Source organism: Lentinula edodes (assembly GCF_021015755.1).
Source record: "Lentinula edodes strain Le(Bin) 0899 ss11 chromosome Unknown C8R40scaffold_82, whole genome shotgun sequence".
Classification (NCBI taxonomy): Eukaryota; Fungi; Basidiomycota; class Agaricomycetes; order Agaricales; family Omphalotaceae; genus Lentinula; species Lentinula edodes.
Window position 1 is genome coordinate 43,180 of NW_025764388.1, and position 69,976 is coordinate 113,155.

The 69,976-nt window shown below is 47.2% G+C and overlaps 10 protein-coding genes and 1 non-coding gene across 11 annotated transcripts; 6 read left to right on the forward strand and 5 right to left on the reverse strand.

Annotated features, from left to right (window-relative positions):
- Positions 1–16,784: 16,784 nt before the first annotated feature.
- Positions 16,785–17,385, forward strand: C8R40DRAFT_1178425 (uncharacterized protein; the record flags this gene model as incomplete). The annotated part of the gene is made up of 2 exons (XM_046232867.1): positions 16,785–16,892; positions 16,966–17,385. The coding sequence occupies 2 exons, from the start codon at positions 16,785–16,787 to the stop codon at positions 17,383–17,385; spliced, it is 528 nt and encodes a 175-aa protein (XP_046079034.1).
- A 472-nt stretch (positions 17,386–17,857) lies between these two features.
- Positions 17,858–18,707, reverse strand: C8R40DRAFT_888586 (uncharacterized protein). The gene is made up of 2 exons (XM_046236584.1): positions 18,436–18,707; positions 17,858–18,374 (listed from the first exon to the last, which is right to left on the reverse strand). The coding sequence occupies exons 1-2, from the start codon at positions 18,610–18,612 to the stop codon at positions 17,931–17,933; spliced, it is 621 nt and encodes a 206-aa protein (XP_046079035.1). The 5' UTR covers positions 18,613–18,707; the 3' UTR covers positions 17,858–17,930.
- Positions 18,708–20,351: 1,644 nt separating this feature from the next.
- Positions 20,352–21,688, reverse strand: C8R40DRAFT_888528 (uncharacterized protein). The gene is made up of 7 exons (XM_046236583.1): positions 21,682–21,688; positions 21,422–21,618; positions 21,299–21,368; positions 20,818–21,226; positions 20,618–20,762; positions 20,461–20,550; positions 20,352–20,401 (listed from the first exon to the last, which is right to left on the reverse strand). Exons 2-7 carry the CDS (start codon positions 21,542–21,544, stop codon positions 20,396–20,398), a joined length of 843 nt encoding a protein of 280 aa, XP_046079036.1. The 5' UTR covers positions 21,545–21,618; positions 21,682–21,688; the 3' UTR covers positions 20,352–20,395.
- A 1,402-nt stretch (positions 21,689–23,090) lies between these two features.
- On the forward strand, positions 23,091–25,885 carry C8R40DRAFT_1063231 (pyruvate decarboxylase; the record flags this gene model as incomplete). Its single annotated transcript, XM_046225515.1, has 12 exons — positions 23,091–23,141; positions 23,286–23,327; positions 23,419–23,462; positions 23,533–23,610; positions 23,733–23,776; positions 23,865–23,964; positions 24,038–24,152; positions 24,296–24,604; positions 24,695–24,838; positions 24,940–25,382; positions 25,446–25,559; positions 25,645–25,885. 12 exons carry the CDS (start codon positions 23,091–23,093, stop codon positions 25,883–25,885), a joined length of 1,725 nt encoding a protein of 574 aa, XP_046079037.1.
- A 453-nt stretch (positions 25,886–26,338) lies between these two features.
- Positions 26,339–27,589, forward strand: C8R40DRAFT_1136925 (uncharacterized protein). Its single transcript, XM_046229400.1, has one exon. It carries the CDS (start codon positions 26,480–26,482, stop codon positions 27,101–27,103), a length of 624 nt encoding a protein of 207 aa, XP_046079038.1. The 5' UTR covers positions 26,339–26,479; the 3' UTR covers positions 27,104–27,589.
- Positions 27,590–28,000: 411 nt separating this feature from the next.
- C8R40DRAFT_1030619 (uncharacterized protein) lies at positions 28,001–28,201 on the forward strand (the record flags this gene model as incomplete). Its single annotated transcript, XM_046223142.1, has 1 exon — positions 28,001–28,201. A coding segment is annotated over one exon (201 nt), but the record flags the coding sequence as incomplete, so codon positions are not given.
- A 1,111-nt stretch (positions 28,202–29,312) lies between these two features.
- Positions 29,313–29,430, forward strand: C8R40DRAFT_t309. Its single transcript has one exon. It is a non-coding gene; the product is annotated as a tRNA-Ile (tRNA).
- A 10,237-nt stretch (positions 29,431–39,667) lies between these two features.
- C8R40DRAFT_1178431 (uncharacterized protein) lies at positions 39,668–39,900 on the forward strand (the record flags this gene model as incomplete). The annotated part of the gene is made up of 2 exons (XM_046232868.1): positions 39,668–39,682; positions 39,733–39,900. 2 exons carry the CDS (start codon positions 39,668–39,670, stop codon positions 39,898–39,900), a joined length of 183 nt encoding a protein of 60 aa, XP_046079040.1.
- A 588-nt stretch (positions 39,901–40,488) lies between these two features.
- On the reverse strand, positions 40,489–41,391 carry C8R40DRAFT_1164163 (uncharacterized protein; the record flags this gene model as incomplete). Its single annotated transcript, XM_046230453.1, has 4 exons — positions 40,489–40,692; positions 40,714–40,886; positions 40,914–40,998; positions 41,068–41,391. The coding sequence occupies 4 exons, from the start codon at positions 41,389–41,391 to the stop codon at positions 40,489–40,491; spliced, it is 786 nt and encodes a 261-aa protein (XP_046079041.1).
- On the reverse strand, positions 41,351–42,391 carry C8R40DRAFT_1164164 (uncharacterized protein; the record flags this gene model as incomplete). The annotated part of the gene is made up of 3 exons (XM_046230454.1): positions 41,351–41,928; positions 41,959–42,078; positions 42,166–42,391. The coding sequence occupies 3 exons, from the start codon at positions 42,389–42,391 to the stop codon at positions 41,351–41,353; spliced, it is 924 nt and encodes a 307-aa protein (XP_046079042.1).
- A 17,368-nt stretch (positions 42,392–59,759) lies between these two features.
- On the reverse strand, positions 59,760–59,978 carry C8R40DRAFT_1026706 (uncharacterized protein; the record flags this gene model as incomplete). Its single annotated transcript, XM_046223088.1, has 1 exon — positions 59,760–59,978. A coding segment is annotated over one exon (219 nt), but the record flags the coding sequence as incomplete, so codon positions are not given.
- Positions 59,979–69,976: the final 9,998 nt, after the last annotated feature.

The following is a 69,976-nucleotide window of genomic DNA, read 5'->3' on the forward strand; positions in this document are numbered from 1 at the left end:
GCTTGTGCACGTACAGCTCCATCCAGCTTCGTGAACACTCGAGTCCACTCGTCGTAGGATCGAGGTTCCTCCCTTCCGGTAACCACCTGTAGAGGCAACCAGGGAGCTACCCCTTTCTTGAGGTATGTTATCAGGGCCTCATTGTTAAACCCAGTCAGAGGAGCGTATTCGTTGAAGTGAATGAAGAAGTTGGCGAAGCTTTCCTCCGGCATTTGCTTCATCCAGGCCAATCTCCACCTTGCCTCGTCTGCTTTGTCAATGAGTCTAAATTTGGAACTGAACTCTCGTTTAAACTCTGTCCAGTCCTCCAGACAGGTATGCTCCCCTCTCAGTCTTTGCTGATTCAACATATCAAAGTGGGATAGCACAGCGCCAGTGAGGTGACTGGCTGCTGAAGCGCATTTGTCCTTTTCTCGAGCGTAGATAGTAGGACGTACCCCAAACATCCTTTCCAAACTGAGGACCCAAGTCTTCCATGCGGAACGGTCATCACCTGCGAAACTTTCAATCTTACCAACGTTGAGCTTTGACTCAATGGTGATTCGATTTTTCTCTTCGTTGCTCTCCCACGTATTCCGTCCTTCGTTGGGGTTCCTGGGAGCTGTTTTACGGTGCCAACCTTGTTGTGGATCATAGTACCAGGGTTGGTCAGGGTCATAACGTGTTGGAGGGGCCTCAGGAGCTCCAGTGGGGAGCTCCCCTCTGTCCTCCTCTCTCCTTCCACCGTTCCTACTCGATTGGTTGTGTTCCCCCTTGTTGGAACCTTCAGAATTACTATCACCCAGTCCTCCAGAGGGTGGTGGTGGAGGAGGAGGCAGAGGTGGTGCCCCTCCCCCGCTCCTTCCTCCCTGTTCTCTTTGACCCCGTCCCCCTTGACTCAGAGGTTGTTCTCGATCTCTTGATTGACTAGAGAAATGTGGGGGAGGTACTCTCGGAGGGAGGTTAAATCCGCCTTTGCCTCCTCCACTGTCCTCCAACGCGTACACCCCGCCCTCTGGTCTCACGTACTCCCCTAGTTCAGCTCTTTGCACTCGGGCTCCCCACTCATGAATACGTCGTCTGTCTACACTCGGGGTAGCCGGTAATTGGCCTGTTTGTTCTCCCTGGGGGTTCCCTTCTTTAGCTCCCATAGGAGTGTTTTGGTTAAAGGATATTGGCTCCGTAGCTTGCCAGCTTCTTGGCTGGGGAACTACAGGAGAAGGACCCCCCCTCGTGTGTTCTCTTGTTACCCTAGGCGCTCGCCCAAATAATCCCACCGTGTTTCCTGTTTTGGAAAGGGGTCCACCAGTCGGTATTTCCCCTGCTGCGGATCCTTTCTTTACCTCGCGGAGTTGTTCCTGGAGCGTCTCAATGACCCGAGCCTGTTGTTGGATCATTGCTACCGACTCTTGAGAGCGTGCCGAGTCAACAACCATGCCAGGTCGGTTCGTCTGAGCTCCAGTTACAAAGGGAGTTCCAAAAGGAGCTCCCTGCGGGGGTACCGCCTCTTCGTGAATTACCAACGTTCTTTGTTGGTTCGGATCCCTTTAACTCTCTGCTCCCACCACCTGAGACTGCATTGATACCAACCCTTGATAAGGTATGACTGATGGATTGCTCAGTCTTGGAGGAACGTGTACAGTGTTGGGAACCAGCCGAGCTGTCTGATCTTGTTCGTAGATCCGGGATGAATGTTGTGCACCATCCATCCTTACCTCCCCAAACTGGTACCGCTGCGTCGAGACTGGCATTACCGGTTTTGTTTGCAGGTTAACTCTGGGGTGAGGAGTCGAATTTTGACCCAGGGCATGTACAGTGGGGGAGGTTCCTGAGCACAACTGGGGACTACCCGTGGCCGTATTGCCAGGGTTAAGAGATTCAGGAACCTCGTTGTTTCTGGGCGATGAATGTTTCCATGCCAGGAAACAATTATCAGAACCATGGAGCTGCCCTTTTTGGTCAAATTGCTCCAGGGGGAACTCCTCTGCACTCTCTGGTTTGCATTGAACCATATACAAGGTTCCCCGATTATCCGCAACCAATCTACGATGGAATTCCAAGGCCCTTTCTAGATTTGATCCCGAAAGTTCCTCAGACAGCATCAGAGTGTCTGATTCCGCTAGTAAGGCCCGGTGTCGGGTCTCCTGGGAGCATAACATTGCTTCCGACTCCTCGCTCCTCACGAGGAGTTGGTGCATATGCCTCATGGGCGTGTACGTGTACACCATCTGTCTGCTACAGACCTGGACAGGGCTATCCTGATCAGGCATTGATTCCACGGGGGCAAGGAGGTGAGCCGTCGTGTATCTCCTGCGTCTACGATTTTTTGCAGCAATGGCGTTGACATCCTTGTTGCTTTCTTCATCAATTTTAGCTGCCACCGCCACTAGATCCGCATTTCGAAGTATTTGGATAGTCTGGTAGTTCGGGATATTAACCCTCGAAGGGGGAGGTTCAAACCGTATGGCTCCGGATCTGTAGTTAGATGCTCGGTACAATATACGTAGCCCCGCTTTGCCACAGAATTCCAATTCCCTTCCATGGGTATGAGGGAGGAGGGGAAGTATTCCCCTCGAGTTTCGGAACGATTGCCCATAACGTGCCTCTGCCTCCAACAATTCCAACATCCTTTCTGGGTCCAACAGGACGTTGTACAACCAGAGAAAGTCTGATCGGTTCGCTGGGGTCATCAGCCACTGCTGGGCCTTCTCTGGGAGGTCTATCTCCAGTTGAGTTCCCACTGTTAGGAACTGTACTCGTAAGTCTGAGAATTCGAGACCGTTTCCCAATATTTTGATCCCCATCGACTCCAATACCTCCTTTAAGACCATAGCTACGTCCTCCAGGATACACTCCTGAATTCAAATGACGTCTTCCAGACGCAATGTCATTTCAAACAATGGTTGCACTGGGAAGTTGGTCCTGCTATGATGTATTGCATGTGTACGCTCCCAGTTGGGCGTATTCATAGCTGGACTCTTCAGGAGACTGGAGAGCGAACTTCCTCGTCTCGGGGGAGGAAGGTTCAGGGACTGTACTGGAGGGGTTGGTAACCTCCGGGATGACATCCGAGACTGTTCAGATACGGCAGGTGATACCCTCCTCTCTAGAAGTTTCTCCTATTGTCGTACTGTAAGAGGATCCATACTCTCCCCTTGTATTCTTTCGATAGCGGCTACTTGGCTGTTGACTCTTCCACCCACGTTCGAAGCTGACTCCATGTCTAGCTGCGGTACCAGTCCAGAGGGAGGTCCTCTCATTCCCCAGGTAGGGGAGTAGGTGAAACCTCCCATGGGACTACTGGCAGGTTGGGCATAATCCATGGAGGTATACCTCCATTGTGGTGGTCCCATCCCAGGTTCCACTGGAGGGGGCTCCTGAACCGCAGGTTGACGTCCCTTGGGGGTCCTTACGTTGCTAGCAGTTTCATCCCCGAATGGCTGTTCTGGGATGGACATCAGGCGTTGACCAGCTGCCACCATGATGACAGTGGAGCTAGCACCCTGGTTGGACTTTTGAGCTTGTGTCATGTTTCCACGAGATAAGGCACTCTTTTGTTTCTTTGATTCAATTTTGGAACTAGTAGGTCATTCCATTGACGTCGCAGACATTTCGTCGCGACGAGTCCGTTCGGTGACGGAAGAGCTTGGTATAATGTAAGACCTGGGTCAGAATAGGTCTTTGGGTAGGTTTTGGTATGAGAAGTTTATGTTGTAGCATGCTAGGAGCAGGCTGGAGCTTGAAGGGAGCTACGGAAACCGCGACCGAGGACGGGAATGACCTAGAAGTGGCTGTTGAAGGGGTTCCTGTAAGGTCCAGGGAGGTTCCTAAGGTGTAGGTAGAGGAAGAAGAGGTATGGAATCTAGTAGTGTTGCGTAGGAGGAGTTGTACTCGCTAGAATGTCAATGTAAGATCAAATAGGTCGTAGAGAGAATAGGTCTTGAGTGTGTAAGCTCCTGAGAAGGTACATGCCCGGGAGGGGAGGTCCCGGGAACTGGGGGTTGGAAGTAGACGTCCTTGAGTGTTGGAGGTGGTAACGAAGAAGCGGCACGTAGTTCGACGTATGGGGTAGCTTCAACGTTACCTAGATCGAGGTCCCAGAGCTTGTGGAGCAATTGGGGAGCTCAAGGAGGTTTTGGGGAGGTTAGCTCACCAAGGCGTTAGGCGTTGGGGAGCTTTAGTATTGTTCAAGGGAGCTCAGAGACTCACTCGGATTGCTTAGACGTGAAGTAAAAGTGTGTATTGGATCATATGGACGATCGTAGAGACAATAAACAAGAATTGAGAGGAACAGAGATAAAGAAACAGAGAGTAAAGAGAAATCCATATGGTTAGCAGGTACAAAGGGACAGGGACTGGACCTATGCAAAAGGGTGTGTGTTCAAAATATACCAAGCTGGGGCTTGGGGACATGTCAGAGCTACTTAAATAGGTACAGGAAGTGAACAAGGGGACATCAGGGGCCATGAGGCATGTAATCGAGATTAGTACCTTAATGGGGTAGGTGTAGGAGGGCTTCTTATGCGTGTCGGGGGAGGTTTTAGGAGTTACTCGTGTCGAAAGGAAGATGGTACTGAAGATGGTAAATGGTACTGTCTTGGGGAGGTACGGAGGTGGATCGGTGCGGAGTGTGAGAGTGTATGGCTGATACTGGGGCTGTCTTGGTAGTCACCAGGGCATGAAGACATAGGAGGGAGCTATGGCTAACGGTCGAGGCATGACATAGACCTAATAGAAGGTCCTGGAGGTGTAGAACGTAACATGTAACCACTACCTTGATGTGGAGGGGAGGTGTAGCCAATATGAGTGGGGAGCTTAGTGTTAAGATCATGTACACCGTGTAACCGTGCCAAGGCCACAGGGTGTCTAAGTGCGGAAGACGAGTGGGACAGTAGTGAAGCTATTAACAACACCGCCGTTACGCCGTTAGTCCCCGGAGAGCGAGAGTAGAGAGAGAGGAGCTAAGTAGCAGCCAGGTCGGAGCGGCGGTATCGCCGATGACGAGGAGCGGACCAGAGGACGTTAAAGTCCTAAGGTCAAGGAGGACGTACTTCAAGGCGTTGAGCCAGAAGACTTAGAGAAGAGCTCAGTTGAGAAGGGAGATCTAAGTTGATCTAAGTTGATAATTAAACCGAGGAACTACAGTAGCGTACAGGCAGTATTTATATCTACGGATCGGCGCAGCGGTGCGGAGCGCCAGACTAACTACTAGGAGCTATACGAGTAGTACCTGCAGGGTAAAGTAAAAGACAATAAGGAGAGACTAGAACGAAAGGGTAAAAGACAATAGTGAGAGACTAGAATGAAAGGGTATGTGTAGCGAGAAAGAACAATAAGAGTGAGATAACAATAAGAGCAGATCTTCGGAGTACCGAGCGGCGGAATGGAGGCCCGCGGCATGGACTTGACACTTAGGAAGCAATGACACGGAATTGGGAACCTAATGGGAGGTTCCAAAGGATGAAGAATGAATTGTAGAGCCTTGACGTAGATGGTGAGTTGAAGGAGAGGCATAGACAATACAAGGATTGACAGAAAAAGGCCAGAGATGGGAAACAGAGAGGAGAAATAGAGTTGAGGTGAAACAGAGATAAAGGAAATAGATAATGAGGAAATATATGACAGTTGAGACATATCAGGCCCTGTTAGCAAGTACTAGTAGACTATACTAAAGGAACCAAGCCAGGTAGGAAGAGTTTCTAGGTAAGATTTGACAATAACATGCTGGGGAGCTCCAAGGGGAGTCCCCAGCCTATATACTGTACATGAGGCTGTCAGATACATATGTCATGTGGCGACTGGAGTGACAGGTAATATGTATAGTGAATAAGGATGGTGCATAGAATATCGGAAACATGTATAAGTGATGAACTGGAGCTCTGAAAAGGAAAGGGAAAGGTCCAGAAAAGCAAGGCATGACACAAGGGTTGACAGGGAGATCAGGTTGTGGCCAAATTTGGGTGTATGCTTCACATTTGTAAGTTGAATGTGTCACATTGCTTCACCAGCTCTGGTTATGAGCTCAACAGTGCCTATTCTATGCATTTTGAACTTTCCTGCATTGCCTGCTAGTGTGTTAGCTCTGCTCTGCCCCTGCACCTGGTGGTATTCCACAAAGTTTGATCTGTTCACCCAGCAGTATTCAGTTGCTCCAGAATTGAGAAATGTTCAGACATGTATATTCATGGATGCACAGAGGAGTGGATTGCTTTGGCATGCTGTACATGCCTGTGAGCTTAGTACTACATAATGTTTATGTAGATCCTCCCTCCCGTTCACCTCCTTTGACCCCTAATGCTCCCACCCTCTCAGAAGGGTTCTGTCAGTTGGGGGTGCACTTTGGCAGGAAGTACTGGAGGGTAACGTACTTGCACTGTTGCTGGCAGTGTTGGCCAATAGAACATATGTCTCCAGGGGTGTTGCAGTCATAGTTGAGTTAGCTGTGGCTGCTACTGCATTTCTAGGATTCAGGTTCCTGTTTGGCTTGTTGTTCTTGTTGAACTGCCATCTGTTAGGCCCCTTGCCTTCTGCACCCCCTCCCTTTGCCCAGCATTTCTGAATAGTGTGGCCAATCTTCCTGCAGTTGGGGTTTGTGCACATTGGTCTGTTTTTGTCTGGTGCCTGTACACTTGCAATGTGCATTGCAAGTAGTGCCTTAACTTTCCTCTCCTTTTGCTCTTCCTCTGTTCATCTCTTTTCCCTCTGTAGCCAGATGCCTTGGAGGTAGATAAAGGCTTCGCTACTTGTCTTTCCAGGAAGATGCCTGATGTCGGCATCCCAGTCCTTGGGAAATGAGCCAAGGACAATTATGCAGAACTGCCTGTCGGTTATTACTGTGCCAGCATTTGTGGCCCTCCTGAGTAGGTTTCGCATGGTCCTGTGTTCCTCCATTGTCTCTTCAGGGTACATGTAGTGGTGGGCCCGGAGGTTACTATTGTGGAATAGGAGGAGCTCTTCTGACTTTTGTTCAAATTGTTTCACCAGTTCCTGCCAGATTTCTGATGCGGTTTCAGTGTAGTCTACCACCAGCCCTGTGGGGTCGATGATGTTTGAGACTATGGTGCTCACTACATATCTATCGCGGGCATACCATTCCTCAGGTGACAGTGTTTGGCTGTACAGCGGTGTGGTAGTTGTTCCTTCTGGGGGTGTGTCAGTTACTGCAGGCTTAGTGTTAGTAGGTTTAGCTATAGTTCCATGTAGGTACCCTTGCAACCCTTTTGATTCTATGGCAAGACTGACTTCCCGCTTGTAGGGCCACCAGTTATCCTCCCCTTCAAGGGCTATGCATGTGGGGAATCATTGGACATTCGGCATATTCGATGACAATGACATCGTGGAACTAGGTGACTCGGAAGCTCTGTGTGGGTGTGTAGTTGTGTCTTTTTGGTTACTCTTCTGGAGCTCCAGTCTCATAATCTGTCAGATGATAAGTACTACATATGCCATGAGTATACTATGTGTAGGTAGATAATATGGGGCTCACCTCAGTTGGATGTAAATCAACTGAGGGAGCCCTTGTCTGCCATCCACAGGTGGCTGATAAACTGTATAGTTTGTATGTAATCAGATGGAGGCAAAATACCTAGTTAAGGCTGTGGACTGTACATACGCTGGGGAGAGATAGAGTCTAACACCCTGAAAGGTGAAGGTGTATCAAGGATGGAGGTATGAGGAGGTAGTGTAAAGATTCAGAAAGGAGAATAGAGATTCAGGGAGGTTACTGAGGAGCTTGGGGGTAGTGGGAAGTGGGTCAGGGCATGACAGGTACAAGAAGAACACAAGTAGCAGCCAATCTAGTAACAGTGGTAACACTGATGAGGAGAAGCAAACCAAAAGAACTTATAAGTCCTAAAGTCAGAGTGGAGAGTACTCAAGGTAATAAGCCTTAAGATTTCAGAGGACAGGGAGAGACAAATAAGGGTGATCTAAGTTGATCTAAGATAATAATTAAACTAAGGAACTAAAGTACAATACAGGAGTATTTATACCAGCTAATTGGTGTATTGGGGCAAAGCACTAGACTAGCTACTAGGAGCTGTACATTTAGTGCCTTCAGGGTAGAAAATAAGACAATAAAAGTAAACTAGAGAGAAATGCTCTGCCTCATTGTCCTGCTTAGTCACTCTGCTCTCTTGCTCTGCTGAGTCACTCCGCTGACACGCCTAAATTTTGGCTAGACGTCTATGCTGTGAATTGTGACATTTTCACATATAGATTTGTATCGAAAGGACTGTAATTGAGACCCAGATTGACAGTCAAAGTTAATACTGAATCAGTCTAATAAGTTGAAGGGACCATATACCCATACTACCACAAGTTAGTTAGTTTACCCATCCCCAATACGACCTCCAGATAGCAGTCTACCTGTTTGTCAAGCAGGATTATACCAGACTTGGACTACATCCGAAGGATGACCATTCACGTATGACATACCAAGGGTATTCTTTTTGGACCTTACACTGGCAGGAGTTTGGAAGAACTTACTCAAGTGACCATGAGCCGAGGATTGACTCGAAATGACTTTCTAGAACTCAGGAATTATCAAATACTCCTTTTAGAATGAGATCATGCATTGATCTAAAAGACTGCAATTTAGTCTAATAGACCAATCAGGTTGCATAGTAGAGGAAAATGACTAGAAGAACGATCAAAGTACTGCGAGGCTCTGAAGACATATCAAATGAATGTCAAAGAGTTCTGACGTAGAAAATATTGAAGAATGCAATTAAATGAATACTATGCGTAACTCCCTTGATAGAGTATAGGCACAATGGGTGTCTATTGAAAGAGAGAAGCAATTAGTTTAATCCAGATGAATCAGATTGATAGGATTAGAATTGAGGAGAGCTGATTTGCCTCCGGACGAGGTGACAAATGATCGAAGTAAGTGTTGAACAGCAATGACAGCTGAACACAATTCAAGTCATTCTCCAAAACAATTAAATTAAATGAACATCGAAGTACCTACCTATGTTTGGTGGTATACTAGAATCTTGGAACCATTGTGGACCAAATAAGGACATGAACATTTAAATTAAATGGAATCTGACCAATTGTAGAAGTTTCCTTGTGGTTCCAAACATTTATTGTATTAAATTAATTGTACTGTGCAACTCTATATTCTGTATGTATAAATAGCAATCCAATGTATCTGGAATACAAGTGATTTTGGGATGACGTTGCAGTGCTAATCTGTAAAAAGGAAAGACACACTCCTGCCAGACTGAAACCTCTTTGCTAGCAGCCACTCGGGCCTGGCACTTGTGAGTATAGGAACGTTGTGTTCTGCTCCTTGTGACTGCGAGAAGTATATCCAGTTGTTGGGTATTCTTCGAACTTAGGATCAGTTGTTGGTCTTAAGGGCAAATCACGCTGTGTGGTTGTGCCAGCACATAGTTCTAGCCCTTTGTGGGGGTCTGTGTGTTTTGGTTTTTAATTTACTTTGATCCAAACCCCCAATTCTTGATATACCCATATCAATACAATCAAAGCACAAATTGTGCTGAATCTACCTTAATCAAAGGAATATATCGAATCCTTAGAACGATTCAAATTGATTGATCAAATTGATTGATCAAAGCTTCTTACTTAGCTCTCAAAGCTTTGCGGAACCTTTGCCAACGCTACCCCTTGCTATTAAATAAATTTGATAGCAGTGAACTCGCATATTGTGTATTAGATTGGTTGGTTGGAGTGCCCATTAGATTCCTTCCTTTCTCTTTCACACAAAAACGAGGCAAGCTCGTTACCGCCTCTGCCACTTTGTGACATTAGGTCAAGATTCATTACTGCACTGACAGCACCAATAAGGTTGTCCTTGCAGGATCCATAGACATCACATCTTCTATAGTCCTGTCTGATTCTGAACCCCCTGCTGCCAGAGTAAACTGCTCCACACTCCAGCATGCACTTGACCCCAGAGACCAAAACCACATCCACAACATCAACAATAGCTGATATGACTGCGATTCTCAGCCCTGCCCCCACGCTCTCTCCAACTCAGTTCAAGAGCCATTCACTCGAGACAATACAACCTTCCTGCCAATTCCCCCCCTTGATCACCTACTCCAATCATGTCCAATCCTGCTCTGCTGCTCAGACTACCCCTGCACCTCCTCCACCTACTACAAATGAGCTCATGTCAATGCTCATTAAACAAGTAACTAATCTAGCTACAGCCATGGAGGAATGTTCCTCCTCCAAGTCAAGCATGAACAAACCTGAGGTTTTCAAAGGAAAAGACAGTGCCAAAGCCCACCATTTCATGGCTCAGTTCCAAAATTGGGTGTTGGAACTACCTGATCTCACCAAAAGTCAGGCAAAGCTTGTCAAGGTGGCCTTGGGTTTCTTTACTGAAAGTGCTGGAGACTGGGAAACCCCTCATTTGTTACATTTCAGTGCAGGAAGCCCCCCCTTTGGAGGAAGCTGGGAGGAGTTTCTCAAGGAATTTGGCCAAGGTTTTGAATTGGTGGACCTGGGTATGGAAGCTCGCAGCGAGATCAAAAATCTCAAGCAAAGTAAAGGGCAGACAGCCACAGAAATTGCTCAGAAGTTCAAGGATATCAGAGATCAGACTGAAATGTCTGACATTGATTTACAGGAATGCTTCTTCACCACCCTACTTCCAGAGATCTGACAAAATCTCATCATTGTAAACATTGCCCAAGGAATTGCTCAGATTCTGAAGGAGGCAATCAAATGAGGCATATCAGTGGATGTCTTTATGCATGGCCCCACCATGACTGGCCAAAACTCCGGACATGCCCCTATACACCCTGCTCACATCACCTCTGCTGACCCCCATGCCATGGACATTGATGCTACCCACACCAGCACTGTAAACAGCAGGGAGGCATTCCTTGCTCGTATGCGTGGACAATGCTTCGGCTGTGGTACTCAAGGTCATGTTAAGCAGAATTGTGGTCTCCCGATTATCCGCGACCAGTCTATGATGAAATTCCAAGGCTCTTTCTAGATTTGATCCAGAAAGTTCCTCTGACAGTATCAGAGTATCTGATTCCACTAGTAAGGTCCGGGGTCAAGTCTTTTGAGAACACAGTATTGCTTTGGATTCCTCACTCCTCACTAGAAGTTGGTGCATATGCCTCATGGGTGTGTATATGTACACTGTTCATCTGCTTGTCACAAAGCAGCAGAGGCGGAGTGACTAAATGGAACAGCGGGGCAGAGCAACTGAGCAGAACAACGAAGCGGAGCAACTAAGTGGGGCATAGGCAAACTGGTCCCAAGATAATAACAGAGAGGTCAAGATAAGGGACCAGGCTGTGAGGGGTTGGCTTTATATACATAATCCGATCTGCAAGAAATGACGATGTAATACTATACAGTTTAGGAACAAGGAAGGTGGTGGAAGCCAGTAGAAGAAGAAGGGTAATAGGTGGATTGGTAATCAATAATGGGGGTCAGGTGGATCAGTAATCAATGGCATTTGATAGTGATGTAATCATACAAGTAAGGGCATCGAGATGGTGAGAACAGGAAAATGATAGAGGCTACATATGTCATATGCATGCAATTCACCCATACGCTTCCCGGACTTCGGATTAATAACCTTGTGACCATCATTGTATTTATTTATTGTTCCGAGCTTTCATCGAGGTCTTCTGACTGTATTTGGGATGTATATAAGCTAGAATACTTTGTACGTTGTGGTCAAGCTTGAAATCAAGTGTACCATCCTATCCCAGTCTTTAATATCTTCTTTACCCTTTGCTTCCGGACTCCCGGATCATCAGGAACCCCATTTAGGCTGCTCATCCCAATCTTGCACTCTTGCCATTATATTCCCGGGGACACCAACAGTGTGTGAAGGGTGTTGCTAATAGCTTCACCGACGTCCCACTCCCAGTGTGTACTACAGGCCAATACTCAGTTCCGGACCTCGGAATTATCCCGGGCCATTCCCGGGCCAGATCCGGCCTCAGAACCGCTATAGTTATTGACCTGTAGGCACGGTCCTGTCAACGTACTTCATGACACTGCTGTGGATTTGGACCAGACTATCCTAATCTGGCATTGATTCCACTGGGGCAAGAAGGTGCACAGTGGTGTATCTCCTGCATTTGCAGTTTTTTGCATCAATTACATTTGCATCCCTGTTACCTTCTCTATCAATTTTAGCTGCTGCCAGTGAGAATGAGGTGAGGGGATTGTAGGGGAGATATGAGGGAAGTCCCGCAATGAAGAATCAGATAATGTAGAAGTGAGGGAGGTTCTCCAAGGTTAGGGACAATAGAGGAAATGGGTCAGGGCATGACAAGTACAGTATGGGAGTATTTATACTAACTAATCAGCATATTGGAGCAGAGCACTAGGCTAGTTACTAGAGGCTGTACGTTTGGTGCCTTTGTCATCAAGTCTCATGATGCACCCTTTGATGTGCCATCAGCGGTGTGTTCCCATCAATCTCTTTTCACATGTTCATTGTACTTTATTGCACAATTATCCCACTAGTTCCATTTGTTTCTATACACTTCTATACAACTCATTCTTATTCATCAATTAGTTCATTATGATTCATTATTGACTCACTATTACTTGTATATATTGATTCCTCACTCTTGTCCTATTTCACATCATTATTGACAATCACTTACTCATTATACAAGAGTAGTATATAAAGAACAGTAGATAGATCCTAGTTTCCCATCTCAACCTCTTGGTCATTGGGCAACTAGATTCCCTTTTGATTACTGGTGTGATTGGCCTCTGATGCTATCCCACTGTTGTTTGAGATCACTATTTCTTTCATCTGTGCTTTGTGCTTATTTCTGTGCCTCTTTGCTATGCTACTATTGCTCCTCAACATACCCGGACTCCCCACCTCCCACTTCCTGCCTCATCATGACAGCCTTCAGGGTAGAGAATAAAACAATAAAGGTAGACTAGAGAGAAAGGAAATGTGTAGTGAGAAAGAATAAGAAGAAGATTACAATAAACAGTAGATTTCAGAAGACCAAGCACTGAGGCATAGTCTTGACAGGCACTAAATGTACAGCCTCTAGTAACTAGTCTAGTGCTTTGCTCTGATATGCTGATTGGTTAATATAAATACTCCTATATTATACTCTAGTTCCTCAATTTAATTATCAACTTAGACCAACTTAGAACACCTCTCCTCTGTCTTCTAAGGCTTATCACCTTAAGACCTTCTCTGTCTCAACTTTAGGACTTATAGTCCTTTTCTGTTGTCAGTGTTATTGCCGCTACCAGCTTGGCTGCTACTTGTGTCTCTCTCATCTCTCTTTTTTGTTCTCTTACTCCAGGGACAAATAGCATAACAGCAGTGTTGTTAATAACTTCACCACTGTCCCATTCAATTCCTTGCACTTAGATACTGATTGGCCCTTTATCTCCAAAGGCACAGCTTGTCAGTATACATGATCTCAACAGGAGCCTTGTGTCAAGTCCATGCCTTGGTACCCTGCTCCACCGCTCAGTACTCCGAGATCTACCATTTATTGTAATCTCTTCCTTATTGTTCTTTCTCACTACAGATTCCCTTTCAACCTAGTCTCTACTTATTGTCTTATTCTTGACCCTGAAGGCACTATATGTATAGCTCCTAGTAGTTAGCCTAGCACTCCGCTCTGATGCGCCTGTTAAGATCATGTACACCGTTAACAAGCTTGCCTCGTTTTTGTGTGAAAGAGAAAGGAAGGAATCTAATGGGCACTCCAATTAACCAATCTAATACACAATATGCGAGTTCACTGCTATCAAATTTATTTAATAACAAGGGGTAGCGTTGGCAAAGGTTCCGCAAAGCTTTGAGAGCTAAGTAAGAAGCTTTAATCAATTAATTTGAACCGTTCTAAGGATTTGATATTCCTTTGATCAAGGTAGATTCACCACGATTTGTGCTTTAGTTTGTATTGATATGGGTATATCAAGAATTGGGGTTTTTGAATCAAAGTAAATTAAAAGCGAAACACATAGACCCCTACAGAGGGCTAGAACTATGTGCTGGCACAACCACACAACGTGATTTGCCCTTAAGACCAACAACTGATCCTAAGTTCGAAGAATACCCAACAACTGGATATACTTCTCGCAGTCACAAGGAGCAGAACACAATGTTCCTATACTCACAAGTGCCAGGCCCGAATGGCTGCTAGCGAAGAGGTTTCAGTCTGGCGGGAGTGTGTCTTTCCTTTTTACGGATTAGCACTGCAACGTCGTCCCAAAATCACTTGTATTCCAGATACATTGGATTGCTATTTATACATACAGAATATAGAGTTGCACAGTACAATTAATTTAATACAATAAATGTTTGGAACCGCCAAGAAACTTCTACACTCGGTCAGATACCATTTAATTTGAATCTACATGTCCTTATTTGGCCCATATTGGTTCCAAGATTCTAGTATACCACCAAACATAGGTAGGTACTTCGATGTTCATTTAATTTAATTGTTTTGGAGAATGACTTGAATTGTGTTCAGCTGTCATTGCTGTTCAACACTTACTTCGATCATTTGTCACCTCGTCCGGAGGCAAATCAGCTCTCCTCAATTCTAATCCTATCAATCTGATTCATCTGGATTAAACTAATTGCTTCTCTCTTTCAATAGACACCCATTGTGCCTATACTCTATCAAGGGAGTTACACATAGTATTCATTTAATTGCATTCTTCAATATTTTCTACATCAGGACTCTTTGACATTCATTTGATATGTCTTCGGAGCCTCGCAGTACTTCGATCGTTCTTCTAGTCATTTTCCTCAAACATGCAACTTGATTGGTCTATTAGACTAAATCGCAGTCTTTTAGATTAATGCATGATCTTGTTCTAGAAGGAGTATTTGATAATTCCTGAGTTCTAGAAAGTCATTTCGAGTCAATCCTCGGCTCATGGTCACTTGAGTAAGTTCTTCCAAACTCCTGCCAGTGTAAGGTCCAAAAAGAATACCCTTGGTATGTCATACGTGAATGGTCATCCTTCGGATGTAGTCCGAGTCTGGTATAATCCTGCTTGACAAACAGGTAGACTGCTATCCAAAGGTAGTATTGGGGATGGGTAAACTAACCAACTTGTGGTAGTATGGGTATATGGTCCCTTCAACTTATTAGACTGATTCAGTATTGACTTTGACTGTCAATCTGGGTCTTAATTACAGTCCTCTCAATACAAATCTATACGTGAAAATGTCACAATTCACAGCATAGACGTCTAGCCAAAATTTAGGCGTGTCAGCGGTGGAAGGGTCTATGGAATGATGTATCATGGGAATCCGGGGTGTATTGTCGAGGCTGGGTTGAGGCGGGGAAGCTTATGGAGGACCTGGGGCGAATGAAGCAGTCCCGTGGGAAGCTAGAACAATGGAGGGGAGGTTCTTCGGGGCCGGTTAGGGGTATGGTAGGTTGGTCAGGGCATGACATTTTGACTGCAGAAGAAGAGTATGGAGTGTAAGGTCCATATTTGGATGAAGTATCATTGCATGTCAAATTAACATCATTATGTTCACAAAATCCAGTCTAGGGATGGGTCAGGATCCCTGATTATATGCTGGAGGAAAATTTGGGCCAAAATCCCTCAGGATCAGGCAAATTTTTCATATGGGATCATAGGGTATAATCACGGGTCCTGATAGGTCCCAACCCATCCTTAGAACAAATGTTCAGAACCAGCCTTGGATTTGCAATACTCAAATTTTTGGGAACCAAATGCCTCTGTTTCACTCGGCTAAGTGCCATCAGATGATTATTGGATAGAAATTTGGTAAATAAAGCTTATAGGAAGTCATCATCCGATCTGGTGGTTGTCGGGGGAGAAAATACCTCATCAAAGATGCTCACATCGCCGGGTTTAGTGTTGCCGGAATATAAGATGTCTTGCAAGATGAGATATCTTAAGATCTGGATTTGGAAAATCAATGATCTTAAGATGGCTTAAGATGGCTTATCTTAAGAAACGTCTCAAGGTGAACATGTTTGTTTAGTAATTTCTACCAATCGCTCGTTGCTGCCACAGTCTACTACTTCCAACGCTGCGTTACTGATCAATGTGAAAAATCTCTTGTTATTCTACCGGATTGTCAACCTTGACATTACATTAGCCTGTTGGTGTGTTGGCGCGTCACTTAGAGAACACTTGGAGCAATTGACTTTACTTCACTTATTCTTGAGTTGCAAGAGTGGATGAATCACGGGGCACCACTGGCATGACTGATATCGATGCTTCTATACTACATGATCTTCTTACAAGTGGTGAAATTGACAGACTTGTAGACCTCATTGGGTCTTCATGCAAATGAACAAACCTCTACAATGTACTTTTTTTTGAGGATCAAGTCTGGGTGGAGTTGTGTATTGTATCAAGCGGCCATGTGTATTTTCACTGATAAGGAAAAATGATCTTAATACGTCTTGTGAAAAAAGTGTCTTAAGATGTCTTAAGGTGGAAAATTCGTGATCTTAAGACTGTCTTCGTCTTGTATTCCGGTAACACTAGCCGGGTTCAGAGTTTCCCCTGCAGTGAAATGCAATATATAAGGCTAATCTCCCTATCAGATTAGCCGTATAAGGTTTATCTTTTCTTTTCCTCTGGCATTTCACCTTAGGGTCGGAAAATTCGAACCTGGCGATGTGGAGCGATGTGGCTGCTGTGTCGCATGTGGATGTTGGGGGCTGTGAGGCGTTATTTTCGGTCTTAAATCACGCTCGCACCCTTCGTGACCGCTATCCATCTCCTTTCTTTGCTGGTCAAAGAATATTTTTTGCTCGAGATATCCCGTTCCTCAATTTCCACCCAAAAGAATCGCGCGTTCGATTGCTATGCATTTCCATCCCTGCGACGTTGATCTGAAGCTCCATCTCTTTTTCATTCTTGGTCTCATATGCTTCGTGAGCAACAGCGCTTATGCTGTACCAGTCCCTGGCGAGGTGAGTACCAGCTTTCAGATAAAATTGCATTATAAACACTGACTTTGTCTATGATCTTTGTTGACCCTTTTAGAATGGATCAATCGTCCCCGTTTCCAACCCAGCGCATCTTTTCGCTCCCGTCCAAGTCGACTTCACGAGGGACAGTGAGATTTCTAACCCCCCACCAGAATTAGCCTCGGCATTCAACATTTTCCCTGATGGCGCCGAGAAACACATGGACGCTCACATCGTTCCAAACTTTGACATGGTTGCACAAGCCTCTGCACGCAGACTGTTGAATATTGCCGCAGAGCATTTCCGTTTACCGGGAATGTATGTTACCAAGTTTAGAGGCTTCGCCGATTGGAAGGACAAAAAGATTCCTTTCAAAGTCACGTTTCCCAAAGGAAGTCTACAAGTGGAAATGTCCCTCATGGGGCGTGACGGGACGCTGACTGGGAGTGGTATCAGCTTGAAGATAGAACGTGGCCGACTGATTCCTGCTGAATAGGTAAGCTGTTTTATTGTCAGGTTCTCGTTCGATGCTCATCAGCGATATAAAGGATAAGATAGACCAGGGAATGGTTTCGAAAGTAAGTTGCTCTATACGTATGATCATCCGATCTTCTCGAAATTCATACCTTATGTTAGCTATGCAAGCTCTTAGGCAGCTCTGCATGTAATGTTCAGTAAACACGACGCGCGCCTTTTAACGCAGGACCTTCAATCATCCAGAGGGGTTGGATGATGTTGGCGATAAAGCTCGGCTTTGTCGCAGACAACATCCTCACGTCTATCTTCTTCATGTCATGGATATTTCCACATAATGAAATTACCGTTGAATCCCTCGGTGTTGTTCGAGAGCAGCAGGAAGCTCGTTAATATTTCCAATTCTTTTGAATCATCGTGAACTCAAAACTCATGCTGCTGGGAAGGTGTCCAGACTATCTTGAGATCTGAAAGGTCGATCGTAAAGTATATATGATTGACCCAAAAGGAATTCCGTATTACTATATAATAATTTTGACAGAAACGCTATCCCTCGAATAACAAAGTTCACTCTTCATCCGATGTGTCTCCCACCGAATCTGTTGTGTCTGAACAGATTGCTTTTCGGTCCTGTTGTGGAGATGAAGCTACGAGTACCGTCCTCTCCGTAGAGCCTGAGTTGGTGGTTATCTTCCTTCGTTTAGAGTTTGAAGGTTGATCAGAGTGAAAATATCCAACATCCTTGCTACCCGAGTTGCCGCGTTGCCGTTTATCACTTTCTCGACTATTTCTGTGCGACTCGACTCGTTTCTCTGAACCGTTGACACCTTGTTGGTACTGCTTGAGAGCTGCCGCAAGTTCATTGTTGTAATTTACGCATTGAAATATAGCGAATTCGACATGAAGCTCGCCCTTTTCATACAAAATGCAGAGCTCTTTGTGAGAAGGGAACCCTCGTTTCGACATTGCATGAGGGCTCTGGGAAGCGTTGTGTGCGATGGGTCCAGGTGGCTACATGAAAGTCTAGATTGAGCATTTGATGCCTCGCATTTCAGCCACATTCAAAACTCACTAGACCGGCAGGGAGTACCATCCCTTGGGGTGCAAACGCCTTCGTATCAAGACATTTATACGTGCCTGCGTAGGCGACGTAACCAGCTACTGTGGTGAACATCTCTCGTGTTTGACCATATGCTTCTTGATACGTCGACTGGACTTGGAAATTGGTTCCTGGTATCGTTTCGTTCATTGGACCGCAGGTGAGATAGTGTTGATCCGTGCCACATTGTGCAGTATATTGTCGGGGAAGGTAAAAGTAAGAGTTTCCGAACCTGGTCGATGGAAGATGCGACAGGCTCTAGGTCATGATCCTATAATACAGTTTGGCTTGCTCACCAATTTGTAACGTTGGGCGCCTTGTAGTTTTGACGCGTCAGGATTTATGTGCGCGCTAATGAGTAGAAACAACACACTGCCAATTTGAGATAAGCCAGAATATCAAGGCCCCGTGCTCGCTTAGGGCCTTCTACCAGATGTCGCGACACACGCGGAAGGAATTGTAGATGCGCGTGGATTCTCGCCAAAGCCGCTTGCGGCTGCCAACAGTCATCACAATATTCAACGGAATTTTGAGGAAATTGTTATCTCACAAGCTGTTCCTGAGTAACCATCTTCTCCATCTTTTTTGAAGCCTCGGAGACGGTTGCTTCCAGAGAGACGATTTTCTACCAGTGGACTACATTCAGGTCTGTATTTTCTACAGCAAATATGACAAAGACTTACGGCGCGTGTCTCCTTTTTCTTTGCTTTGTACTTTTCTTGCAAAGTGGCGATTTCCGAAAGAGTCAAATCGCGTTCTTGGTTCTAAAGTGAACAGATGAGAATAGGAAAGAAAATAGGTAAGCAACAGTGATGATGTATTCGCACCGATTTCTTGAGCTCTGCCTCAAGTTGTCCGCACCTGTCTTTCTGAAAAATCCGACTTTGGGTCAGTTTGACTGAGAAGAAGGGGTTCTGAACGCACCAAGCTATTAATTGTTTCCGCCTGTTCCCGTAACGTGGTACTGTCCGTAAGCTTGAGTAGTCTCACTCAGTGAGTGTACGATTCTAGCAATGAATACCTGAGAAAACGTACTTCGTTCTTGACTGCCAACTGAGGCCGGCGAGCAACGAGCTCTTGGAGACGATTAATCTCATTAACCAGCCGCTCGTTTTCTTTCTCGAGGTTTTTGGCCAGCTATCGTTCATCAAATTAGTCACAGAAAGAAAATGAATGTACGTTGATAGGTATGGCTCTTACTTCGAGCTGCTCCTCTAGAACATCGACTCGACTCTGTGCGTTGTGCAGAGCTTTAGTGAGGATCGGGACCATGTCCATTGAGGAATGTGGTACAAAACAGAATGATGTTGGAAAAATGGTTCGTAAGTACGGGTGATTGGTGAATACGTACAAGAGCCTGATCCGGCTTTTGTGGGTCCATTATGGCTCCGTCTACACTGCATAGTTGTCTGCAAGTCCTCGTCTGGGTAACAGTGGAGTTTTGAGCGATATTGGTTCGAGAAGAGTTGTGTATTAAAGCAAAGTTACAACTGCATTCGTATCGTGCACTTCGGTGAGACACGATTTGCAGATAGGAGGGAAACCGCCATAAAAAGACAGCTTGAAGTGCTCAAGCACTATCTCATCTGTTGGTAGTTTCAAGAAGGTTTTTGTGTCGTAGTCCTAAGATACATTAAAGGGCGATACTAGGGGTTCAATGTTCAGTGTTCAGCCCCTGGAATACCGTTCCTCGCAGAATCGCCGTCAAACACCATGCCATTTGCCCCAATTCACTGTCATAAAAGATTGCATTCAGATTTTACCCCAAGTTTCGGAACACTGGATTCCAATTTGTAGAGTTCGACGTTGTCATTATGCAGACCAGATAATGACTGAGAGACATTAGTGACAGGTTGGCTTCCCGGTACCCACCTCTCTATATATACCGTCCTGTCAAAACCTATAATTTCCTGGCTTCGTTACAGTAACTCACTCAATACTGTGTAAGAATTTAACGTTGAATCATGGTGATGGGAAATAGGATAAAAGATAACTGACTTCCTCCGGATCCTCAAACTCTTCATTTCTCAAAACCTCCCATTTATCTTGGATCCATTGGTGTCTCCAATCTTCCTTGCAGTCCTTGAGCTATTACACCAAAGTCAAAACCAAAGGTGGAATACGGGCCGGCACCCTGTATATATGACACACTCACAGCTTCAAATTTCACATCCGTTGCATCGACATTCTCATACACGAGGAAGGTGCCTGGCCAACCATAGTCAACGAGCTCGATAGAGGATACCGTGAGGGATTTGTCATCTTTCAAAGAGATAAGAATGTTTCTCTTATGATTTTCCCTAAAGGATGAATGATTTGGTACATCACAACAAGCAGATAAAACGTTAAATTGACCTATGAACAACCCTCTTAGTAGCAGCAACCTCCGCAACCTTCGCACACAGCAGTGCAACGACGCTCGTCCGCAACTTCATCTTGTCCGCTGGCTTTGCATTCTGATAACCCGGGAGGTGCTCCAAGATCTGGCCACTCTTCTTCTTCATGATGACCGCCGGCAGATACTTCGGTGAGCCACCACGAGCTGGATTTGTATACAATATGGTGCCCGAGTCCACCAAGTCCCCAACCGCTTTGAGCGCTTTGGCTTCGCCCCAAGTGTAGGTGGAGTTATGTGGTAGAATCTTGACGACGAGATCTTCCCCGTTGTGGCCTTTGTAGGTTCCTTTGAGTGTGTAAGCAGCAATACTGTTCGACCCGCTTTCAGGGAGTCGATGGTCGAGGATAATGCCAGATAGCGGCGAGGCTGATTGAATTGTAGTGTTAGAGCTTTATGACATATGCAAGAATCCACACCCGGAGTCCAACTCGAACTCACAGAACACTTTCTCATCCTGCTCAGTAACGGCTTCCATGATCATCCGCGTCCATTGTCCTCTAATCCGTCTCTGCAAAACTGCCAAATTAGCAGTGACCGACAGAAGTATGAGGGATTGTTCACCTTTACATGTTTGGCTAGAGCAGAATGAAACGCAGGTGCAGCACAGGTTGCCGGACACATGCAGAGCAAGGTCGAAAGAAGGATGATGGAAAATAAAATTTGGCGGTGGATTGGATTCAGCATAATGTGTGTGATTGAGTATCGGTCGGATCACCAGGGCTATGGCTTCGGTTTCTGACCAGCAGAGAGAGAAAGCACTAGGTATAAGGAAGAAGGAAGGAATGTTAGAATGGCGGGGATTATGTATGTAGATGATTCACCGACGGAGATGCCTAACGCCATTCTTTCAATTCGGAATCGATGGATGAGGGTGTGGGGATATTTCCTGACGAATCGACAATCTCTGGTACTATCTGCAAATTACCTCGCAGTAGAGTCTAGTACGAACAGATAAATAGATCGATTGGACCGTAGCAAGAGTCTGAGAAGAGCTGATACTTCCATTCACGATCGCGTGACCAAAATTCAGACGCCCGCTGTTGGCAATGACCACCACAGCCTATCTATCCTTCATCAGCATATACACCACGAGCAGCAAGGATCAGCTGTACTGTATATGTGCTGTCGCATGGTCCCTCCTACGAAGGCGAGGCGACCATTTTGCTGATATCCCTCAATTCACGTTTATATCTATATTTCTGCCAAGTTGAACTAACTGTATACTACTACGTGAAGGTTCTGCATCTCAAAAAATCAAAGCGAGATAACATAACCAGGCTGTAACGATCTCTGAAGGATGGCGTCACGGTACACAGTCACCAGCGGCCATGATTAACTTATGTTCTCGAATTATTCCACGTTCTGCATGCCAAGTTCATCTCCCTCAACTTTCCTCTAGTAGCGATACGATATCATAGCGCTTAGGTCTTGGCACCTACCACTACAATATACGGTATGGTCTTGCCATTTGTGCGTATCTATCTATGTTCTTCGACGATTGATTGGCTAATGATCTCTTCTTCCTATAGAGCTGTTACATACTACTATCTTCCGGACATTAACTGGTATGTCAAGACGTATTTATATCAACTCTACATACCTCAATACGTTTGGAAGCATTCTCTTCTTCATATCTACATAACAAACGCGTGTAGTGACAGAACCGGCCTCACCAGGACATGTCAATCATGTATGATCACCAATATTTGCATCGTGCGGCATTTCCATGTCCGCCACGCTTGCCCTTTTTCTTTCAAACCTTTCAAGAGCTGCCAGCGACACCTGATCATAGTAGGAATCTGCAAGGAACAAACAAATCTCGCCATTCCATTTCAACCCATATCTCTCAAAGTCGTATCACCTTTACTTATCACTTTAGACCTGAAGTGAATCTCAGATACGCCGACAACGTAGGGAAGGAATTTAATTGCAAGTGCGAATACTTCGCAGAACTTTTTGCAAGAAAGGCCCGGGATCATACAGCATAGTAATGCCGACTAAAGGTTGTTTTTTTGCTGTTCTACTAGTACTATACCTCATCATATAAAGCCACCACGGTGAGTCCATATCATCGATCGAAACCCCTTCTTTCCGAGTCTCCTAGTTCTCATTCTTACCAACTCGAAGCCCTCCTTCGCAAATACTTACATCAACCATGTCGACCCCCGCCGCTTTCGAAGCCGCTATCAAGGAGCTCGAAACTCATTCGGAACTTGTTCCTCAAGCTGATATGGAAGTGGGTGTATATATACTTCACCGGTTGGAGGAGCTGGGTGTAAAGGTCTGTTTCCCTACCATGTACTCCCCCCCTCTCCCCCGTTCTCCCCCTCAATCACCCCACTACCTCCCACTGTGCAGAGGTAGGTAGAGTAGTCTGACTAACAAGGCCACTGGCATCTCTTTTTTTTTTGTCTTCAATCCACAGTCATTCTTCGGAGTACCCGGAGACTTCAACCTGGGGTTCCTGGTAAGATCCTTTTTTTTTCTCATCACATACCGTTCAAGTCTTTTTGTTTTTGCACAACTGCACTATTCTAAACTGATACGATCCTCCACAGGATCTCATCGACGATTATCCCGGCATAGCCTGGGTCGGAAATTGGTATGTATGGCATAGTATATGTTTTTTTTTTTCGAAATCGCTTACAGTTTCCGATGAAATGTCATGGCAGTAACGAGCTCAACGCAGCGTATGCTGCTGACGGATACGCTCGTATCAAGACAGGTAGTGTCGGTGCTGTATTAACCACGTGAGTGTGTTCCTCAAACTAATAATGCGCAAGACTCTTCGCGACTCGCCGCACATCCACGTCCACTCGGAAACCGTTGAAAACTGGAACTGACTCGGATAAATCTGATTTCAATTGAACAGGTACGGAGTAGGAGAGCTTTCTGCTATAAATGGGATCGCTGGAGGTATGGTAATCAATCTCTACTCTTCTCCTGAGGTTTCTTGGTTATTGTTGAACTCGCTTGCTCATAACCGTGACGTTTCTTTCCCAAGCCTATGCCGAGATCGTCCCAGTAGTCCACATCGCGGGTTTCCCGAGTCTACAGGAGCAGAACGACAAACCTTTGTTACACCATACTCTCGGTGACGGACGGTGAGTTTTACACTTGCACTTGCACCTGTACTACTTTTTTTGAGTTTTTATTTATTGTATTTTTTTTTGAAAGATACAACGTCTACGCTCAGGCCGCGGAATTATTCACATGCTCTCATACGATTCTCAACGACGCAAACCTAGCACCTGCGGAGATTGATCGTGTTTTGAGCGATTGTGTTCTTCAGGTATATATACTATCATCTTTCAAACCCGCATGCAAATTATACTAAACACTACTAATAATAATATAACAATATTCAAAAACAAATTTCCACCAACACAAAATTTTATTTTATTTTATTTTATTTTCAAACTCTTTCATAATTAGTCCCGTCCGGTATACATCGCCCTCCCAACCGATATCGCTTACATCAAGATATCTTCCACCCGTCTTACTATTCCTCTCCCGAGACTCCCTGTACCCAACGACCCTCTCGCTGAATCCGCCGCCATCGCGGAGATTGTTAGATTAATCAACGAAGCATCGGGCGATGTAGCTGTATTAGTCGACGTAGGTGCTCTTCGGTATGGTGTCGCAGAGGAAGTGAGAAGGTTCGTGGAGAAAACTGGGTTCGCGGTGTATGCTACCCCGATGGGTAAGACGGTGATTAGTGAAGGGTATGAGCGGTACGGTGGGGTAAGTCGGATTTACTACTACTTTTTTTTTTTTTTTTTTTTTTGCTGGTAAATCGCTTGGTACATTCGGAATGACCTAGTATCCTCTCAGCTGTACACGGGAGCCACTACGCGTCCGGAAATCAAATCCCAAATCGAGGAGGGAGCGGGATTGGTGATTTCAATCGGGGCGTTGAAGAGTGATCTGAATACTGGGAATTTTACCCATAAATTAGATATCGCGCGTACTGTCGAGGTGAGGTTCCCTTAACCCAAAAACTTGAGAAAAAAATCTTTTTTTTGTTTGTTTGTTTGTTTCGTTTCGTTTATGGTGTCTTTTTCATCGACCTACCCTAGTTGCACCATACCACTACAAAGATCAAATTTTCGGAATACGGTGGTGTAGGAATGAAATACCTCTTACCCAAACTCACTTCTGCTCTCTCTTCTTCTTCTTCTTCTTCCTCCTCCTCCTCTATCAAATCACAAGCTCTCGCCACCCCAGTCACCCAATGGATATACCCCCTTCCTCAAGAACCCAATGAACCCATCGTCATCTCCCACGCCTGGCTCTGGGCCCGTGTCACACAATTCCTCCGACCCCAAGACGTGGTCATCGCAGAGACCGGGACCTCCGCGTTTGGTGTATTAGATATCCCTTTTCCCCCCAACGCGGTCTTCGTCAGCCAGATTCTTTGGGGGAGTATCGGTTGGACTGTGGGAAGCACACTTGGCGCTGCGATGGCGGCGAGGGAGAGGAACCTTGGGAGGACGATTTTGTTCATTGGGGATGGTAGTATGTGAGTCGAATTTGCAAATGGTTGACAGGAAGTTGATGAATGTTAATCGGATATCGGATATAGTCAGTTGACAGTGCAGGAGCTGTCTACGATGCTCAGAGAAGGACTCAAGCCAATTATATTCCTATTGAATAACAGTGGATACACAATCGAGCGTGCTATCCGCGGGGAAAACAGGTCAGTGTATACTATCATATATATCATATTTACATACTTACCATAATCGACCAATTGATATCAAAAAAAAATATTGATTTTGCAGAAAATACAACGATATCGTCAACTGGGGCTGGCCTCATCTCATGAAAGCCCTCGGAGACGTCGATGGCACGAGAACTAAATCCTACGTGACCAACACGAAAGCGGAATTCGACGCTCTCTTGAACGATGCGGAGTTCTCCGATGGAGCGGGTACGGTGATGCAATTTGTGGAGATTGGGATGAGGATGCTGGATGCTCCGGCTTCGTTGAAAGCTGGGACACCGGTGGGTCGGAAATGGTGAAAGAGGGGGGGGGGGGGGTGGGCACCAGTTTCTGTTAAAATTAGGATATGGAAGATTCATGGGAAATTGTCATTTATTATTAAAGTTGAGTGAGAGAATGAGGGAGAAATGTCCAGGAGAGATTCAGTGTCACTGTGTGTGTGGGATACAAGGTTTGAGCATTAACCATGATCATGTCCTATCTCCATCTCTCTGTCTCTCCATCTCTCCATCTCTCTCTCTCTCTCTCTGTCTCCATCTATCTCGCTCTATCTCTATCTCACGAGTCTATCTCTATCACCCACAACATCCTTGTCCATCTCTCTGTCTCTATCTCGCTCTTCCCGGGCCCAACTCCCTATTCGAAGCCTATCAAAGCCTCACCAAGTCCATAACTTGAACTACTCATCAACTAATCTGCGAACCCCTACACCCAACCCAACCCCAATCGTAATCGTCTGTCTACGTCCACCCGAAATCCTTATCACTTATCACTTATTACTTATCACTTATCATTTATCACTTATCACTGCTCCCGTACATGAATACACGAATACACGAAAAAACCCTCACTCAGATCCTGATCCTGATCCTGATCTTTCATTCACTGAGTCAATGTTCGACATCCATCCGTATTATCCGGATTCCGTGGTAGTAGTATTCTCTGTACTCCGACGTTCCGTTTATCCATTATCGTTTATCCACTTCCCCTTCCCTTCACCTCTTCACAGAGTGTATCACTCAAACTCCACTAGCAGCACCATACCTCTTTATCCTTATCCTCCTGCTCCTGCTCCTCATTATCCTCTTCCTCATCGCCCACTTCCTCCCCCTCACACACACCTTCCGCGTCCTCTGGTGCACATCAACCAAAAGTCCGCACAACGTACGGCGTTGGATGGGCGTGTGCGTGTGTGTGTGCGTGGAGGGGGGAGGTATGCACAAAGGTATGCAGAAAGGTATGTAGGAGTAGGAAAGGTACGCAGAAAGGTATGTAGGAAAGGTACCTCAGATATGCGCATACATGGGAGCGTACTCTGCAACCCAAGGTTTCAGGATCCCGTGACAGCGTGGTCTGAGCGTGGTTGGTATACAGCAGCTGCTAGAGACGGAGAGTCGACTTGTCTTGTATACCCTGCTCGTACACAGGTTCTCGAGGACGACTACGGGAGTTCGGAATCGGGAGTTCGGAGTCGTATGACAGTGGATCCCGTTCACTACCCCCACTCTGATCTCTGATTCCCTTCACTACCCCACTCTGACTGATTCAAGTTCCCTTCACCCTTGTCCCAACCACCTGCACCACCACCACTCACCACCACCACCCACCACCCACCTCCCACCACCAGTCTGTCTGTCTGTCTCTCTCTCTCTGAAATAAAAGCGCTATGGCTTGAATCAGTGACTCCGCAGTGGGTGTGCGCATCCATCCGTCGGATTTGTTTTGAGCTTGGGTTCAAGTTACGCGTATGTACTCGTACTAACGCTAAAGTCTAACGCCTACTACTATTTGCTACCTCACGGTAGTCCCGACGATCGTGATTTCAATATGTATATGCATATGAGTGATTCGAGTTATCCACAGGACCACCACCTTTGTTTACATAAATTCTAATTCCTGTGATGGTTCGTCCATGTATAGTGATACATCAAATCTGTCGGGTGGGATTCGTCATACTCGTACTCGAGGTGCGATATCCCGCTATGCACTCTCGTTGGTGAGCTGGAAAAAGTTGGAATGCAATTTGTTACGCGTTACGAGTCACACGCGTTCCCTATCGGATCTTCCTCTCCAAATGACATCATCCTCTTCCCCAACCACTCCAATACCCGCCCATCGTCATCGCTCAAGACAGGAATAGACCAAGACCCAGAACGACGCAATGACGCAACCTATGAGCGCTATGAGTAAAGTGGGACCGTATAAAAAGACGAGGGGGGGTTATTCGATGATAACAATAACAACAACCAACGATGAGTTCTACGAATAGCGTACCCACCACCACTACATCTCCAAGCAACACCGGTAACACGTCTCCACCGCCAACCCGTGACGCCCACCCTTCCACCACTCCATTATCCACCACCACCCCTTCCACCGATTCCACCAACTCCACCAACACCTCCTCCTCGAACTACCCCACACAACACCACGCCGGCGCAGTCGGCTACGGGCCCAACTACCGCCAAGGTCCTTCCCTCACCGACAAACTCTCCGGTCTCAAAGAAGAACTCAAAGGCAAAGTCACGAAAAACCCGGGGCTGGTGGAACATGGGAAGGAGATGAAAACGGGGGAGGTTAAGAGGAGGGAACAACAGGAGGATGTGAGTTTTTTTTTTTTAATCGTGTTTTTGCTCTGAGGTCGTTGTTGAATTGTTTTGTGGTAGATGAATGGTCTTGATCCGTTTGGAACTGCTGATGATGATGAGAAGAAGAAGGATGACGATTCTTCTACCACCGACTCTGTCAACCGCGCTGACTCTAATGCACCCCACACACCCACACCCTCTACCACCCACTCCAACACCAACACCCCCGTAAACACTCCCCCCCAACCACCCCACCCCGCTAACCCACACTCATCCGCTAGTACCACCCGCGACGCACAAGGACAACACCTCCCTTCCCCTTCCTCTTCACTTAACACCGACGGCGCAGGCGGTACTCCTCCCGCCACCACCACCGAAAGTGGCAGTGGCATGGCGAAACCTCGCGATGTTAAATACATCGACGAGGATGGAAGTGGAGAGCATCAATACCATCACCAGCACCACCACAACAACAGTAATAATTATAACAACAACTCTAACGATTACGATGGTAATGATAATGCGGTAGCGAGTGAACCAGGTGATATCGCTAGAGATAGTGTTCATATGTAAGACGTATCAGACGTGTAAAACGGGGGGTGCGATGGGGGGCGATGGTACATAGATGTCAAACATCTCTCGGCACCTGTACCCATACAGCATGCATATTACTCAACGCCTCGCAGACGTTCCTAGGATCCTAGAACCTAATTCCTCTATGTATATATAGTATGTACACTAAATTCTCGGACTCTGTACCAAATAAAACCTTCTTCAGCAATAATACTCACCACATCACCCTATCAACCCCCTCACCCCCTCACCCCCTCACCCCCTCACCCCCTCCCCACCCTTCACCCCCTCAACCCCCTCACCCCCTCACCCTATCAACTCCCTCACCCCCTCACCACATCACCACACAACCCCCTCACCCCCTCACCCTATCAACTCCCTCACCCCTCCCCACCCCTCCCCAATACACACCCCTTTCACCCCTCACCCTCACCCCTCACCCCTCCCCCCTCCCACCCTCCCCTTTCTCCCCTCCCCCCTCCCACCCCCCTCCCACCCTCCCCTTTCACCCCTCCCCCCTTCACCCCTCCCCCTTTCACCTCTCCCCCCCTCCCACCCAATCCACGGCCGACTAGCTCAGCTGGTTAGAGCGTCGTGCTAATATACGCCCTTTCCCGTGAAGGGGGGGGGTACTATGTTCACGCGACACGCGAAGGTCTTGGGTTCGATCCCCACGTTGGCCATTTGGTGTGGCTTACTTTCTAAATTTTTTTTTTTTCGCGCGCTCTTTCACGCTTTTGCTGTTTTTTTTTGGGGGGGGTGTTTTTTTGGTCGCTGTTTTGTTTTGGCTGTTTCGCTGTCTTTTTGCTGTTTCATGCTTTCACTCTTCACTCTGCTCTTATACACATCCACTCTTTCACTAATCCACTCTTTTCACTTATCCACTCTTACACTCATCCACTCACTCTTTCACTCATCCACTCTTTCACTCATCCACTCTTTCACTCATCCACTCTTTCACTCATCCACTCACTCATCCACTCACTCTTTCACACACTCATCCACTCTTTCACTCATTCACTCACTCATTACCTAATCCCATCATCACACCCCATTCCCTTCCTCCCTTAACTCCCCTTTCAAACATACCTCATACCTCATTCACGCTGTACACATACATATACATACATATGTACATACATACATACATACATACACCCAATATCTCCAAGATAACCAATAAACCAATAAACCAAACAATAAACCAACAACAACACCATAACATAAAATAACATAACATACCAGCACATGATCTCACTTATCCATCAAAACAACTACAACTACGAATTGTAATTTGTCTGAAATACCTGTTAGCATCTCCCATAGTATGATCTACATACATAGAACATCAGCTAGCTAGCTAGCTGACTCTCTATGTATCTATGTAGTCTGTATCCTAGGTATCCCAGAACTCACCTCAGTCCTCTATCTATCTATCCATAAAACAAAACAACTAAGGTAAGGTCGAATCGCTATCCCATGGGATGTACGTTCATACATCCATACTGTACTGTACTGTATTAGTATTAGTATTAGTATCCAGTACTAACACTGTTTTATGCAATTGCAATTGCAAGGTTATCATACGTATGTACGTATGTACATACGTACAGAGTATACTGTACCACCACCCCCGCCCCCCCCCTCCCCCCGTCCTACTCTGTACTCTGTACGATCCAGTCCAAGTAGTGTTATGAGTTTTGAATGTATAGATGGAACCACTGAGTGCTTTCATGTATATATATCAGTAATGTAATGTTGTCCCCCAAATGAATCTGCTGGATGTGTACTTCTCCACTACCACCCTTCTCGTTCTCCTTCTCGCTTCTCGCTTCTCGTTTCTCCTTCTCGCTTCTCATATACATAGTAGTGCCCGCATCTCAACATACATAGTAATGCCCACATCTCAACATACATAGTGGTGCCCACGAATCAACATATTTCACAAGGAGCATGCATGGCATGCCATAGCATTTAGCATTTAGCATTTTCCATTCCACAGACAAAACCAAAACACCAAACCAAAATTCTCCCCATACAGCCCTATAGATCCCTCCCTCCCACCACCACCACTACCACCACCACTACCACCATGCCAAGTCCAAGTCCAACTCTACTTCTGCCAAGGAACAAGAACAAAGCAATCCTCCATATGGCCTGTCACTGTTGTGTCGCCCTGTTGCTGTTGCGTCACCCTGTTGCTGTTGTGTCACCCTGGACACGCCGATATACTCTATCCGATTCAGTGGTGGATGATAGCGCCTACCATTGCCTGCTGTTTTGAGATTGATTGAGATCCAAGACACCAGTGCCCCCCCCCCCCCCCCCCCCCCCCCCCCCGCCGATAAAGAAAGAAAATGTACCCCGAGGGTAGAGCGGGATGTTATCCTGACAGCTTGCATTGTCTGAGTCCACGTATGTATATACATATGTATGTACGCATGTGGATTCAGCCCTGCACCTGGTTTGTCTTGTCTTGTCAGTGCAGTTGATGTTGATGACCAGTGACCAATATACAATCACATAATCCAGAGGTGTTGAGAATATATCGACAACTCCCAGTAGTTTTCTTGGCCTGGGTTGAGTTGGTATTGGTATCTAGCAAGCAAAGATCCCTGCAAAATGCAAGATCTGACCCCTAGTACATACATACATACATGCATACCCTCGGCCCATAGTATGTAACCCAACAACTCCTCTGTAGAGTTTATCCTTCATGAATTATCAGTCCTGCTTCAGCAGTGGGGTTACGTGACTCCCACACATAGCTTTATGTTCCAGTGGAAGTGGAGTGTTTCAGTGTTTTGGCATTAGGTGTTTCGGCATCAGGTGTTTCAGCGTCAGGCGTGGGTTGGAAAAGCCAAAGTGTTGGAAGCATCCGCTGGAGGGTATGCTTTCTGTAAGATGGTGATCGCCTTTGTGCTGGGGGTCCTGTCTAAATTGTCATCCCCAGGAGAACCTCAGTTGTAGTCGACCTCTCATGCACTCCCCATCTCTTTCCAAGGGTCCCTCAGGGGACTGCCTTGTTCCAGCCCACTGTTGTCGGCGAGCCCCTGCACACAAGTCGTCTCTGTAAGTCCTAGTAATCATATATCCAGCCCCATAACACTTGTAGCAGATGCAAGGGTCTGCACAGAAGGTGGTGTAACCATCATCCTGATATCCTGGTTTCCAGAGTTTCCTGGCCAACCATGACTCCCTTGCATTGTCCCGTAGATTGATTTCTTGCGTTTACACACACACACAGATGAGATCCTCTGTGCCTGGCTTGGTGAATCCTTCAGGCTGCTCGCATGTAGACATTGTTGTTGTTGTCATGTGTGATTGGGCTGTTGAGGAAGGCGGCAGTGAAGTTGACTTGGAAGATGGAGAAGCAGAGTACGGTGGTGATAGCCAGGACCAGACAGACTGATTCCATCTGCATCCGCACTACTCCTCTGTGGGTTTTGTTATAGTCTTGGCCTTGTATTTGCATGTATCCCTGAGCTACTACATATTGCACCTTATACTTCAGCAGATTGCCCAATGCATCAAACTTAATTGCATAGGTCCATCGTCCTCCAGTTAGGTTGGCATTGGGTGGCAGTGGCACTAGCTCCCAGCAGTCTTTCTCCACCAGCATGCAGTACTCTCTCTCAATAGGCTCCCTCCAGAGGTCTAGGCATTTCATCACCTGTTTGAACAATTGTGGAACCCACAAGTCCCCAGTTATTGCTGCCCACAAGTATGGGGTTTAAGTTATGAGTGCGGGTGGAGTTGTATCCTTAACTATCCAATCCTCGCCTCTTTCCCTTGCAGCTTGTTCCTGTTTTCCATATTCAGCACTTTCCACATATCTTCGGGATGGGACATGGTCTCTCCCGCTGCGTCATATTGGCAGTGTTGGTTCTGTTGGAGGTTCTCACACTGGTAGGGTTTCCTTGTCCATTTGACTTGGTTGCTTGTGGGATACCAGGTCCCCGGTAACTTCAGTGGTATTTGTAGGTCTGTTGCTTTGTTTGGGTGCTGTGCTTGTGGGTCCATCCTATTCACTCTCACTCTCATCCTCTCTGTCCCCCAGTCTCTGTATACAGTGTGGTTCTCCCTCCTTAAAGGTCACATTGTGTGACTCTTTGATCTTTTTTGTCTTTAGGACCTAGATTTGATACCCTCTGTGACCCATATACCCCAGGAGCTTCCCTTTGATAGCCTGTCTCCCAAGCTTCCTATCCATATGCCGGCTTGGTATAGTTGCCCAATAGTCACATCCAAACAGTCACAAGTGGGATACATCTTGTCTCTTCCACGTCCACCCTTCAATAGGCACCATGTCGGGGAAGCGCGACAATGGTACAAAGTTGTTTACATAGATGAATGTTGCTGATGCTTCCCCCCAAAAAGAGTAAGGGAGGCCTGCCTCTTCTAGGGCTGTCCATGTACCCTCCATTACTGTATGGAACATTCTGTCATGCCCTGGCTACAACCAGACCCGTCCCAGTACCAGCCACCATCTCCTATCCACCTCTACACCTCCCCAAGTACCACCATGCACCTCCCCAATTATCACCATTCCCCTGACATACCTATCCAAATGTCCTGACGTTCACCCTGATATGCATACAACACCCTCCTAATCGCCAACCCCTTTAAGTACTAAATCTCAATTATCTTCCTCCCTCGATTAGCTGCCTCATCTTTCCAGATGTTCTCTTGTTCACTTCCCATACCTATTTAAGTAGCACTGCAACGTCCCAAAGCCCCCAGCTTAGTATATTTTGAACACACACCCTTTACATAGGTCCAGTCCCTGTCCCTTTGTACCTGCTACCTATATGGAATTCTCTTTACTCTCTGTTTCGCTATCTCTGTTTCTCTATAATTCTATATGATCTAATACATGCTTTTACTTCACGTCTAAGCAACCCGAGTGAGTCTTCAAACTCCCTGGACCAATACTAAAGCTCCCTCAACGTCTATCGTTTTGGTGAGCCAATCTCCCTCAAACCTCCTTGAGCTCCCCTATTGCTCCACAAGCTCTGGGACCTCAACCTAGGTAACGTCAAAGCTTCCCCTTACGTTGAACTACGTGTCGCTTCTCCGTTACTACCTCCACCACTCGAGGACACCAACTGCTAACCCCACTTCCCGGGACCTCCTGTCACACAGCGGCAGAGGCAGAGTAACTAGTGGAGCACGGAAGTGGAGTGACTAAGCAAGGCAGAGGCTATCAAATGAGTAAACCTCAGCATTATGTAGAAAGCTCTTCTTATATAATAAATACCTATCAAACGAGTAAACTACAGAAGAATAAATAAAGTTAGAGTAGGTTTAGGTCAATATCTAATGAACTCACCCTCAGTGTTATGTAGAAAGCTGAGGGCGGGGAATTCTCGAATCTATAGAATATAAATAAAAGAGACCAATGACATGCCTAAATTTTGGCTAGACATCTATGCTGTGAATTGTGACATTTTCACGTATAGATTTGTATTGAGAGGACTGTAATTGAGACCCAGATTGACAGTCAAAGTCAATACTGAATCAGTCTAATAAGTTGAAGGGACCATATACCCATACTACCACAAGTTGGTTAGTTTACCCATCCTCGATACTACCTTCGGATAGCAGTCTACCTGTTTGTCAGGCAGGATTATACCAGACTCGGACTACATCCAAAGGATGACCATTCACGTATGATATACCAAGGGTATTCTTATTGGACCTTACACTGGCAGGAGTTTGGAAGAACTTACTCAAGTGACCATGAGCCAAGGATTGACTCGAGATGACTTTCTAGAACTCAGGAATTGTCAAATACTCCTTCTAGAACGAGATCATGCATTAATCTAAAAGACTGCAATTTAGTCTAATAGACCAATCAAGTTGCATGGTTGAGGAAAATGACTAGAAGAACGATCAAAGTACTGCGAGGCTCCGAAGACATATCAAATGAATGTCAAAGAATCCTGACGTAGAAAATATTGAAGAATGCAATTAAATGAATACTATGCGTAACTCCCTTGATAGAGTATAGGCACAATGGGTGTCTATTGAAAGAGAGAAGCAATTAGTTTAATCCAGATGAATCAGATTGATAGGATTAGAATTGAGGAGAGCTCATTTGCCTCCGGGCGAGGTGACAAACGATCGAAGTAAGTGTTGAACAGCAGTGACAGCTGAACACCATTTGAGTCATTCTCCAAAGCAATTAAATTAAATGAATAACGAAGTACCTACCTATGTTTGGAGGTATACTAGAATCTTGGAACCATTATGGACCAAATAAGGACATATAGATTCAAATTAACTGGTATCTGACCAATTGTAGAAGTTTCCTTGCGGTTCCGAATGTTTATTGTATTAAATTAAGTGTACTGTGCGACTCTATATTCTGTATGTATAAATAGCAATCCGATGTATCTGGAATACAAGTGATTTTGGGACGACGTTGCAGTGCTAATCCGTAAAAAGGAAAGACACACTCCCGCCAGACTAAAACCTCTTCGCTAGCAGCCATTCGGGCCCGGCACTTGTGAGTATAGGAACATCGTGTTCTGCTCCTTGTGACTGCGAGAAGTATATCCAGTTGTTGGGTATTCTTCAAACTTAGGATCAGTTGTTGGTCTTAAGGGCAAATCACGCTATGTGGTTGTGCCAGCACATAGTTCTAGCCCTCCGTAGGGGTCTGTGTGTTTCGGTTTTAATTTACTTTGATTCAAACCCTCAATTCTTGATATACCCATATCAATACAATCAAAGCACAAATCGTGCTGAATCTACCTTGATCAAAGGAATATATCGAATCCTTAGAACGATTCAAATTGATTGATCAAAGCTTCTTACTTAGCTCTCAAAGCTTTGCGGAACCTTTGCCAACGCTACCCCTCCTATTAAATAAATTTGATAGCAGTGAACTCGCATATTGTGTATTAGATTGGTTGGTTGGAGTGCCCATAAGATTTCTTCCTTTCTCTTTCACAAAAAAACGAGGCAAGCTCGTTACCGACGGTGGACTGAAACCGGACCCGTATTACCCGCTTTGGCTCAAGGTCCATATTCATTCAACAGAGGCAAACTGGTCCCAGATAATGACAGAGATATATTGAGTATTGTAGTCATAGGTAATAATAAATGCGCACATTCCTGGTCCCAAATAATGTTAGAGAGGTCAAGATAAGGGACCAGGCTGTGATGGAGTGGCTTTATATACATGATCCGATCTGCGAGAAATGACGATGTAATACTGTACAGTTTAGGAACAAGGAAGGTGGTGGAAGCCAGTGGAAGGAGAAGGGTAACAGGTGGATCAGTAATTGATGGGATTTGACAGTGATGGGATGATATATCGTACAAGTAAAGGCGTCGAGACGGTGAGAAAAGGAAAATGATAGGGGCTACGTACTTCATGACACCTCCTTCCCGGGCTTATACTCCATTGGGAGCTCTCACGTTCAAAATCCACATCAACTACGATCTACAACAATCCTACGTTGACGTCCTTAGCTAGTACAATCCATACCATGCAATGCCCTTACATCTACTAGCTTCCGTTACTTCCACCTCCCTCTGTTAATGTCCTAGGGACCTCCCTGGACCTTCTAGGAACCCCTTCAAGGGTCCATCTCACATCTCAAACTACTACTAGGTCATGGTTTCCGTAGCTCCCTTCGAGCTCCAGCTTGCTCCTAGCATGCTACAACATAAACTTCTCACACCAAACTCAACCTTAAGACCAACTCTGACCTAGGTCTTACACAATAGTTGTGGCAAGCCTTCCATTCTTCCAGGCATGGTGTTGGGCTAAAGAGGGGAGTAGTGGACTGTGCTGATGGGCATATTAGTCCAGGGTAACTATTTGGTTGGGGTATTGTGCCATCAATATATCCTGTCAGTCCTCTCAAGTGCACTGCAAATAGTATTTCTTGCTTATATGGCCTCCAATTTTCCTCACCAATGAGCTGTTTCTTGTCCGGGAGTCTTAGTATATTTGGGGTGTTTCCAAATGAGATCTTGTATACTGATTCCTGTATTCAGTTCCTTTTTAACACACAAATAACCTTTGTTCTAATCAGAACCCAGTCTCATAATCTGTTAGCGTGTGATCTCAGTTGTCTGTAAAGCAACTATGAATTGTCCTAAGTACCTGTTAGCATGTGATCTACATAGATAGTCAGCTAGCTGGTCTATGTAGTAGGTATCCTAGGACTCACCTCAGTTGTCTGTAAAGCAACTGAGGTGGTTGAATTGCCAGCTGCAGGATGTAAGTTTGTACTGTACAGTATTTAGTAATAACACCATTTACGCAATTGCAAGGTATTGCATGTATGGAGTATACTGGAACACAACAACAACAACAACAACACCAGACAAACTACATAGTACAGATATATAAACAAGAATCAATGGGCCAAAGTCCATAACAACTGAATCAATCTGTCCCCTGGTGAAGAAAAGGTTGTGTCCATAGGGACATTTGATATATAAACACCTCCATTTCCAAAACATCAAAAAAAAATTTGTTTCAAAAAAATTTCTCCCATAAATGGATGCATCCTATACAGTTATAGTTAATATCAATCAATTTTTGGAGAATATTCTACAAATTAGTACAATGAACACTTAATTTATAAGGAAATTAACTTAAAACTTGTGCAGATGTCATGCCCTGCCTACAACCAGACCAGCCCCAGTACCCGCCACACGTTGTCACACATCCTATCCACCTCCTGCACCTCCTCTGCACCTCCCCAAGTACCACCATGCACCTCCCCAAACGTCACCATTCTCCTGATATACCTACCCAAACGTTCTTCACAACACGCTGTCATGCCCTGACCGCCACCAGACCTGTCCCAGCACCAACCAGAAGCTCCCATATGTCTTATCTAGCTCCGTAAACCCCCAAGACATCTTCCCATTACCCAAGCACCTGATGACTTCCCCGACACACATACATTCCCCGGCACGCATGCAGGACCCCCTACAGCAACTCCATTAAGTATCAGTCTCGATTACCGCCTCATGTTCACTAGATCCCCTGATGTTCCCTTGTTCACTTCCTGTACCTATTTAAGTAGTTCCGCTAACGAGCTTGCCTCGTTTTTGTGTGAAAGAGAAAGGAAGGAATCTAATGAGCACTCCAACCAACCAATCTAATACACAATATGCGAGTTCACTGCTATCAAATTTATTTAATAGGAGGGGTAGCGTTGGCAAAGGTTCCGCAAAGCTTTGAGAGCTAAGTAAGAAGCTTTGATCAATCAATTTGAATCGTTCTAAGGATTCGATATATTCCTTTGATCAAGGTAGATTCAGCACGATTTGTGCTTTGATTGTATTGATATGGGTATATCAAGAATTGAGGGTTTGAATCAAAGTAAATTAAAACCGAAACACACAGACCCCTACGGAGGGCTAGAACTATGTGCTGGCACAACCACATAGCGTGATTTGCCCTTAAGACCAACAACTGATCCTAAGTTTGAAGAATACCCAACAACTGGATATACTTCTTGCAGTCACAAGGAGCAGAACACGATGTTCCTATACTCACAAGTGCCGGGCCCGAATGGCTGCTAGCGAAGAGGTTTCAGTCTGGCGGGAGTGTGTCTTTCCTTTTTACGGATTAGCACTGCAACGTCGTCCCAAAATCACTTGTATTCCAGATACATCGGATTGCTATTTATACATACAGAATATAGAGTCGCACAGTACAATTAATTTAATACAATAAATGTTCGGAACCGCAAGGAAACTTCTACAATTGGTCATATACTATTTAATCTGAATCTTCATGCCCTTATTTGGTCCACAATGGTTCCAAGATTCAAGTATACCTCCAAACATAGGTAGGTACTTCATTATTCATTTTAATTTAATTGTTTTTGGAGAATGACTCAAATGGTGTTCAACTGTCATTGCTGTTCAACACTTACTTTGATCATTTGTCACCTTGTCCGGAGGCAAATCAGCTCTCCTCGATTCTAATCCTATCAATCTGATTCATCTGGATTGAACTAATTGCTTCTCTCTTTCAATAGACACCCATTGTGCCTATACTCTATCAAGGGAGTTACGCATAGTATTCATTTAATTGCATTCTTCAATATTTTCTACGTCAGGATTCTTTGACATTCATTTGATATGTCTTCGGAGCCTCGCAGTACTTTGATCGTTCTTCTAGTCATTTTCCTCAACCATGCAACTTGATTGGTCTATTAGACTAAATCGCAGTCTTTTAGATTCATGCATGATCTCGTTCTAGAAGGAGTATTTGATAATTCCTGAGTTCTAGAAAGTCATTTCGAGTCAACCCTCGGCTCATGGTCACTTGAGTAAGTTCCTCCAAACTCCTGCCAGTGTAAGGTCCAATAAGAATACCCTTGGTATGTCATATATGAATCCTGAATTAAAAAAATTGCAGACGTGAATGGTCATCCTTCGGATGTAGTCCGAGTCTGGTATAATCCTGCTTGACAAACAGGTAGACTGTTATCCGAAGGTAGTATCGGGGATGGGTAAACTAACCAACTTGTGGTAGTATGGGTATATGGTCCCTTCAACTTATTAGACTGATTCAGTATTGACTTTGACTGTCAATCTGGGTCTCAATTACAGTCCTCTCGATACAAATCTATACGTGAAAATGTCACAATTCACAGCATAGACGTCTAGCCAAAATTTAGGCGTGTCACCGCAACGTCCCCAAGCCCCAACTTGGTATATTTTGAATACACACCCTTTACATAGGTCCAGTCCCTGTCCCTTTGTACCTGCTAACTATACGGATTTCTCTTACTCTCTGTTTCTCTATCTCAATTTCTCTCTACTCTTGTCTACTGTCTCTATGATCGTCTATACGATCCAATACACACTTTTACTTCACGTCTAAGCAATCCGAGTGAGTCTCCGAGCTCCCCCGAACAATACTAAAGCTCCCCAATGCCTAACGCCTTGGTGAGCTAACCTCCCCAAAACCTCCTCGAGCTCCCCAATTGCTCCACAAGCTCTGGGACCTCAATCTAGGTAATGTCGAACTACGTGCCACTTCTCCGTTACCACCTCCAACAGTCGAGGATGTCCACCTCCAACCCCCAGTTCCCGGGCATATATCTTCTCAGGAGCTTATACACTCAATACCCATTCTCTCTCCGACCTATTCGATCTTACCTTGACGTTCTAGCGAGTACAACTCCTTCTACGCAACGCTACTAGGTTCTGTACCTCTACCTCCCCTACGTACACCTTAGGGACCTCCCTGGACCTTACAGGAACCCCTTCAAGGGTCACATCTCCCTATCCCAGCCATTACTAGGTCATTCCTGTCCTCAGTCGCGGTTTCCGTAGCTCCCTTCGAGCTCCAGCCTGCTCCTAGCACGCTACAACATAAACTCCTTATACCAAAACCTACCCTAAGACCTATTCTGACCCAGGTCTTACAGCAGATTATATATAATTTTTTGGTCTTGATTACTTGTATGTTACTAATCAACGAAGGTGTCATTTTCATTGCTTTAAACAATTTGAGCAAGGTTTAGGTAGACACGGGTACAGTCCTGAGGGACAGCGGCTGTACCCTGTAGAACAAACTAGATTTTATGTGCAACGGTATGGGTAAAAGGCTAAAAAATGATGATTACAAGAGGTTGTAGATGTTGAGGAGGAGTGAGTGATCAAGATGTGGCCAATTGTTGAGAGAAAAGTAGGGCAGTGAGTAAAACAGGGTGGGTCCTGATGTAAATCTTGAAAGATTCAGATGCCCATCACCCAATGGCCTGGATGAGATTCACCTGGACACCTAAAGATGCTAGCCATGTTGCTCCCCCAGAACGAAGAGAGTGACCTGCCACATTATCAGAGAAATAACATTGTAGCCTTTGGATGAACCAAGACCGGGTTGGAACTGACCCATCAAAGTGTACCCATAAATGCGATAGTCCTGGGAAGCGGCTGTCACGTTCACAAACCTAAATACAAACAATTTTGACAGTGTCATCTCTATCCAAAGAGGCTTCGACTACGATTCGGTTTCCTTCAAACGTTTGATCAGCTTTATGCGTTGGTAGATTGAACTCGAGATGCTCAGCATCTGCAAGAAATGAATCCTGCATGATGACTTTGTGGAAATCTTGAAGGTCAATCCGATTGGGAAACACTAACTCTCCCAATCACATGAGAGCAAAAAAACCAATGTATAACAATGCAAGAAAAAGCTGATTGTCGAAAGTGGAGGATGAATGTAGGTTATTGAATGCTTCAGTGAGTTCACTGCGCTGGAGTGGACGTTTTCTCAAGGCAATGGAAGTGTGAAGTTTTTTGCATCCTTTCAATGTTCGCTTCACAATTGGATGAGCACAATTTTGACAAATATCAGGGTAGAAAACCTCGAGCTGGTTGCAAATTCCGGATAGATAGCTCGAGACAGATTTTGGTTTGGTAAAATGGCAGATATAGACAATGTAAAAAGATAGGGTGTCTGCAGTTGGGTGGATTGGAAAATCATGGTTGCGACAGAAAGTCACGTAGGATTGAACTGCTGATGTGTAAGAGGACAGAGATGATGGCTCGAGGACGCTGCCAAGCACAATGTTACGCTCATGCAGCAAACGTTCCGAACTCCAGACTTCACGAACCGGCTGTCTGGAGGAGGGAGGCGGTAAATTCATAACTGTTCTGCCCCCAACATGAGTGTGGGGGTGTAAAGTTATAAATATTCATTGACGGTGCCAAACGCATGAGACGAGTGTAGTCAAACCATGACAGAGCATCTGCAATACCATTTTCCTCCCCACAGATATGGGCAACACGGAACTGGATGTTTGAGCATATAGCATGATCCACCATGGTGAGTAAGAGGGGGTTGTAGAGCTGTTTTGCTTTTAGAGAATGAAACATATCCACCGTGTTAGTGGTGTCAGTAAAAACAAAAACACCATGAACAAAAAGCAATTTGATAGTGTGGAGGATGGCTGAAACAACCGTGAGTACTTCAAAATAGAAAATAGGCTTCTCGTGATCATCTGGAATCATACACTGATAACCCAATGTCTTGTCATCATAATGAAACCAAAATCCCATGCCCGTTGGACATGCATCGCAGTACAGGACAATGTCCGCTTCTTCAAATCCCCATTCTTCACTATCGAGCATTCTCACTCCACTTAAAACATCAACCTTTTTAATGAACCATAGCGACTCTCGCACTACAGCCTTGTTTGTCCAGATTCACTGACCAGATTCAGTCTTTCCAGCCATTTTCTCATATAACACAGAAAGGCCGGGACCATTCAGTGACCAGTTAATCCAGCCAGCAAGGTGCTGATATTCCTTCAGTGTCCAATGATTTCCAATTCCTGCAAATTTTCAAATTGCCTGAACAAGGTCTAATCAAGCTTCTGTAGGCATGGTGATGGTCATGGCATTTGGATCCACATTGAAACCTAGAATCACAAGTTGGGTGCCCCATGTTTGCTTTGGTTTATCATGAGGCAAACCAATTTTATCCCAAAATTCCAGTAATCTGGTTTGTTGTGAAGGGTAGAACTCAGCATAAGGTGCGTAATATGCCAAATTTCCTTTGAAATCCCAACCAAATGTGTTGTTAACCCAGGTGAGCAAATCGACAATGAATTTGACATAGATTGCCACCCACAACATCAAAGCCATGAAACTTCCATATAAACCTCCTCCATCTCAATTTCCAAAATTATTACACTGGCGACATTATATCCATTACCAAAACCAACTACTTGCTTTTGCCAATGTGGATCCATGGGTAAGCGACGGTTGTTAAGATCATGTACACCGTGTAACCGTGTCAGAGGCCACAAGGTGTCTAAGTGCGGGAGGTCGAGTGGGATAGTAGTGAAGTTATTAACAACACCGCCACTACACCGTTAGTCCCCGGAGATCGAGAGTATAGAAGGGAGAAACTGAGGAGCAGCCAAGTCGGAGCGGCGGTATTGCTGGTGATGAGGAGCAAACCAGAGGAACGTCTAAGTCCTAAGGTAGTGTAGAACATACTTCAAGGCGTTGAGCCTGAAGACTTAGAGGAGCACAGAGTTAAGGAGGGAATCTAAGTCGATAATTAAACTGAGGAACTACAGTAGCGTACAGGCAGTATTTATATCTACGGATTGGCGCATCGGTGCAGAGCACTAGACTAACTACTAGGAGCTATACGAGTAGTACCTGCAGGGTAAAGTAAAAGACAATAAGGAGGAACTAGAATGAAAGGGTATGTGTAGCGAGAAAGAACAATAAGAGTAAGATTACAATAAAAGGTGGATCTTCGGTATACCGAGCGTGTAAGACCTGGGTCAAAATAGGTCTTAGGGTAGGTTTTGGTATGTGGAGGTTTATGTTGTAGCGTGCTAGGAGCAGGCTGGAGCTCGAAGGGAGCTACGGGAACCGCGACCGAGGACGGGAATGACCTAGTAGTGGCTGGAACGATGGGATGGTGACCCTTGAGGGATTCCTAGGAGGTCCAGGGAGGTCCCTAAGGCGCAGGGAGGTTAAGGAAGAGTGCAGGACCGTACTATATTGCGTAGTAGGAGTTGTACTCGCTAGAACGTCAATATAGGATCGAGTAGGTCGTATGTATAGATGGGTCTCGAGGTGGTAAGCTCCCGAGAAGGGATGTGCCAGGGAGGGTAGGTCCCTGGGGGCTAGGCTTGAGGATGGACGTCCTCGAGTGTGGGAGGTGGTAACGGAGAAGCAGTACGTAGTTCGACGTGAGGGGTAGCTTCGACGTTACCTAGATTGAGGTCCTCAAGCCTATAGAATAGCTAGGGAGCTCGAGGAGGTTTGGGGAGGTTAGCTCACCAAGGCGGTAGGCGTTGGGGAGCTTTAGTATTGTTCGAGGGAGCTCGGGAACTCACTCAGATTGCTTAGACGTAAAGTAAAAGCGTGTATTGGGTCGTATAGACGATCACAGAGACGATAGACAAGAGTTGAGAGAAACAGAGGTAATGAAACAGAGAGTAAAGAGAATTCCGTATAGTTAGCAGGTACAAAGGGACAGGGACTGGACCTATGTAAAGGGTGTGTGTTCAAAATATACCAAGCTGGCGCTTGGGGACGTCGCGGAGCTACTTAAATAGGTACGGGAAGTGAACAAGGGAACATCAGAACCTAGGGAGCATGAGGCAGATAATCGAGAGAGACAGGCAATCGAGATTGGTACTTAATGGGGCTGGTGTCGGAGGGCTTCATACGCGTGTCGGAATGGTTGTCCGGACGTTTTCAGGGGGTGGTGGTACTGTCTTGGGGAGGTGCGTACTGCCTCAGGGATGTCCTGGGGAGTGCAAGGAGAGTCGGGAATATGAGAACGTGTGGGCTGATGCTGGGGCTGGTCTGGTTATGGTCAGGGCATGACATTACCCCCCCTTGTAACCCCTTCACGCCCTCGCGATGGGTTTTCGCGTTTCTTGGAAAGTCACCTGACATTCACGTGGTACCCGAAAATTTTCTTGTTTGAAGTCCGTCAGATACCTGCTTTCTTTTCCCTTCTTCCCCCACCTCAGTTTTATGAGTCAAAACTCCTTCAACTGCGATGTCTACTCCTAATCGGTGTTCCAGATCGCGCACTCGATCTCCTCATTTGCCCCTCCTTACCACTTTGGGGGAAGTACCTTCCCCGGGTCCTGACTCCGATGGGGAGGTTGAGCAGGACCAACTAGCTTTTACTATCGAGTTCCTGTCTCGGCCACAACTTCAATTGTTCGAGACAGTCTTTAATACTGGCAAGCCACTGTCGAGTTACTGTCAAGATGATTCTTTGTGGCCTCTTTTGGCCGAGGTAGCTTCCCCTTGCTCTAACTGTTCGAAATCCCCAGGTAAATGCAAGGTTCTACCGAACTCCCCTCGATGTACAAGCTGTTCTGCGAAGAAGACTTGTAGCCTGGGGAAGATCCTTCGGTATCGGTACTTTGCTCGTCGCTGCAACCAGGATCTTGCATATAGTCGTAGGTTTTTGGAGCTCCACGGAACTCCTGCACATAAATCAACGTGGGGTATTCCTCTGAGCGTCTGGCGTCAGTACGACATTGCCCTTCATGCTCGCACCTCTTCAACCTCCACCCTCCTCGAATTGAACATGCTTGACGAACAGGATGCTGCTGATGCTGATCAGCAAGAGTTGCAGGAGTTCCTCGCCTTGCAACAGGGTGAGGCAGTAGTCGCTGCCAAACGTAAGCGCGACCGTTCTCCAATGCCTATGGCGGGTCCTTCCGTCAAAAGGGTTCGGCAGGACGCCTCCAAGAAGTGTTCCCGTCGTAGGTCCCCTGAGGAGGAGGTAGTTCAAGAGGCTCCCCTTCATGTCCGACTGGTGGTTCCTCCCGGTCGGTCGGTGGCAGCTTCCACTTCCACTCCACTTCCCCCTCGCACCTCTCCTTCCTTAATGGAGGTATCCGGCGGGGACCTGCCAGTGCAGGGTCACAGCAATTTGGTTCGATTGGCGGCTGTTGCTGAAGCTCAGTCTGGTTTGGTTCAGCGACCCGTTGTTCCCCCCTCTATAAAGGGTGCAGGACCGGACCTCCTTTCCTCCAATATGCCTCCTGCTTCTCGTCCCACCCTGGTTCCTCGCGCTCTTGCTGCTCATCCCTACCGTGCTGAAAATCAACGTCTCGCGGCTCGCGTTCGGTTGCTGGAGTCTCAGCTGGCTGATTCTCAGCGGGAGAATTCCTCCCTCACCTCTGCCCTGCGGGATACCTCCCATGCTCTCGAATCTCGACAGCGAGAAGTAGAGCAGTTGCGGTCTTCTCGCCATGAGGTCCTAGAGCACGAAACGGAGTACCGACGCGTGTTGGATCAGTTTGTCGCTTTGGATGGAGCCTTACCGGGGACCCCTGGTCAAGTGAGTACTTAGTTTTTCTTTCTCTTTTAAGCCATGATTGATTTCTTCTCCTCAGAGTATTTTGGAGTGTTTCCGAAAGATGGAAGAGGACCTTCGAGATGCTGTTAGGGAGCGCAAGGTTGCTGTGGAGAAGTTGTCCTCCTCCACTCGCAAGAGTTCGCAGCTGACGACCACCTTGTTGTACCAACAAGGTCGTGTTGACGAGTCTAATGCTTTAGCAACATGTCAACATCGCCTGGTGGAAGAATTGCAAGAGGAGGTCCATCGTGCCGGCAATCGTGCCGCTTTTGTTGAGCAAATGGTCAAAGAGTACCCTGATGAGGGTTATTACGAAGTTGTCCTGCCCCCCCTTTCGCAGCTCGAAGGAGATCTTAACAAGGCTCGCGAGGACCTCCGCCGTGTTGCTACTCTTGCTCACCGCCTTCATTGTTCCGACCCCGCGACTGTCCTTCACCACCACCACCGTTATATTGGGGCGATTATCGAAGCTGTGGTCGCCTTCCTCCGTCGTGGACTGGAGTCTGAAGACCCTGACATTGCTACCCACAACTTACATTTGGCGTTGGATTACATGCAGGCGGCTCGGGGTGTCCATGGGGATCTCTATGTCTGGTCCATTAGCAGCATCCAATGGTTCTTCAACAACGCTGTGGACGAGGACGAGGGTCTCTATCGCCTGGTATTGGAACACTCCCGATTCGACAACGACGGTCCCTTCCTGACGGCTGCTCAGCATGCGGGTTTTGCCCCTCCCCCCGATAACTCCCTTGAACCTCCTCTTCACAGGCAAATGTTGGCACTGTCCACAGCTCTCCCTCATAGCGACGGCGTTGGGAGGTGGAATGATCTCGTTCCTGCCCTTCCCAGTGTCGACCAGCTGACTGCGGATTGGGAGCAGTTGATGTTGCGCTACATTCATCACATCACGGACGTTCCCTTGTCTGGCACGGATACCCAAGTTCCCATGTCGTCGGTGGAGCCCGGTACTGAGTCATTGGCCGAAGGAACTGTCGAGCAGCTTCCTGAGGCGCCCCCTCTGTTTTTGCCTGAACAGGAGTCTCCGACCTCCCCGTCTCCTCCTCCTCCTTCCCCCACTCTGCCCCCTCCCTTTGGATCCGTCGTCAACCTAGCCATCGACCTTACTGGCGACGATGATGAGTTGTACGAAACGGAGGAGTCTCGTGTGGCTCGGGTTTCTATGACGGGGGAAGTTGGGGAAGTTGTCGACCTGGCGCCGGATCAGGGTATCGTTAAGGAGGAATCGTTGTAGTGTCTCCCCCTCTTCCTGTAGTGTTCTTGTCGAACCATCCTTTTTTGTATTTGTTTTCTACCTTAAAATTGTTGCTTTCTTCTTGTTTGTTTTGACTTTCTTCGTTAATTAATGGGAACATTCTTTGTACTTGTGTGAAAAATCAATAAGAGTGAAATCGTCGTGCATTCAGGTCTCGTGAGCCCTCCAATGCAAGTTGTCGTTAGATAGTCGTGAATATGGGGTTGTCGTCCCCGTTGTGTCTTCATTGTTCTCGTTCCCCCCTCTACTCCCTTCTACCTTCCCGGTCCCTCCTCCTCATCTTCCCGTGCTTCCCGTTCCAACGAAGCCCATTGCAGACGCGATGGCTGGCATTTCCTCGGGTGGTGTTTGTGCCAGCTACGTAGGAGCTCGATCGAGCCCACCATACCTTCACATCCTACCCAAGAGTTGAACTCGTCATTATACCCCTCCCATTTTACGAGGTATTCCACTTCCTCCGGTCGTCCCTTCTTGGGTTTAGAGTCAAGGATGTCCTCGACAAAATGCTCCGTCTCCCCTTTTATGAAGATTGGGGGAGGCGGGGAGGTCTGGCGTTTGAATTTGTCGTGGAAGTGAGGTTTCAGCCTGTCGACATGGAACACATTGTGAATCTTGTGGAGGTCCCCAGGGAGGTCCAGTCGGTAGGCATGACTTCCTACTTTCGACAAGATTGTATAGGGACCTGTCCACTTGTGGTCTAGCTTCTTCATAGGTCGTCTAGTCCTGACGTTCTCCATATTTAGCCAGACTTGATCACCCTCCTTCCAGTCCGGGGCCTCCTGACGTTTTTGGTCCGCGTATTTCGCATAGACCTTGTTAGCTACCCCGATTCGTTCCTGGAGGTACTCATGTAGCTCCTTGAGGTTGGACGCGTACTCATTGACCTCCGCCCCCTGCACCTGCTCCAGCGTAATGGACAACTTTGGATGATAGCCCTTGTTGGCGAAGAATGGTGAGACACCTGTCGTCGTATTTGGGGTATTGTTGTATACGAATTCGGCCATTGGTAGGAGGAGGTCCCAGTCGTCTTGGTCGTAGGAGCAATAGATTCGAAGGTACGCTTCCACGGATTGGTTTACTCGTTCCGTTTGTCCATCTGTCTGTGGGTGATACGCAGTGGATAGTCGGGACTCGATTCCTAATGCTCTACAGAGCTCCCTCCAGAATTGGGACACAAAGAGGGAGCCCCGGTCTGAAGTTATGTCGGAGGGCATCCCATGCTTTGAGAAGACATATGTGATGAATAGAGTGGCAAAGTCCTCCGCATTATCCGTCGTATGATAAGGAACATATATGGCCTGTTTGGTAAGTCGGCAGACTACTACGAGGATGGCATCGTATTTCTCTGGGCCTGCCGTGACTGGGAGCTGGGTGATGTGATCTAGGGAGATTGAGGACCAAGGTCGTTGACCAATTGGTAACGGACGGAGGTTCCCGTAGGGTTTGGAGCGACTGGCTTTGGCTCTCAGACACGAGTGGCAGCTCCGCACGTAGTAGTTCACGTCTTTGGACAGTCCTTTCCAGAAGAACAGCTGGTTTACGAGCTTCTTGGTGCGTTTTCCCCCGGATGTCTCCTTAGTTTATGGTCGTGGTACGACTGTAGGACCTCCCTTCGTAGAGTCCCAACGTCTGGGACGTATATACGACCTCCCCTCTTTATCAGCCCATCCTCCCAAACAAGAGATTCCTCCTCGTTGCGTGCAATCCTCCTCAGTGCTTCAATTATAGTTGTGTCCTTTGGGGCTTCCCTTACTCGATTCACTAGGAGGTCCTCGTTCATAAGAATGGTCGCGTTGAGTCGTTCTGGAGGTATGAGTACCCTTTCCCTCCCTGCTAAGGCCTGGTCCCTTGAAGCTCCCTTCTTTGGGTACACGTCTGATCTGCGGGTGAGCGCGTCCGGCTTGGCTCCCAACCTCCCTGGGCGATAGTTGATGACAAAATCGTATCCTGAAAGGAGCTCTGCCCACCGGGCTTGTCGTGCTGTTAACTGCTTCGTAGTGGTGAAGTACTGGAGATTGTTATGGTCTGAGTATACTCGGATCTGGTGTCGGGATCCTTCGCAGTACGCCCTCCATTGTTTGAAGCAGTCCACGATAGCTAGGAGCTCCTTATCGTATATGTTGTAGTTTAGTTCCGCGGAGATCATTGATCGTGCATGGAAGGCGATAGGATGTATCTCCCCCGTTTCAGGATCCAGCTGTGATAGGATCCCTGCTATAGCCAAGTCGGAGGCATCGCATTCCAGGATAACCGGTAGGTCCGGATTGTAATGTCCCAGAACCGGGGCTTCGGAGAATGCTGACTTCAGAAGTTCGAAGGCACTACTACACTGTGGGGTCCAGTTCCACACTGAATCTTTTCGGAGGAGCTTTGTGAACACCTTGGTGATTCCCGAGTAGTTGTCTATGAACCTCCTATAGAAGTTTGCGAATCCGAGGAACGCCTGGAGTTCCTTCACCGTCCTTGGTTTTGGCCAGCCCATTACTGCCTTCACTTTCTCTGGGTCCATGGACACTCCCAATGGTGATATGATCACCCCCAAGTACTCGACGGTGTCGACATGGAACGCACATTTCTCTGGCTTTGCGTGGAGGTGATTTGCCCGTACTCGTTCCAGGACCTTCCTGACGTGCTCCACATGGGACTCCTCGTCATCTGAGTAAATCAGTATGTCGTCCAGATAGATCACCACACAGACGTCCACCATATCGTGAAAGATCTCATTCATGAAGAATTGAAATGCGGAGGGGGCATTCGTGAGCCCAAAGGGCATTACCAGGTACTCGAATGACCCATACCGAGTTCGGAATGCGGTCTTCCACTCGTGTCCCTGGGCTACCCTAACGTTATTGTATCCTGCGCGGAGGTCAATCTTCGCCTTCCGTAGTTGATCCACTAAGGTGCCTATCAGGGGTAGAGGATACCTATTCTTCTTTGTAATCTTGTTCAGGGCTCGATAGTCGACGCAGAGTCGTAGAGTACCATCCTTTTTCTTGGCAAACAGGACAGGAGCTCCCGCGGGGGAACTGGAGGATCGTATGAACCCTTTCCCCAACATCTCGTCGATGTACTCCTTCAGAGATTTCAGCTCTTTCTCAGACATGTTGTAAAGCTTCCCTATGGGAGGTATCGCATCACCTTCCGTTTCGATTTTGATATCGTAGGGTCAGTGCGGAGGTAGTGTTCTTGCTTCTCCGGGTGAGAATACGTCCAGGTAGTCCTGGTATTGGACGGGAATGGATTTCTTTAACTCCTCTGTCTCCTGTCGCTTCGATACTTCCTCATCAAGCTCCTTGACGACCCCTCCTTGTTCCGAACTAGGGTTCCCATTCTCAGGATCCTTTGGTTGTTGCACTCCTTCTGGGTCGTTGCTACCACTCGCCCGGAGTATTTCCTCAGTAGGGGACTCCTCCTTCATGGGCGATATGTGAAGGAAGTACGCTGGGGTTCCCTCCCTCAGTAGACGATCCATCCCAGCTGCTCCTATTAAGCTGATGGGTTTCCCTTGTATGGTGGGATCCGATTTTCATTCCACCACATGGGTACCCGCTATGAGCTGCTTTCTTCGGAAGTTGTTGTGTCTTATTGAACCTTTGGGAGTCAGATCAGACCTTGAAGGAATCTTGGGTATGTTCAGGCTTTCGATGTCTAAGGTGGGGAGGTCGGGATAAGATCCATGCTCCCTCCTTTTCTTCCTCCACCGGACTTTTTGCTTAGCTCCCGGCCAGGAGGAGAATCGTTCCGTGTCCCTACTCTTCCACTTTTGATATGCCTCCTCTGAATCCTTCGTTGGTTTCGGGGTTACTTTCTCCATGGCGGATCGCCCAGCCTCGAGGATTTCCTCCACCTCCTCTTCCGTGCTTTCGCTCGCGAACGCTAACCATTCGTTGATCCCCATAAGGATTGGGCCGTCTGGTCCTAGATCTTTGTCCGAGGGGGATAACTTGTGTGAACCTGGTTGACTCGCCTCGTACTCTTCGTCCTTTACTTCCTCTAGTTTCACCCCCATCCTTGGAGCTCTAGGGGGAGCTTCCAGAGATTGTTGAGGAACTTCTGGAGGTGGTTGGGGAGCTTCAGGAGGTAGTTGGGGAACTTCAGGAGGTGGTTGGAGAGTTCCTTCGTGTATTTCCTCGCCGTTTACCCCCCTTCCTAGCTCCTCAGTACTTTCCTCGGCGCCTGGTTGGACAATTTCCGATGCAAGGGCTGCTGAGATTCGGACATTTTGGTCTTGGAACGTCAGACAAAGTTCCTTCCAGTCAATTACTGGGTTGTGCATACGTAGCCACGGCAGTCCTAGCACAATTGGAGCCGTGGGGTGTAATTGAGTTACTAGGAACTCCACCTTGTGAATTGTTCCATCCGCAAAACTGATTTGGTCAGTGTAGGTCTGAGTTATCAATCCTGCGGAGGTAGGTTGCCCGTCGAACAGCTCCAAAGGAATACTGTTTGTTAGGTCAACCAAATTTTCGGGATGTCGCATAGCGACGGTTTTGTCTATGAAGCATCTAGTTGCTCCACTATCCACTAGTGTGGTGTATTCTTTGTCTTCATTGAGGTCGGAGAACGGAAAGCGTGTAAGGATGATGAAGGAGTTGTAGGATCGGGATGTGAGACGAGCTGGCTGGCTCCCTGCGAGTGCAGCTCTTATTGTGGTAGGCGAAGGTGTTGCGGGGCTTCGCAGTTCGCCCTGATCTACCTCGAAGCCCCCTGCCCATTTCCCACTTCGTCCAACAGTTGTTGCTCACCTTCCTTTGGTGAGTCTAAGATGTGAACGTTCCAGAGATCGTCCATTCCTTCCCGTTCTTCCACCACGATCCCGGCGCGAATCCGTTCTAAAGGACGAGTTGAATCGTCCTTACGACCTCCCCCTTGGTTGGCCGTCCCTCTTCCTCGAGTTGAATCGGCCTTGGAAGCTCTCTCTGAGCTCCCTTGATCCTCCACTGGGCGTTCTAACGATTCTGGGTTAGGGCAGTCCTTTGCCCAGTGCTCCTTTCGTCCACAACGCATGCAGAGTTCCTGCCTTCGTCTTCTCCACTTCTCCGCTCTTTCCTCAGGAGTCCATTTCCTCCCGGTATTGGTAACTCCTGCTTGGAGGACCGCTTCAGTCCATTCTCCTCCATCCCTGCAGCGACAGCAGTCTTTGTCCTCCTCTCGGTTTTCGCTATCGTAACTTTCTCCTTCCCCCCAAGCTGCAGACGCCCTTTGTCGTCCCTCTTTCCAGTTGGACCTGTTTGGGAACCTCCCTGTCATTACTGGTTTCGGGTTTGAGGTCCAGACATCAGCTGGATCTCGTTCCCGACGCAAGGGGGACTTGTAAGGAGTTTCAGGTGCTAACTCCAACCCGGGGAAGCGACTCAGCCATCCTTGCAGCGCTTTCTCACCGTGGAGGTTCCTCAAACTCTCCGCTTGCACACGTACAGCTCCGTCCAACTTCGTGAACACTCGGGTCCACTCGTCGTAGGATCGAGGTTCCTCCCTTCTGGTAACAACCTGTAGAGGCAACCAAGGAGCTACCCCTTTCTTGAGGTATGTTACCAGAGCCTCGTCGTTAAACCCGGTCAGAGGAGCGTATTCGTTGAAGCGAATGAAGAAGTTGGCGAAGCTTTCCTCCGGCATCTGCTTCATCCAGGCCAACCTCCTCCTTGCCTCGTCCGCCTCGTCGATGGGTCCGAATTTGGAACCGAACTCTCGTTTGAATTCTGTCCAGTCTTCGAGACAAGTGTACTCCCCCCTCAGTCGTTGCCGATTCAACGTGTCGAAGTGGGAGAGTGCTGCACCAGTGAGATGACTAGCTGCGGAAGTGCACTTGTCCTTTTCACGAGCATAGATGGTAGGACGTACTCCAAACATCCTTTCCAAACTGAGGACCCACGTCTTCCATGCAGACCAGTCGTCACCTGCGAAGCTTTCGATTTTGCCGACGTTGAGCTTCGACTCAATGGTAATCCGATTTTTTTCTTTGTTGCTCTCCCACGTACTCCGTCCCTCGTTGGAAGGTCTAGGAGCTGCCTTACGGTGCCATCCTTGTCTTGGATCGTAGTACCAGGGTTGGTCCGGGTCATAACGTGTTGGAGGTACCTCAGGAGCTCCAGTGGGGAGCTCTCCTCTGTCCTCCTCTCTCCTTCCACCATTCCTACTCAATTAGTTCTGTTCCCCCTCGTCAGAACCTTCCGGATTACTATCACCCGGTCCCCCGGAAGGTGGTGGAGGAGGAGGAGGCGGAGGTGGTGCCCCTCCCCCGTTCCTTCCTCCCTGTTCTCTTTGACCCTGTCCCCCTTGACTCAGAGGTCGTTCTCGATCTCTCGATTGACTAGAAAAATGTGGGGGAGGTACTCTAGGAGGGGGGTTAAAACCGCCCTTGCCTCCTCCCTCGTTTTCCAACGCGTACGCTCCTCCTTCTGGTCTCCCATACTCCCCTAGTTCAGCTCTTTGCACTCGGGCTCCCCACTCGTGAATACGTCGTCGGTCCACACTCGGAGTATCCGGGATCTGTCCTGCTTGTTCTACCTGGGGGTTTCCATCCTTAGCTCCTGTAGGAGTGTTTCGGTTAAAGGATATTGGTTCCGTAGCTTGCCAGCTCCTTGGCTGGGGAACTACAGGAGAAGGACCTCCCCTCGTGTATTCTCTCCTTACCCTAGGTGCTCGCCCAAATAATCAAAGCAGTCGATCAGAGCAGTATGGAAAAAGTTACCATATGCATTGAAGAAAACCATTGACGAGGAACATGACAATTGGGAGAAATTTACATCCGCAATCAAAGCAGTCAAATAGAGTGTGCTAAAGGTCGAGGCAGAGCATGAAGCAAGCAGGAAGGTACCACAACTGGTTCCAGAAACACCACGAACCAAGCTAGCTGGAGACCTTGCAGTTACTAGGATCAGCTCACCACCATCACCTTCCCCTATATGAGCTCAGCCTGCTTACGCTGAGCACCAGAGGGCACAAGCCCCGCCAAGTCTTCACACCTCTGAATGAGATGAGGAAGGAGGCTCTCCGTAGGAGCATCACTATGAAAGTGCAACACTCTGACACGCTGGAAGGGTTAGCGGCATGGAAAGCCGAACTTCTGGAATGGGCATCGAGGCATAGTGTAGACAGCACGTTATCAGACTTCATGTAAGACCTGGGTCAAAATAGGTCTTAGGGTAGGTTTTGGTATATGGAGGTTTATGTTGTAGCGTGCTAAGAGCAGGCTGGAGCTCGAAGGGAGCTACGAGAACCGCGACCGAGGACGGGAATGACCTAGTAGTGGCTGGAGCGACGAGATGATGACCCTTGAGGGGGTTCCTAGAAGGTCCAGGGAGGTTAAGGAAGAGTGCGGGACCGTACGATATTGTGTAGTAGGAGTTGTACTCGCTAGAATGTCAATATAGGATCGAGTAGGTCATATATGTAACTGGGTCTCAAGGGTATAAGCTCCCGAGAAGGGATATGCCAGGGAGGGTAGGTCCCTGGAGGCTGGGCTTGAGGATGGATGTCCTCGAGTGGGGGAGGTGGTAACGGAGAAGCGGTACGTAGTTCAACGTGAGGGGTAGCTTCAACGTTACCTAGATCGAGGTCCCGAAGCTTACGAAGTAGCTAGGGAGCTCTGGGAGGTTTGGGGAAGGGTAGCTCACCAAAGTGTGTAGGCGTTGGGGAGCTTTAGTAATGTTCGAGGGAGCTCGGGGACTCACTCGGAAGGCTTAGACTTGAAGTAAAAGCGTATATTCGATCGTATAGACGATCAGAGAGACAATAGACGAGAGTAAGGAGAAACAGAGGTAGTGAAACAGAGAGTAAAGAGAAATCCGTATGGTTAGCAGGTACAAAGGGACAGGGACTGGACCTATGCAAAAGGGTGTGTGTTCAAAATATACCAAGCTGGGCTTCTGGACGCTACTGGACTGATTAAATACGTATGGGGAAGTTAACAAGGAGACATGGTATGAAACGAGCACTTAATGGGGTTCCTAAGTACATGAGGATGAAATGATGGACGCATGTACGGGGTTCCAGGACCCTGTCGTGGAGTGATTCGGTTGAATGGAGGGGAGTTAAGGGTCGCGGAGGTGGTTCTAGCGGTAAGGAGGTCTGTGGGACATTGGAAGTGTTCTCAGGGATTCATGGAAGGGGTCTGAGGAGGTCGGGAGCTATGTTAAAGAGCTTATGGGTTAAGGAATTCGGGGTGAGGCATGACACCTCACCATTGTACCATTGAAGCCCGGAATGGAAGCAGTCTGCTCCGGGGAATGTTTCCATTGTGGAGGTCCCAGGCATGGCTTTGAGGTTTTCTGCCCCAAACCAGGTACCATACCAGCTGTGGAGTCCGATTGGAGGGCATACTGCCAAAGGGAGCTTGGAGGCCAGGTAGCGAGAGTGAATGCGGTACAAGTTGTGGGGCCTGAAGCAATTTTTGAGGGTATGGTCAGGTCAGGAAATGGGGAAGGGTCAGCATTCTAAGTGGCGAACAGTTGACCCTGGGTACTACGTTGATCGAGAGCAATGTACAGTCTGTCTTGGAAGAATCCAATATTCTAGAGGTCTACAATGCTCATGGCGATGAAAGCCACATCAGTTCTCCATTCTCAATGGATATTAGTTTGAGAGATTCAGAAGGAAAGCATGCAGAGGTGGAGGCAATGGTTGATGATGGCGCAATGGTGGCAGCAATGGATGTAGTAGTATACAAAGAGATAAGTTAGAGGGGTGGGGACCAACAGAAAGGAAATTCAGCATGGCAAATGGGAGTGTTGTCCCAGGGACAGCACACTAGAAAGGATGTGTCAGTGTGAAGGGTGTGAAAGAGGATGGGGGATTTGAGGTATTTGATAGTGGAGGAAGCTGGAAGTTTCTATTTGGGAAACCTCTCCTCAAGCGATTCTCAGCAGTGCATGACTACCAGAGGGATGCTATTGTATTGAAAGGGAAGCAAGGGAAATGGCAAGAGGTGTTCAACAAGGGGCTCGGAATAACACTGACTCCCAACCCCACAGCTGTGCTGGAGGAGAGAAGCCAGCAGGAAGTACTAAGTTTGGCGGCTGAAATGCACATTGTTCTTGAAGATTGCCAGGGACCATCTGGCGGGGTTATTGTACAGGCCTTAACCCCACTGAACAGGGAAGTACCAGACCTAACTTGCGTTCAGCAGGAATGCAATACTAATGAAGCTCCCCAGTACATACCTAAGGCCGCAACTCATTTGCAATGCTGGAAACCATGAGTTGAGGACACCAAGCGGCAACAGGAAGCACATCGCTCACTCTTCCTCACTGAAGAGGAGGAGTGGCTGGTAACGGTGGGTGAGTTAGACAAGTGGTTCAAGGAGGAGCGACAGTTGCGACGGGCAAAGACCATTGATGTCATGTCTTGCCCGAAACACATAGCCCACAAGCTCCTTAACACAGTTCCCAACCTCCCCAGTCCCTTCTCGGGACCACAACATCCCGCGCCTCCTAAATAACCTCCCATGAAACCCCCATGAACCACCAGTCCCGAAACCCACATATGCCATTGGACAATCCCCTATCAATTAGCCTCATGGGCTCCACACTTCACGCCATTCCCATTAGATGCTCGTTTATTACAATGTTCCCTTACTTATTCCTCTCAACTATATAAGTATCCTCGGTAACATCAATGCCCCAGCTTGGTATATTTTGAACACACACCCTTTTACATAGGTCCAGTCCCTGTTCTTTTGTACCTGCTAACCTATACATATTTCTCTTTACTCTCAGTTTCTCTAACTCAGTTTCTTTCTACTCTTGTCCATTGTCTCTACAGTCTTCTCGACAATCTAATATACACTTTTACTTCACGTCTAAGCAATCTGAGTGAGTCTCTGAGCTCCCTCGAACAGTACTCAAGCTCCCCAACACCTAAAGCCTTGGTGAGCTAACCTCCCCAAAACCTCCTCGAGCTCCCCCATTGCTCCACAAGCTTCGGGACCTCGATCTAGGTAATGTCGAACTATGTATCGCTTCTCCGTTACAACCTCCCACACTCGGGGACATCCACCCTCAAGCCCAGTCCCCGGGAACCTACCCTCCTAGGCGTATACCTTCTCAGGAGCTTACACACTCGAGACCCCTTTCCACTACAACCTATTCAATCTTCCATTGACGTTCTAGCAAGTACAACTCCTACTACGCAACACTACTAGGTCCTGTACTTCTACTTAACCTCTATACGCCTTAGGGACCTCCCTAGACCTTATAGGAACCCTGTCAAGGGTCATATCTCTTCATCTCAGCCACTACTAGGTCATTCCTGTCCTCAGTCGTGGTTCCCGTAGCTCCCTTCGAGCTCCAGCCTGCTCCTAGCAAGCTACAACATAAACCCTTTCATACCAAACCCTACCTTAAGACCTATTCTGACCCAGGTCTTACAATTGAGCTGCAGAAGGAGCTGGAGATTTGGCAGCGAGAGTGACAGGTAGCTTTGGAGAAAGAAGAGGCACAGCGGGAGGCAGAATGGAAGGACTGGCTGCAGAAGCGGTTCGCAGAGCTGGGTTTCCACAAGTGGTTCTTTTGGAGAAACTGTCTGAAAGAACTGCAAACACAGAGGAAGCTGAGCATAGATGCATTGGGGGGAGGTAGTACATCCCCCTCAAGGGAAGTACCTGCGGAACATATATCAGCAGGGAAAGATGATGTTGACCCTGTTACCACAGATCCACTAACCCACTTGGAACCACACCTGCCTGTAGATGTAGCACCGGAGGAGACTGAAGTTGGGCAGTCTTTGACAGGAGATGGGGTTGGAATGTTACCAGAGGGCCTGCGGGTGGACTCAGTGGGGGGATTTGATGTGCCCCCCTCGAGGGGAGTCTCTAATGATAGTCCAGCCATTAATCTGCAGAGTGCTGACCACCAAAACATAGCTCCAATCCAAATTCTCCAACCCGAATACTTTGCGAGTGACCACCCCCTGGGTCCAGATTTCTTTGAGGCGGAGTGACTAAGCAGATTGGTGAATGCGGAGCAACTAAGCTGAGCAGAGGCAGACTGGTCCCAAGATAATGACAGAGGTATATTAAGTACCGTAGTCATAGGTAATAATAAGTAACACATACCTGGTCCCAAGATAATAACAGAGAGGTCAAGATAAGGGACCAGGCTGTGGGGGTTTGGCTATTTATGCATAATCCGATCTGCAAGAAATGATGATGTAATGCTGTACAGTTTAGGAAAAAGGAAAATGTCAAATCCATGCCTCGGCATTCCATTCTGCCACTTGGTATTCCGAGATCCACTCTTTATTGTAATCTCCTTCTTATTATTCTTTCTTGCTACACATACCCTTTCATTCTAGTCTCTCCTTATTGTCTTTTACTCTACCCTGCAGGTACTACACATATAGCTCCTAGTAGTTAGTCTAGCGCTCCGATCCATAGATATAAATACTGCCTGTATGCTACTGTAGTTCCTCAGTTTAATTATTGACTTAGATTCCCTTTCCAACTTAGTCTATCTCTTAAGTCTTCAGGCTCATTACTTCAAAGCACTCTCTACTATAACCTTAGAACTTATAAGTTCTCTAGTTCGCTCCTCGTCACCGGCGCTACTGCCACTCTGACTTGGCTGCTTCTAGTTTCTCTCCTCACTACTCTTGATCTCTGGGGACTAGCGGCGTAACGGCGGTGTTGTTAATAACTTCACTACTGTCCCACTCGACCCTCTGCTCTTAGACACCTTGTGGCCTCTGGCATGGTTACATGGTGTTCATGATTTTAACAGAAAAGGGTAACAGGTGGATCGGTAATTGTCGCGACAAGGCAGGAAGCGGGAGGCAGGAAATCCGAGTACGCCGAGGAGCGACAGTGAAGAGGCACAGAGACAAGCACAAAGCACAGATAAAAGAAATAGTGATCTCGAACAACAGTGGGATAGCATCAGAGGCCAATCACACAAGTAATCAAAAGGGAATCTAATTGCCCAATGACCAAGTTAGATAAGTAGTATCTAAGAGGATACAAGTACTTGCCTAGTTGCCCAATGACCAAGAGGTCGAGATGGGGAACTAGGATCTACCTACTGCTCTTTATATACTACTTCTGTCTAATGAGTAAGCGGTTGTGAATAACGATGCAATATGGAACAAGAGTGAGGAATCAATATATACGAGTAATAATGAGTCGATAATAAATCATAACGAGCTAATCGATGAATAAGGACAAGTTGTATGGAAGCGTATGGAAACAAATAGAAGTATTGGGATGGTCATGTGAACAAGTACAATAAACATGTGAAAAGAGATTGATGGGAACACACCGCTGATGGTGCATCAAAGGGCGCATCATGAGACTCCATGATGGTAATTGATGATGGGGGTCAGGTGGATCAGTAATCAATGGGATTTGGTAGTGATGTAATCGTACAAGTAAAGGCATTGAAACGGTGAGAAAAGGAAAATGATAGGGGCTACATACTTCATGACACTTACTTGTATGATTACATCACTGTCAAATCCCACCAATTACTGATCCACCTGACCCCCATCATCAATTACCAGTCTACCTGTTACCCTTCTCCTTCTACTGGCTTCCGCCACCTTCTTTGCTCCTAAACTGTATTGTATTACATCGACATTTCTCACAAATTGGATTATGTATATAAAGCCAACCCCTTATAGCCTGGTCCCTTATCTTGACCTCTCTGTTATTATCTTGGGACCAGGTATGTGCCTACTTACTAGTACTTATGACTACAATACTCAATATATCTCTGTCATTATTTTGGGATCAGGTTGCCTACACTTTGCTTAGTCACTCTGCTCAGTCGCTCCACTTCCCTATTCCACTTGGTCACTCTGCCTCTGCTGCTTTGTGACATGTACCCTTTGTTAGAATATCCCAGCCTGTATGACCATTTGGTAAGTGCTTCATTCTTTGGAACCGTATGAGATATTTACAAGGCATTCAAAGGATTGTCCTGCTTCCATTTTGTGTGGAACCCTTCACCCTTATAAATGACAGCTGGTGCTATTGACATCCCATCCCCACAAATCGTCACAAGTACAGTAATGTTCTCATAATCACCGCTCCTTTGTTGGTGTTGAATCTTCTTCTTTGCACCCCCCAGACCCCGAGTTTTTTGCCCAACACCCTTTTGCAAGCCAGACTCATCAGTGCCGTATGTCAAATCTTTACAAATCACATCATCACCTCCCTCCCCTTCAATTACTTTTCCAAGAAGATGAAAGTAGTGTTTGTGATTGAAGGGATTGACAGCGCCGGGCCATGAGTTATCTAGTGAGTGAGTCCAATATATTCCTATCCACTCATTGTGGTCTGATATGAAACAGTGAGTCCAGCATTTCCCAACTCCATTTATTGGAAATGAGCTTCCATGTTGAGCCCTGGTGTTAAGATCATGTACACCGTGTAACTGTGCCAGAGGCCACAGGTGTCTAAGAGCGGAAGTCAAGTGGGACAGTAGTGAAGTTATTAACAACACCACCATTATGCCGCTAGTTCCCAGAGATCAAGAGTAGTGAGGAGAGAAACTAGGAGCAGCCAAGTCGGAGCGGCGGTATTGCTGGTGACGAGGAGCGAGCCAGAGAACTTATAAGTCCTAAGGCTATAGAGAGTGCATCGAGGTAATGAGCCTGAAGACTTTAAGAGATGGACTGAGTTAAAAAGGGAATCTAAGTCGATAATTAAACTGAGGAACTACAGTAGTGTACAGGCAGTATTTATATCTACGGATCGGCACAACGGTATGAAGTGCCAGACTAACTACTAGGAGCTATACATGTAGTACCTGCAGGGTAAGGTAAAAGACAATAAGGAGAGACTAGAATGAAAGGGTATGTGTAGTGAGAAAGAACAATAAGGAAAAGATTACAATAAATGGTGGATCTCAGAGTACCGAGCAGCAAAATGGAGTCCCAAAGCATGGACTTGACAGTATCCCCCTCTTAGGCTTGAGCCCTCGAAAGCCATTAGTATCGGGCAATACTATTAGTCACCAGAGAAAAAATTTTATATCCCGTTAGCACCGGCAATTATCCTTTTTAGTCATCAGGAAAATTTTGTTGGTCCACCGTAAACCGAGTACAATTCGAAGAAAAATTTTCGCTGGTCCGTGCGCAGTTTTGCCATATAAAAGGCCCAGGGTTTTGCCGCTAAGGCCCTAACTTTTCCAAAAATTCTAAGTCCACCAAAATGTCGACAAGTCGAACAACCACCACCACTTCTACCACCGTCGGCTCTATTTCGGTCACCGGCCGGCACCCAACTCCCCCGCTGGCTCCGACCCGCCCCTTGACGCCCGATCCTTCAGATGAAGAGCGCGAATTGGAGCTTCAACTGGAGCGCACCAGGGAGAGGAACAGGAAGCGGAAGGAGGAGAAGAAAAAGGCCAAGGAAAAAGCTAAATGGAAGGCAGAGGAGAAGCAGAAGCAGAAGGCCGCCGAACGGGCTGCCAATGCCAGGAAGTTGGAGGAGGAGGCAGCGGAGAAGAGGAGGAGGATAGCAGCAGCCGCGGCAGCGCGAAACCGCCGGGGCCCTTCCCCAGGTGAAGCATCTACTTCCGCTCGTCGAGTGGAAGTAGAAGTTCCTCGGGTGGTTAGGAAAGCCAAGGGAAAACAGAGGATGGAGGTGAGTGATTTCTGCCATATCATCACCGACTTACTAACTCTAAGTTTTTTAGGCTAGCGGCGGAGATCCGGATGATGGCGGAGACGGCGGAGATGATGACGATGAAGACGACGAAGAGCGGGCGCCGTGTGAACGGTGTCAACAGAAGAAGATCCCCTGCCTGGAGCAGGTGGGTAAACGTAGCACCGTGATATGCAAGCCATGTCACGATGCTAAGGTAAAATGTTCGTACTCCGGACGGCCGGTAACGGTGAAGAGGGAGGGAGGACCGAGCGGCGAGCGGATGGCCGTTATGGAGAGCCAACTGGCGCAGCTCCTAGCAGACAACCGGGCCTTGAGGGAAGCAACCTCGAGGTCGCATCAATACCTCAGACAACTCCTGCGTCGTCAGGACGAAGACCACGCGCGGCTTATTGCCATCGACACTAGGGACGCTATGAGGGAGCCTGCGACACTAGGGTTGTCGAGGTCGGTCTCCGGTCGGCCGAAGAACTTGAAACGGAGACGGGTGATAGAGAACAGCGAGGAGGAAGAAGAAAGAGAGAAGGAGGAAGAAAAGGATGGAGAAGGGGAAGATGAGGTAGAGGAGGAAGAGGAAGAAGGGGAGGCGCCAGCGCCGAAGAAGGCGAGGACGGCGGCCTCTGAAAAAGGAAAGGAGAAGGAAGTGGTAGTAGTAGAGTAGCAGATATCGGACTTCGGCCTTCGGCCATCTTCTTGTAATCTTCTTGTGGCCCTGCCCCGTTGTATAGTTTTGTTTTTTGGACTTGTATATATAAAAAATGTTGACGCAATTTTTTGAGATCGAGAAGCGAACGGACCGCGAGGCGGCGTAAGAAGTAAATTAGTTTAGTATAAGTAGTGTAAGTGTAAATGGAAGCTAAGTGAGAACTGTGATTAAAGAAACCATAATAAGCAAATAAGAGAGAGAGGTAAACACTCAATTTATTATCATCATGTTTACCCTCTAAACACACGAAGTAACTTCAGCGGAGCACGGCGGAAACGGGAAAAGGAATAAAATGTTTTTGTGTGATCAAGGTCCAGGCTTGTGAGGGTATCGGGCGTGGAATGCCGGTACAAGTTCGTCAGCGTGTAATTCATCAGCAGCAACCCAAGAGAACTCATCGTCGGTACCTTCGTAACCGGCACACCGAATATAATAACGTAGAGGACAACGTTTATACCTTCTGTCCAACTTGGAGTCCAGAATTTCGGCAACGTTGTACTCCTCTTCACCATCAACTTCAATTGGAGGTGGAGGAGATTGAGTACGATTCGGGAATGGATTCGGCGTAACCGGCTCCAGCTGTGAGACGTGGAAAACCGGGTGAATGCGGCGAAGATAGTCCGGGAGCTTGAGCTCATAAGACAGAGTACCAGGTTGACTGATGACCTTGAAAGGACCAAGATATTTTTCTGAGAATTTTTCAGTAGGACGAGTAGAGCGAATGTGCTTAGCAAGAACAAAGACTTCGGAGCCGATCGGGAGCTCCGGATGTGAGATTCTTTTCCTGTCAGCTTGTTCCTTGTAACGAGACTGAGCTAAAAGGATTTCCTCTCGAAGGAAAGCGTGGAGTTCATCGAGGTTAACGACGAACTCTCTAGCTAGGTCAGACTTCATGTCGACCTCGGGCCGAACGGTGATATTGGGATGGTATCCTTTGTTAGCGAAGAATGGAGTAATACCAGTGGAAGCATTGGGAGCGTTGTTATAGGCGAACTCGGCGATCGGAAGTAGAGGCGACCAGTCATCTTGTTGGTAGGAACAATAGATCCTGATGTACTGCTCGAGAGTCTGATTGACACGCTCAGTCTGCCCATCGGCTTCCGGATGATATCCAGAGGTATAATGAAGTTCCATGGAGAGCGCTTTACCGAGAGCCCGGAAAAACGCCGAACCAAATTCGGAACCATGATCAGAAGTGACATGATTAGGAACACCATGCTTGGAGAAAACGTGAATAACAAAGAGCTCAGCTAGTTGTTCAGAAGTAATGGTGTCGTGAGTTGGAATAAATATAGCTTGCTTGGAAGATCAATCCACAACGACTAGGATAGCGGTGTAACCATTCGACATTGGCAGTTGCTCAATGAAGTCCATGGAGATCGAGTCCCATGGTCGGACCGGAACTGGCAGAGGTTTCAACAAGCCATAAGGCCAATGACAGCGGGGCTTATTGCGACCACAGATAGTGCAAGAGGTAACGTAGTCACGAACAAAGTCTCTGACCTTAGGCCAGGTGTATTGACGACGTACAGCTTCTAAAGTGCGGTTCTGGCCGAAATGGCCTGAGAGTGGATGATCATGGAAATAACAAAGGACTTGAAGGCGAAGATCGCCGTGATTCGGAACATAAATACGGTCGTCAAGGCGTAGTAGCTTGTCACTACCTAAGCTCCAACGTTCATTGGAAGGATCTTTTGCAAGTTCCAAACCAGCAACGGAGCTCGGATCGGCGGGAAGGGCGAGGATGATTGCTTGATGCAGAGCTTCGATATCTGGAAAGGAAGGCTAGAGGATGAATTTCACCGTCAACATATTGGATGGAAAGAATAGCCGCAATGGCGTAGTCGGAAGCGTCGGTCTCCACGATAAGTGGGCGATTCGGCTCCCAATGGGCCAGTATCGGCGCAGAAGTAAAAGCAGTCTTGAGATTTTCGAAGGCCTCTTGACAGCTGCTGTCCCAGATCCAGGGAGCACCTTTTCGGGTAAGCCGAGTCATCGGCACAACAATATCACTATAATTATAAATAAAACGACGATAGAAGTTTGCAAAACCCAGGAAGGACTGAATGTCCTTAACCTTCCTCGGAACCGGCCACTCTAGAACTGTCTGAACTTTCTCCTTGGACATAGTCAATCCGTCGGGAGAAAGAATATAACCCAAATACTCAACAGTATCCATATTGAATTCGCACTTCTCGGGGTTGGCGTAAAGCTGATGTTTCCGTAACCGCCGAAGAACTTCCTTAACGTGTTCTCGGTGTTCTTCTGGTGTATCAGAGTAGATTAGAATATCGTCCAGATAGACGATGACACAAACATCGAGCATGTCAGAGAAGATGTCATTAACAAACCGCTGGAAAGCCGCAGGGGCGTTCATAAGGCCGAACGGCATAACCTTCCATTCGTAAGAGCCGTAGCGGGTCCGAAAGGTGGTCTTCCATTCATCACCTTCAGCGATTCTGACCAGATGATAAGCGTGAGCGAGATCCAATTTGGTGTATATTTTAGCTCTTTTCGGAGCGTCGAGAAGATCTGAAATGAGTGGGAGTGGGTAACGATCCTTTTTGGTAATACGATTGAGTCCACGGAAATCGACGCAAAGGCGAAGTTTGCCGTCTTTCTTCGGGACAAAAAGGACCGGAGCGCCGTGAGGAGAGGATGATGGGGTGATGGCACCAGTTGCCAGCTGTTTGTCAATAAATTCTTTAAGGGCGACTAACTCCTTTTCAGACAAAGGATAAATACGGCCGAGCGGCGGCGAAGCGCCTTCTTCCAAGTCAATCTTCAAGTCGTAGGGTCTATGTTCAGGAAGTGAATCTGCAGCAATCTCGTCGAAGACGTCTGCAAACTCTGCGTACTCTTCTGGGATAGAGTGATGAAGTGGAGGGACAGTAGGAGCGGTGGAGGAGCGGTCGGCGGCGCGGGCCGCGACCTCTGAGTGGATAGCACGAAGGAGAATGGGTTCCATACCAGCGTCCTTGCAAGCCCTATTAAAGACTGCAGCACTGACGAGTGCAATGTCGACCTCGGGAGTTTCTAGTTGAGCAGCGAATTGAGAGACCGTAGGGTAAGAATAGATGGGTTCAAAGGGGAATTTAGACGAGAGAGGCTTAGCCCGTAACGTCCGAGAGCGGGAGCGAGAGCGAGAGCGAGGTGAGTCCCCAGGAGGGGTCTCCAGAATTGTCGGTGAAACCGACAGCGAAGGTTCCGGTAGCGGAACAGTGACCTTTGCAACAACGGGGTAGATGGCAGAAGGCACAGACGTCTGTGGAGAAACAAGATGTGAAGTGTTACGGAACGTAATGTTTCGAGATGCCCAGTCAATCAACGGATTGTAGCGGGATAAGAAACTGTAACCTAATACTGCTTTACAAGATGAATCTAAATGTGTAACATAAAATGGTAATAGGAGCAGCTCGCCAGAAGGAAACCGAATGGCGATATTCGCCATATCGGTAAAACCATCAAAGAGACGAAGATTAACAGGAGAGATTTTGGTCATAGGAATGGAATTTTGTGAAACATAACGAGTATCGATGAAAGAGTCAGTAGAACCAGAATCAACAAGAGTAGGAAATTTGAGAAGAGCAGAAATAGGTTCGGCCGGCGCAGCTGAATCGGACAAAGGAAATTCAGTAGTCAAAGATATTACAAGAGATCGTTCAATGGAAGAAAGAGCGGACACGTTGAGATATAACTCCCCAGGTGAGGTACGAACCTGATCAACGCAGCTCCCGTTTCGTACCGGGGAACAAGAGCTGCGGACTAGTTTTCCGATTCCTCTTCAACAACCTCAACGGTTGCTTCGGGGGTTTCTTTAACCTCGGCAGCACAGCCCTTCGATTCTCGGGCCTTTCGCTTATTGCAGTCAGCAATCTGATGCTTACCACCGCAGAAGAGACAAAGATTGTTCTTCATCCTTCTTTCCTTCTCGGAGGGAAGGACTTTCCCATCTGCACCAAGATGGTTGAACGCGGGGCGCTGACCGCCGGATTGGCCGGAATTCGAAGAGTTCTGGGGCTTACCATTATTGTTAGGCTTACCACCAGAGAAAGGTTTAGGCTTCGGCGTGAACGGCGCCGAAGAGCCAGAAGGCTGAGAATTGTTATGCTGGTTAGAAGAACCAGTCTTGAAGTCCGAGGAACCCTTCTTCGGGTTCCGAGCAACAAAAGGCTTACCAGCCTCACGCTTTCTAGTTTCCTCGCGTTTCCAATAACGATTGTCAATACGAAGAACCTCTTGACGGTAATCGGCGAGCGTCGCCGGTTCGGGCAAACGCGCCATTTCGTCCTTGATGCGCTCAGCTAAGCCTCGTCCATAAGCCCATTTCAGGGCAGCAGAATCCCAGTTGGTACTAGCAGCCAGGGTGTTGAACCGGATGTTGTATTTCCGGATGTTCTCGGTTTCCTTCATCTTCAGATTACCGAGAGAATCTTCGGCCTCGCCTTGGGCGTCGTAAACGCCGAAATTGTCCTGAAGCTCCTTTACAAGGGCCTTGAAGGAGGATGTCCAGGCCGGCAGTGAGTTGAGATCCGGATCGAAGATATCAGGGACAAACCATTCTTTGGCTGACCCACTGAGATAAGAAAGGGTATAGTTCACCTTCCATTGGTCGGTGAAATACTTGGGACGGTCATTAAAGACCAGGGCGAGATTGACGAAGAACGTCTTGAGTTTTCGGGGATCCGAACCGTCGAATACCTCTGGCTCCTTGACCTTGCTCTTGGATTCAGAGCTGTCAGAGGGACGGCCAAGAGCGGCGAGAACGGTACCAAGGGTTTCAATAGAACCCTTGAATCCCGAGAGAAGTTCCAACATAGCTCGTTGCTCGTTGGGGGTGTCAGGAGAGATTGGAGAACGGGGTCCACTAGGTCCACCAGGACCGCCGGGACCGCCGGGACCACCAGGTCCACCAGGTCCACTGGGGTCACCAGGCTCACCATGCGGTAAACCGCCGGAGTCGTCATCCAGATCGTCATGATTATTGTCGGCGCCCGGATCGTCGGGGTCGACAGGAGGGTCTTGATCATCGTGATCACCGGTATCCAAATCAAAGTGAGGAGGTGGGTCACGAGGAGATTCGGAAGCAGCACGACGTTGGGGTTGTTTCCCCGTACGGCGGGCTATGGCTTGGAGAATTGGAGAATCAATTCGAGTAGTAGACCGGCCCCGAGCCGGAGCGACCACGGGGGGTTGTCCACGGCGAGGGGTCAGGACTTGGACAGGTTGTCCATCACCAGTGTACAAGGTGCTGTACTCAAATTGTTGTTCTTCTTCCATGGCTTCAGGAAGAGTCGACGTAGTAGGGACTGTAGCTGGACCGAAACCGCGATTACGGCGACGTGGTTGACCGATAGCAGAGATAGAGTCGGAGAATGGGGCAAATGATTGAGCTGTGGTGAAGAAAGTTCGGAGTTAGCTCTAGATTGAGCTCGAGTTTTCGGAGGCATAAAAATGATAGGTCAGTACGACATTAACGGATTGAGTTTAATTATACTGTTAAGATCATGTACACCGTGTAACCGTGCCAAAGCCACAAGGTGCCTAAGTGCGGAAGACGAATGGGACAGTAGTGAAGTTATTAACAACACCGCCGTTACGCCGTTAGTCCCCGGAGATCGAGAGTAAAGAGGAAGGAGCTAAGTAGCAGCCAAGTCGGAGCGGCGGTATCGCCAATGACGAGGAGCGGACCAGAGAACGTTCAAGTCCTAAGGTCGAGGGGAACGTACTTCAAGGCGTTGAGCCTGAAGTTTTAGAGAAGAGTTAAGTTGAGAAGGGAGATCTAAGTTGATAATTAAACTGAGGAACTACAGTAGCGTACAGGCAGTATTTATATCTACGGATCGGCGCATCGGTGCGGAGCGCCAGACTAACTACTAGGAGCTATATGAGTAGTACCTGCAGGGTAGGGTAAAAGACAATAAGGAGGAACTAGAACGAAAGGGTATGTGTAGCGAGAAAGAACAATAAGAGAGAGATTACAATAAAAGGTAGATCTTCGGAGTACCGAGTGGCGGAATGGAGGCCCGAGGCATGGACTTGACAACGACATTCTGATTTACTCCGACATGCCGGAGGAACACCAAGAACACGTCAAGGAAGTTCTTCGGCGGTTACGGAAACATCGGCTTTATGCCAATCCTGACAAGTGCAAGTTCAATATGGATACTGTTGAGTATTTGGGTTACATTCTTTCTCCTGACAGATTAACCATGTCCAAAGAGAAAGTACAGACCATTCTGGAATGGCCTGTTCCTAGGAAGGTTAAGGACATTCAGTCCTTTTTGGGTTTCACAAACTTCTATCGTCATTTTATTTATAATTATAGTGATATCGTTGTGCCGATGACTCAGCTTACCCGGAAAGGCATTCCCTTGATCTGGGACAACGACTGTCAAGAGGCTTTTGAAAGCCTTAAAATTGCTTTTACTTCTGCGCCTATTCTTGCTTACTGGAAACCCAATTGTCCTAACATTGTGGAAAGCGATGCTTCCGGCTATGCCATTGCGGCGATTCTCTCCATTCAGACTGTTGACGGTGAAATTCATCCTTTAGCTTTCCTTTCCAGAACTCTTCATGCTGTGGAGCTCAACTACGACACTCACAACAAAGAGCTCCTTGCCATCTTCGAAGCTTTTAAAGCTTGGCATCATTATCTGGAAGGTTCCGGCGATCCAGTGGACGTCGTCACCGATCACAAAAATCTTGAGTATTTTTCTACTACCAAGATTCTCACCCGTCGACAGGTCCATTGGTCAGAGTATCTCCACCAATTCAACATGGTAATTTGCTTCTGACTGGGGAAGCTCGGCAAAAAACCCGATTTGATAACTAGATGCTGGGATGTCTATCCTGTCATGCCCTGCCCCAAAAGCTCCCCTAGTCACTCTCCTAGACATCCCAGAACAGCGTATCAGCTCCCTTACACCTCCCAAATAACCTCCCACAAAACCTCCATGAACCACGGAACCCTAACTAACCTCCCCACCAACGCTAACCTCCATCTGAAGCGGCAGCTCCGCGATTCGCGTACGCCGCCGGACAATCCCCTATCAATTTAGCCTCATGGGTTCCGCACTTCACGCCAACCCCATTAGATGCTCGTTTATTACAATGTCCCGTTACTATTCAGCCCACCTATATAAGTATCCTCTGTAACATAAACGTCCCTAGCTTGGTATATTTTGAACACACACCCTTTACATAGGTCCAGTCCCTGTCCCTTTGTACCTGCTACCTATACGGAATTCTCTCTACTCTCTATTTCTCTACTTCTGTTTCTCTCTACTACTGTCTATCGTCTCTCTGATCGTCTATACGATCGAATATACGCTTTTACTTCAAGTCTAAGCCTTCCGAGTGAGTCTCCAAGCTCCCTCGAACATTACTAAAGCTCCCCAACGCCTACCCGCTTGGTGAGCTACCCTTCCCCAAACCTCCCAGAGCTCCCTAGCTACTTCGTAAGCTTCGGGACCTCAGTCTAGGTAACGTCGAAGCTACCCCTCACGTCGAACTACGTATTGCTTCTCCGTTACCACCTCCCACACTCGAGGACGACCATCCTCAACCCCAGCCCCCAGGGACCTACCCTCCCTGGCGTATCCCTTCTCGGGAGCTTACACCCTCGAGCCCCAGTTGCATAAACTACCTACTCGATCCTATATTGACGTTCTAGCGAGTACAACTCCTACTACGCAATATCGTACGGTCCCGCACTCTTCCTGAACCTCCCTACGCATTAGGGACCTCCCTGGACCTCCTAGGAACCCCACAAGGGTCACCATCTCGTCGTTCCA

Excerpts from the sequence above, each read along its gene's own strand:
- C8R40DRAFT_888586 (XM_046236584.1), bottom strand. The coding sequence starts at position 18,612 with ATGAACGAAACGATACCAGGAACCAATTTCCAAGTCCAGTCGACGTAT. Across the intron at positions 18,375-18,435 it reads TGGTACTCCCTGCCGGTCTA|CCACCTGGACCCATCGCACA; the intron begins GTGAGTTTTGAA and ends ACTTTCATGTAG.
- C8R40DRAFT_888528 (XM_046236583.1), bottom strand. The coding sequence starts at position 21,544 with ATGCTGAATCCAATCCACCGCCAAATTTTATTTTCCATCATCCTTCTT. Across the intron at positions 20,763-20,817 it reads ACTAAGAGGGTTGTTCATAG|GGAAAATCATAAGAGAAACA; the intron begins GTCAATTTAACG and ends TTCATCCTTTAG. Across the intron at positions 20,551-20,617 it reads CGGATGTGAAATTTGAAGCT|CTCAAGGACTGCAAGGAAGA; the intron begins GTGAGTGTGTCA and ends TTGGTGTAATAG.
- C8R40DRAFT_1136925 (XM_046229400.1), top strand. The coding sequence starts at position 26,480 with ATGTTCGACATCCATCCGTATTATCCGGATTCCGTGGTAGTAGTATTC.